Consider the following 72,089-nt stretch of genomic DNA (forward strand, 5'->3'; position numbering starts at 1 on the left):
CTTTAGGCTAAGCAACATTGTCTCCGATATATATCACATACTTTCTTTAGGCTAAGCAACACTGTCTCTGATAAATATCATATATTTTCTTTACGCTAAGCAACACTGTCTCTGATAATATCATATACTTTCTTCAGACTAGTCAGCACTGCCTCCGATATATCTCATATACTTTCTTCAGGCTAGCCACTAACATGCTTCCGACATATATTTAATTTTTTCATCTGGCATCAACCTGCCGCTGTTATGCCACTAACCAGTCACCGACTTATCTGATATCACTTACATGTCTCCATAAGATCTAATATGCTTATTTCAGGCCATCAATCTACCTATATCCGAAATATCTCATATTCTTTTTTATGTTTTTATGCATTTCTATAAATTAACTCCGATATATGCACTCTTTATGCTTCTCGCTGACTTGCCTCTGATACCTGATGAACATGTTCAAACAAGTATGTTTAATATATTTCATTTACCTATTCATGCTAATCAGTAAGATATCTCCGATTTATCCGACATATGTCTTTCAGACTTTTCACTACATATTTCAAATGATTTGCTTTTTAAATACAGGTGACCCTCATTCATCATTGAGTTCCGTTCTGTAAACTAAATAATCATTGGCACATAGTTAAGATTGCAACGTCAGCCTTTAACAGTAATTTGTATTGCCATAATTTTGGTTGACATTTATCAGGCATGCCAGATTTAAGATAGGTTGCGGTTTTTGTGGAAATGCACATTCATCCACTTTTGGTGCGCTCGTAAAACATTGCGTTTAAGTTCTGTCGAGAATTATAGTGATTCATGCGATAACAGAACTTTTGATCGGTTCTGTGAAAAGAAACTGATATTCATAGAGTTTAATTCCACAAAGAGGTACATTTTATGTGTTGATGCTTAAAATATTTTAATTCAAATGCTGAATTTTAAGGGCGTAATCTACACGTGTACTTTTGTAATTTCTTTTTATCGTAATCATGAAGTGTTTTTTATTTAAGTTGTTTTAAGTATGTTTGTAATTATTACTTTGCGTTCGACTATTGTAGAAAGTAAACACTCGTAGTCAAGCTACCAAAATCACATTTCCGTCTTCAATCGCCGCTTTAACGGCATCTGGGCCTTTACAAATATGTTATCACTTTTTGAAAAATGCCGTATAATGTCGTCAAACAATTAATACAAAATTTGAATTAGTGTAAGTAAAATATTCGGCCGTCTATATATCATAATGATTTATAAAGTGTAGAAATTTATGTTTTCGTGACAGTATACTATACTGTCGTCTATGTGTCATATTGTTTACTTTGAATTATGAATCAACCCTGTAACAGTAAACTATAGTGCCGTCTACATATCATATGTTTTTCATTGCTGTTTGAATCCACCCTGTAACTACAGTAAACTATAGTGTCGTCTACATAGAAATTATCATATGATTTTCATTGCTGTATGTATCCACACTTTAACTACAGTGTACTACAGTGTCGTGTACATACCATATGGTTTTCATTGCTGTATGAATCAACCCTGTACCTACAGTAAACTATAGTGTCGTTTACATATCATATGTTTTTCATTGCTGTTTGAATCCACCCTTTAGCTACAGTTAACTATAGTGTCGTCTATATATCATATGGTTTTCATTGCTGTATGTTTCCACCCTATTACTATAGTAATTGATAGTGTCGTCTTTATAGCATATGGTTTTCATGAATCCACCATGTAACAGTAAATTATAATGTCGTCTACATACCATATAGTTTACGTTGCTGTATGTATCCACCCTGTAACTACAGTTAACCATAGCTGTATTAATCCACACTGTTACAGTAAACTACAGTGTCATCTACATATCAAATTGTTTTCATTGCTGTATGTATCCACCCTGTAACTAGAGTTAACCGTACGGTCGTCTATATATCATATGATTCTAATTGTTGTATGTATCCACCCTGTAACTACAGTAAAGTATAACAATTTTCATTGATGTATGAATATCCTTATACAGTAAATATATCGTCGTCTATATATCGTATGATTTTCATTGCTGTATGTATCCTCCCTGTAAATACAGTAAACTGAAGTGTCGTCTATATATCATATTATTGTGCTTTTTAATTATTATACCATCAAGGCATTGTCAGGGTTGTTAGCAGTATTGCCGTCGATTTCCTCCAACAATCATTATCAAACAAAGACAGCGGTTAACCTACCTCGGGTATATTTTGATCTTCCAAAAGATATATACTTATTTAGTAACTTACATCCCCACTGAGTGAACTTCTTGCATGTCATGCAGCCGTCAACCAGCATTGAGATGTCCAGCTTGAAAGCATCATTGCAACCCAAACAAACGTAACAGCGAACATCCGCTCTTGCTGGAGAAACTGAAACGTTACATAATTCTTAATATACATTCGCTTCAGTCTTCATCAGCCTCATAGCCGAAATCGTGTGTCAAGAGGTTTTGTGCGCTATAAACACCATTCAGACGGCACAGTGTGTAACTTCTCACCCTCCAAATTTGCCTACCGAATGCTTCAAGATATCCTTCCCGAAACAATGCGTACCAAATGATTCTTAATACATTTAATAAACTGCGTACAGAATATTGCCAATTTTATTGGCTGAATATAAAGGTCGTATTCCCAGTGTGAATTCAAAAACTAAACAACGATTGTTAGTTATCGGGATAGTGTGAACATTACATTCGGAAAGAACCTAAGCAAAATATATCAGCGCGATATTAGCGCATTGTCTAATTTTATCTTATTACTTAACGAAATCAATATTTGAATGACCAGTCATACATGCACATAACAGGGTTAATTAATAACTAATTTTAATTTAATTTGAAGCGAGCCATTAACATGTCCGGTTATTAATGAAAAGTGTAAAATTCAAATATAGATGTTAAGTAAGCGATCGTTGATATCTATATAGAGTTAGTTTCGCTAAAAAAACACATATAATTTAGATTTGTACTCGATCACAATATAGGCTAAATTTTACGTACATAAAATGAGTAACCCAATTCCGAACAGCATTTCACAAAACATCACTAGCTTCATCCTGGATCAACAAAACTGCGAATACAAGGAACACTCAAGGGAATTCGGTTTAATAGGTTAAACAACACATTTAGCGTTATTCACTTCGTGATTTGTTACCGCGCGCTTAGGTATGATTTTTAATTATTGATAAGCCTGGCATGAGAATATTAAATAGAATATAGCACATTTTCACGTCATGACAAACTAACATGGCATTATTTCACAGTCTTACCAGGTTTAGGTACTAGGCCTTTATTATCTCTCAATCTCTCAATTCCGCTTGTGTTGGTTAATCATTGCCCTGCAATACAATACTGTCATTTAAGAAGTTCTTAGAAAAATAAAAACAATTAGCAATTATCTGAGTTTAAGCGTAACTCTATTAAACTATTTAGAAACAACAGGAAAGAAATGACGACCACAAACAGTTAAGAAGATTGAGAAAACTGCTAAATATCTCCATTCCCGTTTCAAACTCAACACAAAACTCCACAAGTCAATCTTAAATCGTCAAAACTCCGTTATCCTCGTTATTCCTCCTTTGTGTAACATTCTTCCTATTTGAATAAATATAATATGTTACTGTCCTCCTGCCCAGAACAAAGCCGATTGATATTTTCAAGCAATCGGCGCTTAAAAAATTCACATATCAGACACTAATACGTGTCTATGTCCATCAAGTGGTAATAGTGGACCTAATATTGATCTGGTTCATAACGTAACTAGGTTGTGTCTTCTGAGCGTGTCGCTGTTCCTGACCATGTCTTATTTTCTTCAGCCAAATATTGATCTTAGTACAACTGGCTGTGCTAAATTGCAGCAGCGTATTGCAGCAAAATCATAGCTATGATTTTTAACATTGTTTTATGTTTAATACTATAAATATATCACATAAATATGTTTAACAGTGTGTTAGAGCTATTCACTGAAGTACCATATATATATCATATCCTTTGTTAATATTTATTAAGAAATCACCCTCATCCATGGGTATAGTTCGTATTCCATAAATACCAAACATCCCTGTTTTCTTAGCAGCAACAGCGTTCTATCCCATCCGGGATATCCAATCGTATCATAAAATCCCTTCAATATTTATTCAGGTGTAACACCAAAATCTCAATCTATATATATATAGAGAACCAGACTAAGGGTGTACGAAGATCCTGAAATATAGCAAATCAACACAAACATATTAAGAACAAATTAACGTTTGAATTATATCGATAGTCACAAAAACATTTAACATAATAAAATAATTTAATGTTATGTCTCTGCTATGATATCAATGAAATAACCCATTTTCCTTGCATGAGAAAATCTGGCAGTACAGTCTTAAACTAACACTTATTCTTTGGTACAAATTACTTAATGATTAAACTACACAGACATTCCTGTAAATTGATACGCATTACAATAATCCTCTGTATTCACTTCAATGTTTGCTATCTACGGTTTCTCGTCTAACCTGTCTCGACCTTCTGGGTTGACTCAAATCTCACAAAAAGTTTGTGCTTGACTATTCTGCTAAATAAAGTGCATCTTACAACACTTGAAGATGCAAATAGAATATTTTACTGAGATCAATGATTGAATTTAGAATAAAGAATGTTATTAAGAAAACCACGTGACATAAACAAAATGCAAATCGATGGACAATGCAAATTTTAGCCAATTCTACAATTCAACTTCTTATCATGAATAAACATCTAAGCCTACATTTGCTACTCTAGCTACCATGAATATCTTATCAAAACTAAAAGAAAAAAATAACTTTTTAATTTCGACGCTCAACTCTTTCTTCAACCCTTTCCAAGAACAATGTGATTCAGAGAAATCAAAAACGATACTGCACAGTATTGTGGATACATAACACGCATTCGTTGATAATATAACATTAACGAGAGGGTCCCAGAATCTGTTAGAAGTTTTATGAAAACAAATTTAAATAGTAAAACGGAATAAAGAAGTAAACCTTAAACCACGTAAACTCATGCAAATCAATTTCTTTCTCTCCTTTACAAACTATCTCAAAATTTACAGTCTGATAACACAGAAATTGCAGACAATTGTAATCGAACTACATATACTGAAATATCTATCAAGTCAAAATAATGTACATACTCATTGGTAAACTGGTGACGATATTGATATTGCATCATTGAATGTTCTTTGTCTCTACTTACTTAGAAATGTCTAAGTCACAATGATCAAGAGTGTCAAAATTGTTTAAAGTATATTCCCTGGTTGAACACATTCTTAGTCGTAATCTTCTCCGGAGCACATCCTGGAGCTCCAAGCTTTTAAAATGTCTTAATATGTCGTGGTTAAGCATATTACATCATGCTCATTCGGTCAAAAATCTCCTCTGGGATCATGTTGGTAAATACAATGTTGGAATGAAAGTAAGACTCCAAATTCTCGAATAATAATAAAACCGTAGTGAAAATACTTTCAAATACGGGTTTCCCTAGATCACACTTCTGAATATCAAACAGTCACGGTATTTATACAGTGTTCTACGCACGTTCCTCGTTGAGCACCAAATGTTACTTGGCACTTATATGTAAGTATACCACTTGGCTAGTATGGTATGAGGGTTCTTCAGTTTATTTAGAAGGGAACAAGTAAACGCTATATATTGCTCGTGTTTAAGCACATCCGACAACATTCAGTTTTTAAATGACTTAAGCATTATGATAACACAGGATTGATCCAGCTATAATCAATAAGAAAATACAGCAAACACCTCTCAATCCGAAGTAAATGACTTTGTATTTATTTTATTGTTAATCATCGTGATTTTATATTTTGATACAGTGTTCACCTTCTTTGGGAAAAAGATTGAAAATGTTTGATATGCGTTTTAAGAATATTCAATATCACAGTAGCTTAGTGTGTGTAATCAGTACGTTCAATAATGCGGTAGAAACCTTAGGGGTTCAGAGATGTGCGTAGTTTGTGTAATTAGTACGTTCAATAATGCGGAAGAAATTTCCTAGGTTCAGAGATGAGCGTAGTATGTGTTATCAGTACATTCAATAATGCGGTAGAAACTTCAGGGACTAAGGGATGAGCGTAGTTTGTGGATTAGCACAGGGTCATTTATGACGTTTATAGGTCATACTCCCTAAATACCAGATTAAAGGTACGTCTAGTTACGACTACACACCTCAATTGGAACGGCCCCCGGGGAGCCAAGCAGTGTAAATTCTGGTTAGACCTATAACACTGACCTTTGTGAAAGTGTCATAATAGTCGTAATATTAAGAGGTTAGACCAAGCCCGTCCAGGTACGTAGTTACTGTCTTTATATAAGTGTGTAGTGTTAAATAACAAGTAATAATGATTTTTTTTATAGTTTTACTGTTCTTGTTATCCATATGAATGTTCCAGTTAGTTTTTAAGTTTCTCCCCTCATGCATAAATGCCGCATTTTTGTCTTGAGTGATCACGTGCAGGAATTAAAGTATATTCCATTCATCCCTTGTGATTTCATATCCGGCAAACGAGACAATCCAAATGGCGACCAAACAATATTCTCGCTTCGCACTTTGTTTTTCATGTATTTTTGGACACTTCTAGCAAGAGGAGAGCTTAATAATGTTCGCTCAATTATTATCTGTTTATCTCAATTAATCTGTTTAGTGTAACCACCAACTATTTTGCTACAGAATACTCATGTGAAAAAACTATAGAAACAAGCTCAGTAGCCAAAAGTTTTAACATAAATCCCGTTTAATGGCCCAATTCAACGCCAAAGACATAGAACACACAAAATTAATCACAAACAATAAACATGGAACAACAGAACAAAACTCCACAAACAACACAGTGCATGTATTCTATATAAAAAAGTAGGTATGGTTATCAAGATTTATTAGGTATCGCCTTGGAGCGGTCAGTAAAATGTAAATTTACTGGTTGTTTAAACCAGTTAAAGTGCATAAACATCACTTTTATCCCAACACTCCTGAATAAAGAAAAATGGTAAAAGGTAATTCTTATCAAAGTATGCATTCTACGCCATTGACCTGAAAATAAAATGGTTAGTCAGTCTGAGGGTTGTCAAATATTTAAAACATACCCATCCTTAAGCTGTATTTTCCCCCCTTTCAATTCAATGGTTCCTTGCCCAAACGATTCAAATCCCACAACAAAATAATAAAGATCAGTCCCATTAGTAAACTAGTTAGCGTTTGGCTGTTTATAAATGCATCTAGAAAACATCAGTGCCTACATGTAACCACTGAGTAAATAATTATCGAAACTGTCAGTTTGTGAGGGAATTTAGCCTGAATATAATTTTGATGTTTCATATGATAAACCTAAGATTTGTATCATTACACCTGGTTGCGAATTTTCCCTCGTTCATATTGATTAAATATATAGAGGATATTTGTTTATATCAGTGTAAGATCGTATTTTATTTCACGAGTGTCATAAAAAAACATATTTTCACGAGTGGCGAAGCCACGAGTGAAAATGTAGTTTTTTATGATCACGAGTGAAATTAAATACGATCTTTTATTTGTTTTGTATTTATTTCTGAATTACCCCCTTTTTTGAAAAGGGTGTGCTTTACGACGCTACCCGTGGGGCGCCCCTCATGCATAATTATAGCTGTCAACTTTTCTACTTTCGGTTTGCTGAGAAATAGTTCTCTGCTATTCATTCTTATAGCTTATTTATTCTTTCTATATTCGCTCGTTTTTTATTGCAAAGCTTTATGAACAGTAAACAATGAAGTATTATTAGTGCACAAATGTTCAAAAAATAATGAAAACACTTTTTATTTTAAGATGGGCATGAATACATAACCAAATTACTACGCCGCAATTTATAGAATGAAAATTTGGAAGATCAAATGTGATAGCAAAACAATTGTGGATACTCATTGGATTTTAACCATTCTTCTTAATTTAAGACAGCATGTACGCGTGTTTTTATAGTAAGTTAATATTCAGTTATCTTACTATCAGAGACCAGTCTGTTTCGCTTTAAAATGTTTGTTTTCCAGATAAAGAGTAAATGCCACGCTAGTTTGTTGACACATTTTGAGGTGTGGGTGGGGTACTACAATGGTTAACAGTTCAATAATACATTTGAACGATAATATAAAAATTTATTTGTGTTTGAACAGTTGTTTTTTACAATTTGTTTGCTATGAAAGCAAATGTTCGAACATTCAGCTTCAAATATCAGTAAAATGTTTGATAAACGGGATAACCGGTAATAAACGGTAAGTTGTTAATTTCCAATTATATATTTATTTAAATTTATAAAACATTTTTTTTTAACATTTTTTGACATAATTTACTGAAATCCAGTGTTCTGTTTTGATCAAGGCAAGTACATGTTAAAACAAAGGAATTTAAAAGTAGTTCTGAAGATGATATTTTCACTCCTTATTTTGCAGTGAAAATATCAAATTTATATTTTCACTGTTGTTATTTCACTGTTAAAACCCCATATTTCATCGTAAAGCATGAAAGAAAAACTTATCTTTATATGCTGCAGATTGAATAGAAGAGAGCGATGGATATAGTGCAGTAATTCTTTTTGTACAACTTACTCAAGAATGGACGTATTGACAAAATGAAGGTCTTTACAAAATATTTATTTTCAACCGATAGCTTGAAGACCAACATGCGGGATGTTTTATGCCCCCATCCTTAAAGGGTGAATACAGATTTATGCAAAACTAAGCCGTGGGCTTAGTAAAATATAGCATATCCTGTGTAGCGTATGACTCCATATGTGTTTAAGCTATCCTTTCCATGATAATATATATGAGCATGTGCACTTGTGCACCTGGGGTTACATGTTTGCTGACCCAAGTAAGTGAAAAGCTATGACCCTATATTTTATTTTTATGTGTTAATAAGTACTGCACTTATGCAATGCTTCAATAATTTATGCAAAAAAAGAAAGGTTGCACATTATGACTCCAAGTTCTTTGATATTGAAACAGACGCTGTCAACACATTAACTCAATATGGAGGGGTGGGGGAGATGAGGTGGTATGAAACAATTTTACAACCCATTTACCGTTTGAACATCAATAAATATATATTCGAAATGTTTACACAATTTCTTTGCAATGTAACAATTTTACAAAAGGTTTATCGTTTGTTTTTCAACTCGTTAGTACCATCATGTGAATAACAACAATTAATAAATACATATTGACTCAGCACCATAAAAGACGATTCCTGGTAAAGTAGAGGTTTTAACCCCGACAAATCTGATAGCTGGGTCGAGTCGCTTGACATCAATACTTACGTGAAAAACTATCAGAAACAAGCTCTGAAGCAAAACGTTTTAACTAAACAACCCGGTTTATTGGCACTGGGTAAATGACAAAGTTATAGAACACAACAACGACCGACCACCATATTTCCCTGAAATTTCAACAGGTTTATAAGTTGTTTATCCCCCCCCAACTGTTGCGTATAACATTGCATATTGGACATATTATCTTCATGGGTTCTGTCTTATAATAGCTACTCAAGTGTGTATGATTAATATTGTCACTTTCATATTATGTCTGTTTACGCTTTCACAAAGTTGTATGTTTACCCTGATGATTTAACATGTATTTTGAAATTGATGTTGTATGCACTTTATACCTTGTAAATAAATATTTCCCTTTAATACCTTGGTTTTGTTTAATATATCGTACATGTAGCTCTCTTAAAAGTATTTACACATAAAGGTGTAATAATTGGCAAAGGGATGCCCAAATATTGCACAACACTTTGAAATTGGTTTAACCTGGTATTGGTAATGATTGCATAACGTCTAAAAATATGTAAACTGGTTTAACCTGGCATATAGTAAACGTATCGTCTTCTAGGCTCGCATTTTACCAAAGTTGTACCAAATAACGTCTGCTAGCATAGCGTCGAGCCTTGACCACTAACGATGCCGGATTAAGTAATGGTTGCATTATAAGGTTGCTACGTCTTGCCCAGATTAAAGGTTGCGTAAGACTCCGTTCGATTCATGCAAATTCCTTTACAATATGTGTTATCAATATGTCAAGCCTCTACACGAGTTTTTAAACCGTGAGCAATCGTACTTAAAAATGTGATAGTGAGATTTAGGCCTGAGAAGATTATTCACGATTGCTTACATACATGTTACAATACTAAGTTGCGTAGGACCATAAAATCCCAGGTACGCTTGGATTTCGTAATAAATCGTTATATATAATAGTCAAGTTAAACCACTTTTCCTACTTAAAGTTATTAATGCTCCCTGTTGCCCGTAATAAAATGACCAATTAAGGTCTAAAAGGTTGGAAAAGTCGAAGAAGAACAACGGCATTTTTTGCAAATGTCGAAATGTCCTTCTCCGTTTTCCATGAACTAGGATAAAGCTTGATTAATATGTATGACGTTAAAAAGGTATTCATGATCTGTCCAAAATCACAAAGTGTGTACACGGCTAAACCGTTACAATGAGAACCAGGCTTAAACATTGTGAAGAATTGCTTCTTCCTCAATATAAAACTAAGCGCTTCAGATTTCTCCCCAAATCGATTTATGACTTGCATTATATTATCTTCCTTCATATTTCGTAAGATTTCAAATGAGGAAATTTAGTAGTTGATACAAGTTACGTTGTGGAATTTATCGAATGTAAGTGTATTTTTATTTTATCATACCGAAAACCAAGCAAAATATAACATGTAAAATCGATATATTCTTTAACTGTGAACATTTAACACAAATCCAATCAGACAAGATATAGTATATATATTCCTGATCACAGGAATTATTAATCAGTATTTTATAAATGGAAGACTGTGCTTATACATGTGTTTAAGGTAGTAAATTTTAACTTCCTGAAAACGCCAATATGTTAATGTTTAGGTTAATTAAATCTAACAATGTTTGCACACAAGTTTGTACGTAGACATCAAAATATCTCGAATAAACATATTTATTAACCACTTTTAGGAAAATGTTGGGTATCTAAAGCAACTCAATTTGATAGAAAATTGTTTTCACAATATGGAATAATTTGCTAGAAGTTAAATGACAATGACACTGGAAGCCCATGCTTTGTAGATATTTACAAAAAAAATAAAGGTAAAAATATAACCACGGAGATGGAGATAACTTTCATTTTATTTGGGGTTTTAAGGTCAAGCTTAGTTCTGTAAATGCAGTTTTTCCTTTATTAGACACTCATTTGTGTTACTCATTAACATTTTCTAACTAACAATTAAACCAAAAACATTGAAGTGTAAACATGATGTCCCTGCTTTTTTATACAGCTAGAAAATAGGGATATTTAACATAAATCTAATTTGAGATTATCAAAAACTTGATATTTCAACAATAGTCAGCCAATAGTCAAGGTTTTTCATACAGTTGTAAAGTGAAAACTGGCACTGTTACCGATGGGCCAGGTTGTTTTATGATCCAACATGCCTTGAATAATTTTGATAAAGCAGCCTTTTAAGAAAATTTATGTGAAATAATTTTGAAATTTGACAAGTGGTTGCGGAAGAGATTTTTCATTTTTTCTTCTTATGGCCTCTGAAACACGGTACAAATCCATTTTGTTGTAAACATGTTTATTGATATGCAAGAAACATCTTTTATCACAATCCAAATAAAGCCGGATCTCTTTAAATTGGTATGAAAATCAAATAGCGTGAAATGGTCCTCTATGATCATGCTCCCGGATCGCATGCATTTACTTGACCAATACGCGCGTGTATAACATGGGTAAAACGTAATTTTTAATGACAAGGTGCTGTTTTAACAACTTATTAATATCATAATAATGATTCTCTTTATGACTTATGCTGATCAGTAATTGATCCAAGTCGGTGTTTTTAACGAAGGGTATTTATTATGGATGTTTTTCATCCTTATATATACATAATTATTATTACACAGTAAAGATTGACACATGAAGGTCCTCACATGGAGCAGTGGTTTGTAAAGCTCGAAATAACCTTTCGTCACAGTCCATACTAAAGTTTCAACAACTGCCATAAACAAAATAATGTGAAAATGGACATTGTAAGACTAAACTCAAAGAAGCTCTAGATATGCATAAACACGATCGGAATCTGAATTTATAACATAAAGTTCGCTTGTTTCGTTCAATGAAACAAATTAAAGAGCAAGCAAACTGGAGGTAGATTTAAGATAAATGGTAACATCCTACTTGTTAGAATATATAATTCCCGATTCGCAACACGGTAGAAATTCTCATATCTGTATCCGAATAGAAATATCCAAATTCAGGACAAGTGAGATTTAAGCAAATTGATGTACTACTGACCAGGATATGGGACTTTTTTACATGTGAGTTGGTTGTTAGCCTTTCTATTGCCAGCCTTTGGTTTCAATTTCGTGCCCTGTCATGTGTTTTATTTGACGAAAAGTATGAATATTTGTTATCCCGGTGGTGATTATCTAGCGGCTGAGGCTAAGTGGGGTATATTTTATACATGTTTTATTCTTTTAAATTATTCATATCATATTTTATTTCATTAATTATTCCATGTCTTTTCACAATGAAATAAACATTGTCGAGAACACATTTGTTTCTGTTTCATTGTCCTTATTTATTATTTTGAATATTAGAGTGCACTGAAATGTGGTATTTAGGTAATCCCTAAAAATCCAAATCTGGAGAGCACGTACCAAGCCTATCTAAAGCTGCCTCTAAAATATTTTCTTCGGAAGGTCCTGTAATACATTATCCTTTACTGATGTTTAATAAAAGTAAATAACACTATCATTTATCCATAGATAGGGACTGATTAAAAGTGTCATGCTTTTTGTAAGTGATGTCTCGTATCGACCATATATATTGATGTTCTCCCATAACGATAATTTACTTGCACTGGTCTCAAACGTTTATAGATATAAGACATTCTAACTAAGGTCACCTTCTTTTATTACAGTTCCGTTTTAAATAAAAATAAATATGAAACCTGGGTAAGTAGGCTACAGTATAGTATTATACCTTTAATGATTGGTCCGCCATTTTCAATATTTTGGTAATCAGTGTAATTCTGGGTAGGCTCAAAGACACATCGTATTTAGATGTTTCTACATTGAGGATCTAAAATATCAGATCGATTAAAAAAAATATGAATATCATTTTGATTCGAAAACACGTACTTCAGTACTCAGTACTTATTTAGAAAATTTGCATATGGCGCATAGATCTATTTTCTGTGAGGTAATTAGTTTCATATTATTATAACCTGTAATCTTTGCTCGTTTGAATAAACCTTTACTTAAACATACCTCTTAAATTACCTTTCTCATAATACAATTGTGTTTTGTTCTGCAGTTTCAATATCATTGAGTAAAATAATGATAAAATGAGTGTTTTCAGACGCATTACCGGGAAAAATTATTCTTGGTCTAAAAAACATGAGCGAGTTTCTTTAACAAAATATTGCTAAATCATTTACTATTTTATATGTTGGGCGTAATGTGTAAGGCAGCATTTTAATCATCAGCAATATACAGTGAATGATGGCTACATCTGTCATTCTTTGAGATTGCAATGACAGTTGCCATGTTCCTTTAAATACATGAGAATCATTTATAATTGAATTATTTAACGCAATTATCGGTCATCATATCAAAAACATATTGGATACAAACGTTTATGTTGAATTTCAGAAACATGGATTCAAATAGTTCTGATTTGAATCGCGGCTCTACAACTGCATATTCAACTCTTGTGCAATGTGAAACAATAGATATAACAAAATGTAGCGGTATTTTTCCCCGACACGCTGCGCAATTTTATAGGACTAACCAAAATATCATATGCTATTTTGGAAACGACAAAATAGTGGCCTTTTCAAAAGAAAGCCCCCTAGCATACCTTTATGAACATGTTTCTGATGTTAAGTGGAGAAGAGGACATACCATTCGTTCTCTTTCATGCAAATATTCAGCCGATAGTTGCAGTACAGCTCTTGATGGAAACCGATTTGCTGTTTCTCATCCAATTGCATCATTTATAACACTATACAGTAGTGACAAACCTGGAGAGCTGAAGGAAGACTGCAAATTAAATGTTGAAGGAAAATGTTATGGCATTGACTTCGCTAATGGGAAATTGGCTGTCTGCTTCAAAGATCCACCTAAAATATCCGTTCTGGATATGAACACTGGATTTATTCACAGCATAGAAAATGAGCCGAAAGGAAACCAGCTGTTCACCGCACCTTCTAACGTTGCTATGGATATTTTGAATGGACAGAATGTGATATATGTGTCCGACAAAGCAAGCTGGGGCCTTCGACGTTTGACCAAACTTGACATACAGGGCAATATTCTGTCTTCATTCCTATCGCCTACAGACGAAGATCCAAAACAAGTAATGGCGGTTGGTGATGGAAGTGTTCTGTTTGTACATAAGGGTATCAGGCTGATGTCCGAAAGTTGTCAGGAAGTTGTTAAGCTCTTGGATGAAAGTCACACCGCATCCGTTTTGTGCATGAGTTATTCAAAACAGCGCAATTTGCTATTTGTAGTGAAAGACAATTCAACAGAGATTGTTGTGTACAAGCTGAGCTAGTTTGACAAAATGGAAGTGTCACACATTTGATGTGGACGTGGATATAAAAGATTAGCATTTGGGATCTATTAATTTTGGAAATACAACTTGTTTGTAGAAAAAGTTAGAGCAAGTTTTACCATCTATTTCATGCACAAATGTTATGAGGTAAACTGTTAAGTTTAGTAATTGTTACACAATTCTTTTCCATTTTATATACATATTTGTTTGCGGAACGACTATTTAATTTTACTTATGTGTGCATGAAAAGCTTACTAGTTTTATTTCCAATTTTGAAAGAAATTTATAAAAAAGAGAAGTATATACAATTTGTATGGTATTTGTGAAAATAACTAATATACTCACATCTTTCAGACTGAAACTATTGCCAGTGTCAGGATTGACGTACCTTTGTTACAATCAAACAGCAATACTGCATTTTATTTTCATTTACCAAATCCCAGTGCAGAACGGACCTGCTTTTTATGCTACTTGTGTATATGACCGTTTCAGACATCTATAATGTTATTGAGTTTTGAAGTGTCGTTCATAGTATGTGTTTCGTTAGCGAAAGGTTTTGTTTTATTTAGTGAGCAAATGTTGTAATGGAGACAACATTATGGTTATACAAGGTTTACCGCCTGTGTTTCAGATATGATGATTATTTTGTTACTCGTCTAGAGCGTCCGGACATAAAAAATTATGTGGTAATAATTCATGATACTGAATCACCCCTTGTGACGTATGTATGTTTTTCGTTTACAGGGCGAAACTGACTGGTTTCGACTGTTTTCATTACGTGTGAGTTTATGGTTATATTCATTACCTTTCTGAGAGACATGTCATCAAAGTGGTGACTAAGTGTTAAGTAATCTGATGAATTGTGCTTATTTTAAAGGTAATATTTGTTCCTTCTGGGTTTTAATTGCTGTCATTTATACCATTGTAAAATGAAACTGTATATTTAATCTTAAGCTTCGAAATGTAAACCACTACGACTACATAATATACACTTACGTTGTGTTGTGTTACGTTTATGTTGAAATACTAGATATTGCCGTATCTTATGTGTGAATCTGTTTAATTTTAGATTGAATGTGATATTAAATGTGCAAGTTAAGTGTTTCAGGCTGTTTTTTATACGTTGTATTAAACGAAACTTGCAACAAAAAAACTGAAGCACGTTTTGGTAGCAAACATCGAGTGATAAACGTGAGAGGCTATAATGCAGAGGGTTTGTAGTTCGATTTCCACCCAGAACTACGTCGTCAAGTGTTGTTAGTTATCACACAAAAAGGATATTCAGTTCATTTAACCCGTTTTAGAAATTTGAAGCGTAAAACCTGCAAAATAAGTCTGAAATAAAACAACGATCATTTACAAATTAAGCCCGGCTTTCGTTGTCACAACAATAATCCGGAGAAGTTAAACGTTTAACTATACAACCACAACTAGAAACAAGTTCTCAAGGAAGACATATGTTTCAGGCTTAAACAGATACCGAACGTGAGACGTACAATGCCAAAAAGCAATACAGACATAGTACATATGCATCGCCATGTATTTATTAAAACATTTTGCGGCTAACAATTTGGAACGGTCAGTGAAATATACTACCTAGTTATTATTATTGATATTAATTTGACGTTTTCTAATTACAAGTTCAAATCATCGAGTCATAGAAAAAATGTAATTTTGTTTCAGTTTTGATGTTACTTAATAGGAAGATGATATAAAGTAACATAATAACAAGTAGCATAATCAGTAAAACTCCATCATAACAACTTGAACAGATTAAGGCCCGTTCTAGAAATTCGACCCCCACCCCTCGGAGAAAAAGCTTATAACTACAGAAATGCTGATTATTTTACTATGAAATGTTCAAATTTCAGGGGTAGGGGGTGAAAATACGACCAAACACATCTTTCAACATTTTAAATCAAATCAATTTTAGCTCTGAGGGAGAGGCGAAGAAAATAGGTTACGCCTATTGGTAAAGCCCACTCTTATTTCAAATCCTTGACCACCCTCTGATCATGATTATGGTCACAGAATAAGTTAATTTAGAGATGTTGATACAGGGCTAATTATGTAGGAACCAAAATGCATAGACCCAGTCATGTGAAAGAATATCAAGAAAATAATTTCCGGAAATATATCCTATCACGGTCAAGTTTTTACAATTGACTCATCTGTACAAGTGGCCAACGTTTGAGGAAAGCACAAAGAGCGCAAAATAGTAAGATTGCTAACTATAATTGACCATGGTAGTGAAAATAGAGCGACAATTCAGTTATTGGGCCGAATTCAGAACGTCCACTCTCACTCACACTCCAACCACATTCCCGTAAGGGACACTCAAGTGATCACTTGAGTGGAATACGGGGAGTGACACTCAAGTGATCTGTTCGTATTCACACGCCTCGCTAACACTCCACTTCATCAAGTGAGCAATACAGTATATATACATGTATGTTTACATGATCATATCGGATTATCTGTTTAACTATGGTGATGTTTACATTATACATTGTAAATATATGTTTATTTGAGATTGAAAATAAAATATGGAAGTTGAAAACACTTAATAATAAATAGCAGATGGATAGAATTAGCGAATAAATCTACTTCTTATGGGGAAATTACACCTCGTAGTGAAAAACCACTCAAGATATGTAGGGGAAAATGGATGAAGATGACGATAATAATAATAATAATAATAATAATAATAATAATAATAATAATAATAATGATGATGATGATGATGATGATGATGATGATGATGGTGTTGGTGTTGGTGTTGGTGGTGGTGCTGGTGTTGGTGGTGGTGCTGGTGGTGCTGGTGCTGCTGCTGCTGCTGATGATGATGATGATGATGATAATAATAATAATAATAATAATAATAATAATAATAATAATAATAATAATAATAATAATAATAGTAATAATAGTCTGAATGTAGGCTGGAAAATACATATCAATTCCCTGACCACGCACTGAAATGGCCTAGCGGCGTATAGATAGCGGCCTGGCGGCCTAGCTGCCTCATGTGACTAGCGGCCGAAAATTGTTTCCTATTCCAAAGCAATTAATATGCGTTCTTTTCTAAAACAATGATAAAATAAATGTTTCTATTCATAAATCAACATCTTTCAGCGAATATCAGCATTTCCCCCTTTTCCTGGGCGGCTGGATTGAGTTTTGGGGATTTTAAGCCGCTAAGTTCACGCCGCTAGGCCGCTGGACTGCTTGATCGACTTTTTGAAAAAAAATTGCTCCAGCGTAATGAAGTTTGCATAGGAAAACAATTATTTATGCATTGTTTTAGAAGAAAACTCATATAAAAATGCTTTGAAGTAGAAAACAATTTAAGGCCACTATGTTAATGTACGACTTAAAACATTGATTTATCATATTTCCCAATTAAACGCAGGAACAATAACCTTGAAATAGATAACAAATTAAGGCCGCTAGTCCGCCAACTTTACGCCGCTAGACCGCTTCGTGTACATTTAGCTGCCTGTCTTTGCAGCTTTCGATGAATTGCAAACATCAACTTTGCTGGGCGTTCAAGATCATTGCGAAACAAAACAAATATATGATTGGCGCATCCTTTTGAAAATTTGATTTGTTTTATAGATGGCCACGTTACTGAATGAACATGTACTTCAATGGATTATCCCGGTCTCTTAAATATTGTCTGGGAACGAGGATGTCCCTTATTTGTTCCAAATATTTGATATATTTCATCTTTTCTTCTTGTCATGTACTTTTTTCACTCACACTCATTCAATTCGTATTCACAACCAATCCTCGAGGGCGGTTCAAGTGGCCTAGCCGAGCACTCACAAATGTCCCACTCACGCAAAACACTTGAGTCTCACTCACACCTGTGAATACGGATATACCTTTCAGTCGAAAATATCTCGACTTATGTGATTACAGAGGATTAACTCATTGAGTGTGAGTGAGAGTGATTGTTCTGAATTCGGCCCTGAGACACATACGTCGTTTACTAGATATATAGAGGATATTCAGTTTTATAAAAGCTGCTAAGCGGTCCCTTTGCTACATGTATACATGCCAGATGATAGTGAGTTCACTTCGGCGTACATGGTAATGGCATGTCAAAGCCATGCAAAAAATGTTTTCTGTTCAACACAAACTTTCAGTTGTAATGTTTTGTTTTTATTAGAACTGTCATTTTTCCGTTATGTTTGTACTGGTTCTGATGTTAACTAACCGCTCACCGGTGTCAACATCATTTGATTGAAAATATTTTAATCTGTTTTCAGTAAACTGCTTGTACCATACTGTGACGACAAGGCTGAAATGTGCTCTTTATGTATAAAACGAAATGCAAGATCATGCTTGCTCGACCTAAATCTTATGATTTAGGTTGACCTTGACGTTGAAGACTAAATTGCAAGGTGATACATGCGAGCTGGTAATATTCCTGTTCGGGGTTATCTTTGGATATATGAAAGTGTTTCCACTCTGAAATAAAGTGCATTCAATTCTCGAGTTGCAAGTGGTTAGAAGGCAGATCCCAAGAAATATTTTTTTTGTTGTAGCGTCAATATCAGAACGAAACGGGAAGGCGTTTGTGTTTTGAGCGTACATCAAACCAGATGGGAATGAATAGGTAAGGTTGCTTATCATCTTAAACTTAAGTATGAGTCAATGTTGTCGATGTTAGCTTCAAACAGCCATTCAAACCAGAGTTTTTTAGTAGTTGAGACATACGAAACTTGCTGATTCCTGTCGTTATTATTGCACCCTCGTTATGAATAAACTCGTTGTCATTTCTCAGGTCATAAGAGCAGTTATGTCATGTTATATCAACACTGTAAATCGAAACTGGTTACCAAAACATTCACCAATGAAGATGTTTAGAAAGAAATGTGATCTGTATTGTCCTGTAGCATTTTTCTTTTGTTTTGTTTTGTCTTGCCTCAACTTAAGACAACTTATTTTGTCAATGTAATTTCCATTGTTTCATAGCAATATAAAAGAAGCTACCTAGTCATAGATATGTACAGTTCGTGAATGAGGAGTGACAAATGAAATATAAAAGATCTCAGGACACATATTTGCTGCCAAACTTTACTCATCGAATGTGATACTATGATATAGGTAATAATACAACTTTGGGAACTCCGACGCTTAAATCTGTCGACAAAAATGGTGAAAGTGCCATACATCTTCGTTATTGTACATTAATGTATCACCAAAAGCAGCCTTACTAATCAAGTGTGAATAATGGTGCTCACTCAAACAGTTTAAAATGTCCTAGACTTTTTTCAATTGAACAGGATAACCCTTCATTAACAGTTAACGTGATATAGGCAACCACGATTTCGTCAGCAAACGTAAACAAAATATTGACAATGAGAGCCATGTTTAAAGTTAAAGTGACTTGCGTGTCACTTGAAAGAAATATGAGCGCCTATTCAATTCACCCAATACCTCTTCTTATTCGCTGTATTTGTTTATTGTATTCCTACACAGCATCTCGTGAGATGATGTCGAACAAGGAAGTTATGTAGTTGTTGATTAACGTTAACTTGTGGAATACATGTATGTAAGTGTATTTAATGAAATTGTACTTTCTTTTTTAAAGAGATCTCATCTAACACTTTAATTGTCATTATATGAAATAATTATTAGAAAATGACAAAATACAAGGGTAATACGTACTTAGTATTAATTGGGTAACATTGTATTTGAATCAAGAACATTATTTTAAATTAGGATTTCACGATGCCCTAGCCGACCTAGTAAAATTCTGTAAGTCGAATACCACATTCCGGATCGAAACGCAGTACTAATAACTGTTGTATTATATGCATTTCTACTTTACATCACTTGATAGTCAAGAATATTGTTTCTAATTTGGATTTCAAGATGCGCTTGAGAGACTCACTTTTAGATGTTGTCAAACCTCAATTTTACTTTGCCCAATAATACATGGTATAAGATGACGTCAGCAGAGTAGTGGAATACGGACTGCCGTATATATGAGATATGTAATGCGAGTGGATTTTTGATGTGGATATATTAATGGCTTAGTTCATGTAGTAAAAGAGATCAAGAGGACTTGTAAATATTCTTAAAATAATTTCGAAAGTAAATCAATTACTTTATTCAAATATCAAATTATAATAAAAACCCGAATAAAAAATCATGAATTGAGAAATTAAGTAATTTTGTTTTCCATTTTAATTTTTGTACAACAATTCTTAGCGATATTATATTCTTCCCGATCGAAATAAAGCAGTGTTAAATTGCACATTTATCATCATGCAAAATTTGTAAACAGCAATGATACGCGACATGTGATAGAAAACAAAATGATTCCTACGATTATGCTCTATGAAATGTCGGTAAAAAGCAATACATAGCTTATGTTTTAAATGCTACATGAAATCCGAAAATAAACAAATATTGACTTAAAGTAATATTCATTTCGCGACGGAATAATAAGAACAAAAACTTTTCATCATTACACTTCCTTGTGCCATTTTAACATTCACCCAGATTTAAACCTATCCATCGGACATTTTTATGATCATGAAAATGACGTCAGTGGTGTTTGTTTTCGTCGGGCAATTAAACCAAAATCGCCCTTACGTGACGTATTAATCTTATGAGTGGAAATTTAATAATATTTATTGTATTGAACTTCTCAAGTATACTGATTTAGTTTTTGTATTATATATTTAATAAAAACACGTTTCAAAAACAATTTCTTAACTCCTTAGATAAGGTTATGTGATGGAAAAGAGTCCGTTGTCCTTCGCAAAAACTGTATATACATAGTGGCTTTCATCAGTTCTTAAAATAATAACTGGATGCAAACGTTTGTTTTAAACTTCAGAAACATGGCTTTAAGTGAGAGCGACTTGCATCGAGGCTCAACAACTGCATACTCTACGCTCGTGAAATATGAGACACTAGATACCATATTTCAAGGTCCAGATATCTGGGAACCTGATATTGGAAGTACTGTACTTTTCCCATGTATGATATGCTATTTTGGAAACGACAAATTGGTGGCTTTTGATGAAAAGGGCAGTAAAGTAGGTCTTTACGAAGATGTTTGTAATGTTCTAAAGAGGAGCAGCAGTATAATTCATTCTCAGTACAGCTCTTGATGGAAACCGTTTTGCTATTTCTTGTCCATATAGGCCAGTTCTTACAATATTCAGTAGTGAAAACCCAGGGTAGTTAAAAGAAGATGGCAAATTAAATATTGGTGGAAAATGTAATGACATTGACTATATTAATGGGAAATTAGTTGTCTGCTTTAGAGATCCACCTAAGATATCCGTGCTGGATATGAAGACTGGATTTATTCACAGCATAGAAAATGAGCCAAAGGGAAACCAGCTGTTTACTGTACCTTCTCGCGTTGCTATAGATATTTGTAATGGGCAGGAGATGATATATGTGTCCGACAATGCAAGTTGGGGCCTTCGACGTTTGACCAAAATTGATTTGCATGGTAATATGCTAGCTTCATTCCTGTCGCTTGAAGAAGAAACCCCAAAACAAGTGATAACTGTTGGTGATGGAAGTATCCTGTTTGTACATAAAGGAATCAGGCTGATGTCCGAAAATTGTCAAGAGGTTGTTAAGCTCTTGGATGAAAGTCACACCGCATCCGTTCTGTGCATGAGTTATTCAAAACAGCGCAATTTGCTTTTTGTAGTGAAAGACAAGTCCTCAGAAATTGTTGTATACAAGCTGACCTAGTACGACAAAAGGGGAATGTCATTCATTCATGTTGTTGTGGATATAATAGATTAACATTCTGAATATATCATTTCTAAAACAATGCGTTTGTAGAACATGTTTGAGCAAATTTTACCATCTATGTAATGTATATATAAAATTAAAGAATGATTCTTTGAAACAAATAGATGTATTCATTTGAAAACGGAGATTTGGCTACATTTTGTAAAATATTTATGAATATGATTTATATATTAACATACTTTCAGTCTGTAACTATTTAACTTGCCAGTGCCGGGACTAGACCTTTGTTTCAAATAAACGCCCAATATTGGAATTTCTTTCATTTACAAAATCCCACAGCTTACCAGATCTGCTTCCTTGTGCTACTTGTGTTATCTATGATGGAGCAGAGATTTGAAGCGTTATTTTATTAAGTGTTATAGGATGTATGTTTGTTTAATGGAAAGTTATATTTTATTAAATGAAGAAATGTTGTGAAGGAGAAGAAAAGTGCATCGTTACTCATATAGGGCGTCCGGACTTAAAGACTTGTAATATATGTGGTAATAATTCATGAAAGGGACCACCTCTGAGCCCGGACGTTACGTTGGGGATGTATTTCGTTTCCGGGCGATCTTTCTTCTAGCGTAAATTGACTGGTTCCGATTACATGTGAGTTAATGGTTATGTAGAGTTAGTTTGTAAGGGACGTGTCATCTAATTTTCAAAATGGTGATTAAGTGTTACGTTATTTGATGAGTTGTGCTTATTTTATAGGTAAATATTTTGGTTCTGCTTTTAATTTATGTCAATTATACCATTATAAAACGAAACTGTGTATTAATAATTCTTTAGTTTCGAATTGTAAACAAATACGACTAAATAATATATACTTGAATAAAACCCTAATTTTGAGAAATTATTTGAATGAAAAATATTTTGGTGTTTCTATGTTGCACTTGATTTAGTTGAATCTACACATATATAGTGTACATATTGCCATGTTATGTTGTTTGAATCTGCTTAACTTAAGATTGAACGTGACATTATATTTGCTCGTGCAGTGTTTCAGACGAGTTCTGAGTTTTTATGAGTTTTATAAAAACGAAACATGAAACGAAACATATTAAAGGACGTTTTGGTAACAACGATCGAGTGGTTAACATGACAAGCTTTGACCCAGAGGGTCCGTAGTTTGATCTACACTCTGAACGTCGTCGCTGAGTATTGCTAGTTATCACACAAAAAAAAGGACAAACAGTTCATTTAACCTGTAAAACCTGCTAAATACGTCTTAAATAGAACGACTATTATTTACAATCTAAGCCCGGCTCTCGTTGTCACAACAATAATCTGGAGAGGTTAATCGTTTATAACTACCATGACAACCATTGACAACGAGGACGAATGTTTCATGCTCAAACAGACACCCAACGGGAGACATACAATGTCAAAACAATACGGACATAGTACACAGGCATCGTTATATCTTTCTTAAAATATTTTTCTGCTAGCGATTTTGAAAGGTCAATGAAATCAGCTACTTAGCGATTAATATTGATAATGATTTGACTTTTTCTAATTACATGTTGAAATCATTGATTCATGGAAGAGCTTGTAATTTTATTGCAGTCTGGATGTTACTTAATAGAAAGATGATTAAAAGTAAGATTAGTCAAGTAGCATAAAAGTGAGACTTAATCAGCACAACTTGTACAAATAAAGGCCTCTTCTAAGAATTCGGCCCCATCCCCCTCGAAAATCGCCATTGCTTACTTTTTATTCAATATAGAAGGAAAACCTCAAAACTACAGAACTGATTTTTGTTTTGCTATAAAATGTTCAAATGTCAGGGGAAGGGGGATACGTCCAAACTAATTCGCCTACATTTTAATTTGCATCAATTTCGGTTCTGAGGGAGGGGCGGAAGTTAAAAAGGTTAGATCATTTTAAGTTACGCTCAAATAAGGTGATGTGGAGATGTGTATACAGGGCCATTAATGTAGGAACCAAAATGCACTGATATGTGAAAGAATTTCAAGTAATTGAATTTCGGGATTCGCTTTGATGGGCAAGGTTATATCTTTAACTCATCTGTACAAGTAATGTTTGACGAAAGCACAAAGAGAGCGAAAAAGAAGATGTCTAATTGAAGTGGACCAATGTAATAAAAAGAGAGCGACAATTTGGTTGGAGATTCATGAATGTTTTACTAAACATAAACGTAGCCATTAGTGAAAATGAATTTTTAATATGATAAAGAGTGAAATAAATACGATCTTACACAGGAATCAACACCTTTTCTGTTTATTTTATGCCTATTTTCGGAATACCCCTTTGGAGAGGACTGTTTTCAACGCCGCTACCCGTAGAATGCTTCTCAGGCAAATTATAGCTGGTAACGAACAGCTCCTCTAAATACCACTAATGTGTGGATACTGGTTTGATAGTATAGCCCGAGAACATATCAGCGGAAGGCGATGTTGTTCATGGCAATAGCAGCAATGACATCCTCCAGAAGTACCAATGTTATGATGATCTAGTTACCGTGCGTCTTTGTCGCGGCTCATCCAAACGGTAACGGCAAGGAGCGGTCAAATATGAGACCATTTTGTAAGGTCGGACTGGAAAGAGGTGACTATAATCAAATTGAATATTATAAAGTATATACTTAGCTTATGTACTTAAATACAAAAGTTTACAAACTTTCAAAATATAACAGATTAATGAGTATTTAACTGTCTTATAACGAACTGCTTAAACATATAACCTTTCCTGTTCCTTAAACAATTATACACAGTTGATAGGATATATTGTTTAACTCAATGCATCACTTTAATAAGTTGTCAGAAGTTTAGAAGGTGCAGCATAATTTAATTTATAAATAAGGCCCAAGTTTTGTCTGGTTACCGCTTTGACTCATTGTAAAAAACGTAAAGCTACCATCACTGATCGGTTACACTCCTGCGAGAAAAATGGCGAAGGCGAGAGATACACATGCTTGGTTTTGAAACCAACAGTCACGTGACATAGCAAATATCTTAGACTACATGCATATACACGGCGCTGACAATAACACAACACTAGTTAAAAAAGGATACCATAATAATTTTATATATGAAAAAAAACTATTGTTTAGCTTACTCAAGAAGTTACTCAATAAAAATTCATTTTAATACGCCCCTTAAAGTATTTCAAATGATGAATGGATTTAACATACATTATGTTAAAAGTTTACTGAGTATGATCAATCTTAATTCATATTTACCTTACACAGCCTTGCTAATATCAGCTTTTTACAAACAAAAGCATGTATTCAATATTTTACAGGAAAAAAGGTCATATACAGATGTATTCTTTACACATAAAAGTCATTCTAACTTTTGCCTTTCCTTCCAGCAAAAAGGTTCATTTATACATGTGGTAGGATACAAGCGTGTATGAACAAAGCTATTGTTGATTTTTGCAAGACTTTTATAAGTATGACAACAATGACCGAATGAAACAGTCAACAACAACATATTGCTACCATTCATTCATTCTTTCGTTCTTTCGTTCCTTCGTTCGTCCATCCATCCATCCATCCATCCATCCATCTTTAGCGGCTTATGTTTGAATGAAACTGGCCATTGAAAGGAATAAAATGTGCACCATTGTCAATTCCAATAAACACTGACTTAACAGGTATTCGGCGTTCGAGAGTGACATATAGACGCGATACCAGCACCGGTTCACCAGGGGCATTTATCTCGATGGATTGCAAGCTATTGCAAAAAAAACATATTCGTTTGACGAATTCGTTCGATTATTTCACTATAAGAATACAAATACTCGCGATTCGATAGTAATAATAATAAAAATAACAGCCTGATATTTAAGACTTAAACTTTTTCATTCCCGGAGTGCTGTTTAAACGACCCTTAACTGTTTATCAAACATTGACATTCCAAAGGCTAGGAAATGGTCTAGGCCACGGAAAAAACAACGTTTTTGGAAGTCACTTAATTTTTTTGAGATTACCACACAAGAAAAAAAATGACGGAGGATCCATGAGTAAACAAGAACGACAGGTCGTATTATCATACAGTCAATGACCAATTTTTTCAAGACTGCACTGAATGTGTGTTTCCTTTAAAACAGAATCGTAGTACACCAGGACATTTCAGAGCAGTTCAAAATTTTCGTGCCCCTTTTCGGTGTATCTGTCAGCTATTTTGTTTCAAGTGCAAAGTATCGTAGCAGTAAAATTACGTCTAGCTTTTATGACATTCTAAGTCCTGTCAAGGCTCATGGTGTAAGTAAGAAGAGGGTCCATTTTTTTTTTAAATCGGTATCTCCAAATAAGACAGTGCATTTAGGTGCTTTTAAGTTAAGTGTAACAAATCTATTTGAACCATTGTTTGTCATTGATATTGAGGTTATACTCTACTATTCCTTTTATACATTTAATAAGTGTTTAGTTTTTCATATGTATTTTATTGTTATTCGACAAACTGAAGTGTACATATAACAGTTGACCTTTTTGTTGAGAAGTTATCAATATTGTTAGGGTTCTAGTCTCTCTGCAATGTACAATCTACAAAACTTAATGTATATGTTATTTTTGGTTATGTATTGACTATTGTCTAGCTTTTACCATTGCGATGAGTATTAAACATAAACACCTTAAGCTTTTTTTTTGTGTGTTAACTCTAGACTTGTCTGCTTAACTCGAGTATCAAAGAGAAGCATTCTTATGGTAGCCGTAAAGGTCATCAGTTTAATTTTTGCATGAAAGGCGTCCCACGGGTACCGCTGTAGAAAACACTCAGAAATATAGATAAAAATCCAATATAAAACTACAACAATAAGTACAACAATAAATATGAAAAAACAGAAAATTTGTATATTTCAGTGTTAGATTGTATTAAATTTCACTCGTCACTAGCGCATCAAGCTTGCACCCCCATTTCTCTAAAATTGTCAAGTTTACATTTTATTTTAATACAGCAGATAAAAAGTAATAAAATACGCCTAAAATGCATCATTTCGAAGAAAACAAATCTTGGCGGAGTACCCCAAAACCTCCTGCCAACAATTAAACCAAAACATTTCGGTCCAAGCACATTTTCAAGTGAATAGGTTACGCCCTTTATATAAGCCCCCTCTTACATAAAATCCTTAAATCGCCCCTGTTCGTGATAAATATACTCACTCGAAGCTTTGCTATGACACTTGGACATAAAATACGATCTTACAATGAAAAGTTGGAATATCCTCTAAACGTTAACTTTGTATGCTCTTAACTTGCTTTATCTCATTTTATCATTACATGTAGGTGCATTTTAACTTTAATTTTATCATCAAATCTATTTCAATACATACAACTACTTTATTTAAGTGCCTCAGTAAAACGATAAAGTTGTTTTATCTTCAATATGGATTGATACAGAGTTTAATAAATGTTCTAGTTAGATAATAACATCGTATCACATAGGACAAAATATACTTCAATAAAGTCGAATGAGTGTTGTATTAAACAACTCAACTAATTTCGTATAGTTATTGATATTTTAAGTTGTTGATTAAAATCAACTTCTGGAATAATTCGTATGTAAGTGTTTTATTAACTTTACTAACAAATCAAATAGAAATCAAATTTTATATATATAAGAGTGATCAAGTTTTTAAAACAAAACCAATCAAATACTAAATATATATCATAGATATTGTCATCGTATTACATATAGTAAATATATCGATTCACTACAGCCTTTATATTTATATATATATTTATATATATGTTTAAGGTAATTGAGAGGATATTGTAATGCTCTTATTAATTAGTAGAGTTATTGTCTACCAGTACATCTACTCATCAGTCAAAGTATAGGGAACTTCCTAAAAACCGCTGACGGCATTTCTTCAAACAAATTGAAGGCAGGCATCATTTAGGAACTGTAGCTCTGTTTACTTCTAATAATGTTTAAACTTTCTCCTTTAAACTTTTCCCCTTTTTTGCTCGGAGAATAACTATTGACATACTGAAAGCTGTTATTGAACCATGTTTGCGAGTGTTTTCTTTTTTCCGTTAAACTCCCATATCAAAAAGGCAACATCTTAATAGGCGTAACTGTCATATTGCTACTATGTCGATAAATTACAACGCCCAAGATCTAGATTGTTGGAACTGAAAACATAGTTAAAACAGTTATAATACCCGCATCCCACATGATTACAATTATACACTATCGCTAAAGTGTCCATGTATAATCTCAATACCAGAACAGAACAAAACAGAATGTTCATTATCTTATGCATATGCAGCATATCGATGAATCAATAGAAAGTTTAGGCATAAAGTCATGAAACGTACAAATCAATAAACAAGATAATAATCACATGTACAAAGTTAACGAAAACATTCATGTTTAAGCTAAGAGTGATATGTAAACAAATGCAATTGACGGGACTGTGATTTGCGTAATTAAATTATACTATTTATAAAATCAAGTCGTTTAATAAAATATTCACGACAATACCGCTAATTGTCGGCGTCGTTGCAATTATAAAATGGCACCAACATAATAAGAGGTCGGATGCGAATAAAGATTGCTCGGTTAATCTTGTTTACAAATTATGAAGTCCAAAACACTTTTTCAGAAGAAAACAATTGTAAAGGAAAATGTATATTATCACATTGAGTAGTAACGGCTTCACGGTTTCGATCGTCCGTCAGCCGGAATGTTGACAAGTGTTAAAACAATCCCATCCATATGATTTGGTAACAATCTCCAAATCAGCCATCATGTTGGACCGCTACTCATTTCAGTCATAATCCTTTACTAAACAATAGTGTTGCAAAAACAAAATTACCTCTTCATTTCATCTGTTCAAAACAACATTCATTTTTGTTAAATTAACGTTTACAATCATAATTCCTGTCATTTTATTAATTAGCTGTTTGAAGACAAAGCCTGAAAACAAATTGATGCTTAAAGTGATTGCATTAGTTGCACTATAATGTCTTTTCAAAGCTCAAATTCCAAAATCCATAATATCCGCCATAAACTAATAAATTGCGTTTTTTGCGAATGGTAAATGTTGTGTATGAATATCTTTAATTAACATAAAATTATATATGTACAAACGTTGTTTTCTTATCTCAGGAACATGGATTATAGTGATCTATATCAAGGCTCTTCCATTGCATACTCTAAGCTGGCTCATTGTGAGACACATGAGATCCCAAAATTCGGGCAACATGCGGTTATTTTCCCAAATATAATAGTCTATTTTGGAAACCACAAATTAGTGGCATTTGACAGGTATAGCAGCAACGCAGTTCTTTATGAACATTTTTGTGATGCTCAAAAGAGGAGTAGCAGAATCATTGATTCTCTTTCACGCAACTATCAAGCCGACAGTTTTGGTAAAGCCTTCGATGACGGCCGTTTTGCTGTTTCTGCTCCAACGTTATCAGTTATAACAATTTACAGTAGTGACTACCCTGGACAGTTGAAGGTAGTTGGCATATTAAATGTTGATGGAAAATGTTATGACATTGACTGTATTGGATCGAAATTAGCAGTCTGCTGTAAAGATCCACCTAAGATATCCATTCTGGATATGCAAAGTGGATTAGTCCACAGCATAGAAAATGAGCCAAAACGAAACCAGCTATTCACTGCGCCTTCTTACATTGCTCTTGGTAAAGACAGTTACTGCGGAGAGGTGACGATAAACGTGTCTGATAGAGCAGGTTGGGGCCTTCGACGTCTGACCAAAATTAATATGGAGGGCAAAATAGTATCTTCATTTCAGTCATTTACAACAGAAGAGCCCAAACAAGTTATGGCGGTAGGTGACGAATCTTTTCTGTTCGTGCATGATGGTATCATGATGATCTCCGAACGTTATAAGCAGAATAGCAGGCTCTTGGATAAAAATCATACTACATCCATTTCTTGCATGTGCTATTCAAAACAGAGAAACTTGCTTTTTATAGTGAAAGACGATTCCTCAGAGATTCTTGTTTATAAGCTTTCCTAGTTTTATTTAAGGGTTGAAAAATGCATTTCTGTGATGTTGTTTTGGTTATTATAAATTGATATCCTGTATCTCAATATTAATAGAACCTAGTCGGTAAGGGGGGTCACGCATTGCATTTGTAGAACCGGGTTGATAAGGGGGCCACGCGTTTGAAGAACCGGTCTGTTAAGGGAGATCACGAATTGGTAGAACCGGGCTGGTAAGGGAGATCACAAATTTGAAGAAACGGGATGGTAAGGGGATCATTGTTTGCTTTTTTTTTAATTTTAGTACATTCAATTTTGGCAACTATGACCATTTAATCAATCTATAATAGCAGGAAATAACATATTTCATTGAAAATAATTAGATGTATCCTATTAAATCCAGTACTTGTGTAATATTTTGTTTTGTCTGTAAATTCGTTTTACTATTTGATTATTTTGTTTAAATATGTGTGACTCTGTTAAAAATTCCATTGTTGAAAACTGTGTATATGAATGCAAACATGTCTACATTTTGTTTGATATAAGTGAAAATGACGTGAATAGTGTAACAATTCTCGAAACTCATTTTTGTGATATTCGTCTTATGAACTTTAAGGACAATTGTGATGGGATGGATTGTGTCAGTGCTGTTGTATGAAGTGTCAGAAAACATAATTAAGTGCTTTATGGTTAGTGAGAAGTTATGTTGTTATAGAATAAAAAGTGTGTGTTTCTGTTATGATACTATGTTTCCTGAAATTAACATACCGGTTAATCAGGGACTCGGCAAGAACGTTTGGAATTGTAGGCTTGTTTTGTATGACTGTTTTGGTTATGATTTATACAACTGGAATTCCGCTCAAGCCGGAAATGTGTGTATTATGAACAGTTTAAGTCAGAGTATCCTGACTATTTCCGATTCATAATCTCTATTCTAGTGTGAAAGGACTGGTTATGATTGCTTTTATTAGGTATGTGTGTCTTGTAATGTATAATGATCTTTTAAAAAAAATGCCATGTAATTTTCAAACGAGTCATTTACTGTTATGTAACGTGAAAAACTGCTCTTAATTTCAAGGTATATGTTTGCACCTTGGATTTTAATTTTTCCTGTTATTAACATAAAAAGAAAGTGTGTATTACTTTTTTAGCTTGGTATTGTTTATCAATAAGATTAAGTTACGTAAATTATACTATAGCTGATTAAATCTATAAATCTGACTGATTGTTTATTTTAAATTCTTAAAGAAATGTTAATAAAATGATATAAACTTTATGGTAATATTATGCTGTATTGGATTTGTTTAATCAACAGCGATATTCGATGTAGATCCCCCTTGTTTTATGAAAGAACTTCTATTTATTCATGTACATGAAGCGTTAAACAAAAATGGAGATAAATAAATTACAGCAGTTTTTGGTTTAAAAAACCGGGTGTAAATCTTATCAGACTCTGATGCTAAGGGTCCGTAGTTAAAAATCAACACAGATGTATGTTACTGGTTTTCACAAAGTCATGATAAAGGTATTCTACATATGTCCTTTAAAAACAATTATGAATTACAAGTAAGGTCTGGATGTCGTTTCGACCCCAATGACCCCGATCGGGCAATCGTTTTAAGGTGCAATGACAACTGGAGAAATGCAAATCTATTAAACTATTACTGTAGTCCCTGTTTAGGGGCATATGCCTCAGACCTAACAAACAATAGACGAGAGACACACAACGTCACTAAAGAACACAAACAATGAACAAATAAATATAATAATATATTTACTATTGCACATTCTTGGTCAACCGTCTTAAAACGGCTAGTATTGTTGATTACTGGGCTTGTTTTAAAAACATTAATAAAACATTATGTAACAAAAGTTGAAATCAAATTTATGGTGAACTGTTTATGGCATAAAACGTTGTATGTAAAATTGCGTCAGTTTTGATATTAATTTAAATGGGTGGAAATAAACGCAAGTTTGATTAAGTCTTATGATATAATTTGCAAAAAGTTTCCAAAGTTACCTCATAAATGGCCACAAATATATGGCAACAAATCAAAAGCTCATATAGAATGGAAGATAACATCATTCTGTGGTATGCCTCTTGCTAATATATGTTAATGTTGAACACATATTTATGTATTGGTATTGTCATGTTCACTTTCCTAGGGCCTCACAGGTAATGTATATTCATTGTAGTGTTGTCACAAAATGGATCTCATATTTGTAAGCGTCTCAAAAATTTGATTTACTAGTTATAAATGTTTATAAATATGGTTGTGGTACTTGAAAATGGACACTGAAGGTGTTTTAATAAATCTCACGCATAATGTAATGTTGCCCGACTAGTTGTGACAGCTACCCGGTCAAAGGCCGGGACTTGTTGGACAGTCCGAGCGTTGTGATGATATCAAATCGAGAGCCAATTCCTTTGCATCATAATTTGTAGAATTTGATATTTCCGGTTGTGTGGTACTACACGTGTGTACACGACCAGACGACATGTGTTCTTGTCCAGTGTGATATTGATGTATATGTACTCCAATAATGCACACAAAGCCATGGTTTATTTCGGCTTTATTAAATTCATTATTTAATTTGAAGAAAATATAAAATAATTTATTTACATTGATACCTAGACTGGTAGCCTGCAGTGTATGTGTACGAGAGCCATTCAATCATACGTAGTCACAACGTACAAACACTCGTAATCCAGGAAATGCTTTAAGTTATGAATACCAAAACAAGTAATACAGGTAATGCTTTTAGTTATGAATACATAAACACGTAATACAGGAAATGCTTTTAGTTATGAATACCAAAACACGTAATACTGATAATGCCTTTAGTTATGAATACCAAAACACGTTATACAGGTAATGCTTTCTGTTATGAATTTCAAAACACGTAATACAGGTAATGCTTTGAGTTATGAATACCAAAACACGTAATACAGGTTATGCTTTGTGTTATAAATTTTAAAACACGTAATACAGGTAATGATTTGAGCTATGAATACCAAAACATGTAATACAGGTAATGTTTTGAGTTATGAATACCAAAACACGTAATACAGGTAATGCTTTCAGCTATGAATACCAAAACACGTAATACAGGTATTGTTTTGAGTTATTAATACCAAAACAAGTTATACAGGTAATGCTTTGAGTTATGAATACCAAAACAAGTTTAACAGGTAATGCTTTGAGTTATGAATACCAAAACAAGTTATACAGGTAATGCTTTGAGTTATGAATACCACAGCAACCGTCGGGAAAATGTTCTCTTTATGTGTACCATTTCATTTTGGAACGTTGATGTTACTTATGTAATTATGACTTTAAACAGATGAGAAAAAGCAGGAAGTCGCAGCCCGACGACTTTGGTTGTCTATGTTCCAATAATATCTTTTCCACTTTAAAATAAATATATAGTCATTTTATTATTTTTGAACAAAACTTTGACCTCTGAGTGGTTCGTTTAAACATTATTGATTTTAAAAGAATATTTTAAGGATACACAACGTTAGAGCATGATCAAAAATAAAGGTAAGACAGAAGAAGTGATAAATAGACACAAGCTGATTAACAGTGGAGTCTTTTCGAACAAAGCCTGAATGAAATGTGGTTAAGAAGTCGTTATTATAATAACTGAAATAGTTGAACATGTATTTATGCAAAATTCTTTCTAATAGGTATCTTTTAACACTCGACTGTAATATTCGATGGTAATTACCGACAGCTTGGGGATCTGATTTTTTAGAAATAGCGCAGACATGAGAAGGTTTCCACTCGTTAAGTACTATACCAGAACCACGAGAGTCACTAAAATCTCGAAGGGGCAGTGAAATTGCAGTTGCTATCTCTCTTAGAACAAAGTTGTCCTGTCATGTTGCCTTGTCAGTTTTGAGAAACTCTATTTAGTCAAGAACGTCTTGACGGGAAATATCATAGTTCTGCAGGAATTAGAGACAATATAAAGAATTTTGTTTCGTACAGTAAGAAGGTTCCGTGATTGGTAAAGTTATCCAGAATATTTGCCTTGTCAATGTTAGATTCGTAGACGGTGCCATCGTGGATGAGAGGGGGGAATATGCTTAGATACCGACGAATGATTAGTAGATTTTTTTTTTTTTAAAAATCTGATGAAGAGGAGTTTTGAAGAAAGTTTTTCATAATGTGTTTGTTTGGCACATTCAAACTAAATTAATTAAAACTGATGAGGTGAGAAGCAATGTCATTTATGAATGTGTTATCATAAATTGAATGGCATCTGAAATACAATTATTATACAGATGTACTAAAAATTATGGGAGAGATAATTTTACATTAAAGAAAGATTTTATTATTTTTCCAGTATTAGGTTTTGATAATATGCCTATCAAATTTCCTTTTCCATATCAAACAGTGAAAATACAGCACGCCGTATTGAAAATCTGTATCACTTTTCTGTCGTTTTTTAATTCCGCATCATGCTAGCACGTTGTTTAGTCAAAGAACTATTTTCGCGTCGCTAAAATAGCGTGACAAAATAAAAAGGTAATACCGGTCAAATTGTTTATACATAACATTACCTCATTTTACTTACACCACCAAAGGAATGTACATATTCATGAACATGGTATTCAAAGAAACATGCAATATAGGGATAGGCACAACGCAGAGAACCCTTTGATCAATATGGACAACTAGTGGTTGATTATAAACTGTAACATTATCATAAACATGAGCAGCTTGCTAATACAAACAAGAATGTGATTCGCATCATCGATAGTAATAGCGATAATTTTACTAACTTCCCTAAGTTCCGAATATTATGATCTTCAAAAATTATTCATACTCGTAAAACAAATAACGTCCTTGCTTGTTATTTGTTTTGTGCTGTAACTTAAAGAAAAATATTTTCGTATGAGAAAAGTGTTTGTTTTGGTGAGATAAAAAAAAAATTTCTTCTTTTTATTGCTCAATAAATTGAATTCTTATACTTTTAACTTGTTTCGCTGGAGTAGCCTCGGCTGAGTTTAATTTACACACGTTTCAGCGGTCACGACGGATTCGTGTTTATACCAAACTCGACGCAATACAGGTCACCAAATAGCGGCCTAACATAGTTTACTCTATGCATATTTTTAAACTAAAAGGCAGTATTTGTTTCATATTTCATATTTGCATTAAAGTAGTTAAGTAAAAACTGAATCTTAATTTAGATTCCTTAATATGCATGGTACATCTCACTGGCTAACTTTCAGTAAGTTTTAACTAATGTTAAATATATTTTAACTGCCTACGCAGGTAAGCAAGTTCCCTTCATGTTGTGTTAAGCGTATAGGTATTTTCAACAGGCTCTTCAGTGATGCTGCGAATAAGAACACATCCCATCCTACAAATTTGCAGCATCTATTTTAATTTTCAAGGTGATTGACCTGGGTAATAAGCCGTGACACCTCACCCATTTTTGAATGGGTTTCGCCTGCTCATGGATGGCTGAGTTTCCTATGAGGTTATGACAGCTACGTCCTCCCTTAAAGACACCTGCAAAGAAGTGACCATTCTTTGAATATCATTATCCGACAACAAGGAAGGCTGCTGCTACCTTGGAGTTGCATGAAAGAGCCAATATTGAGAGAAAGTTACATGTAAACTGGAACTTTGGGCATTTGTATATGGGTTGAGATATACTGGTGTTGATGCTGAGTAGTACTGTTGGAAGATGCATTTCTTATATTGACAGGGATTGTATCTGGGGGAAGGTTTGCTTCGGTTTCCATTATAGCATTCCCGTACTCTTTAAAACTAGACATGTATTTTGCTGGTTTTCGAGTTGAACTTTTGTCAACCCAGTTACTGCATAGACTGTAAACACTTTCAGTATCAGAAACTGTGGAGTGTCTTGAGTTCTTGTCTATGGATTTAACACCAGGTGGGAAAACTTTTCTCTTTTGGCCCCTATTTCTCCTCGTAGTTCTGTGAGTGCTTTCTGAGAAAAGAGTCGGTTCTGATTTGTAGTTACGCCTTTACCCATTTGATTTACGCAGCTTGAACATTTGTTTAGAAAACTAGTGTAGATAGTTGCTTTTCATATTTTTCAGGTGCAGAAAAAGCGGGAATGTTAAAACCGGAGGCGGATGTTGATTCCAAGTAATTGATACTTATATAAAATAACCGTTGCAAAATTACACCAATACCAGTTTTATACCAGTTTTATAATTGCAAATGTTGTTTCAGACCGCCTTTGATATTCGATTGGTTGAATAGTCATGCTCGAGGCGATTGATAGAACTCCCACGCAATAAATTATTCTTACCAAAGCTTTTATTCATATAAATTACAAAGCATGCTTCTGTTTGTCTGTTATAATGAATACGAAATGCTTAGAATCTTACATAGGGTGATGCATTTTCGACTTTTAACGAATCCTTGTTGCCTTTTTTTATGTTAACACCAGTGTCAATGAATACAAACTTGTTGTTTCGTAGCTCAGTAATATCATCACATTATCAGCGTTTTCAGGGTTACTCTCATGTTATGGAAGCGGATATTGTCTTTACTTATTGTTGATCATGTCTTTTATTATTGGTAATGCATACTTCGATAAGATTTACCTTTAATATTTATACTATATTCAGAATTGTCGGGATCAGAGTGAGGTTTATGCATGCAAACCGGCTAAAAAACCCAGTACATTTACAATTTACTGACCGTTCCAAGCCAGTACCTTGGACAATTTTTGATAAACATACCTAGTTTGTTTATATAGTTCATAAGCACTGTATTTTTTTAGTTTTGTGCCGTTAGCCCATATTTCTTGTTTGTTATTTGTGTGTGTGTGTTCTATGTCTTTGGCGTTTACCCTGTGACGTAAACGCCAAGGTCATAGAACACAAAAGCAAACGATCTGAAATCAGAAACATGGAACAACAGCACAATCCTTTTTACGAAGACCCCGCCTAGAAGCATATAGTTCCTAACAAACATTAGACGAGAGACACAAAACGTCACAAATGAACCCAGTTTTAGTACACATGAATCAAAATATATTTTCTTAATACATGTGTTCTTACCCTTTGGAACGGTTGGTAATTTCTTTTACTGGGCTTGTTATAATAATATTCCTGTTACATTTACTAAATGCAAGTCGAAATATGATTGTTGATGTTATTGTCATAGAATCAAAAATGTTGATTGTTGATCTGTTTGAATTTTCATATCCGGCTATAATTATTATTTATAACGAATCAAGTTTGATAAAGTATGATAACGAAGTTTCAATGTATTTCAACCAGTCAGGGGCCGTAAGCTCAAATAGAATTGTCTGGGTTAAATACGTATTAATGTGTATAATAATGTTATGTAGGCCCCGGTTATTGAGACATGACTTTTAAGTCAGAATTATTACAAATATTAGCATGTGAATGCTTACCTCAAAATAATACATATTGACACGTTACATTGGAAATGATTTGATTCAATACTTACACCATGCAGTATAGTATGTTGAACTTCGGAGTGGAAAAAATATAAAACTGACTCTAGATTTGTATTTGTTAAAAATACATTTCAAGATGACTTTACCCCACCCGGTAATTAAGAGCATATATTGAACTTTTATTCAACATAAACAGGCATCATTATCATTGACGAATACTTATAGCTTTATTCGAAATAAAACACATTTGGTTTTTACTCACCATTGGTGAGACGAGGTATCGAATTTTAGCGATTAAACGCTTTATAGATGCCATTTTACAATGATTCAACCACAGAATCAAGTGGTTACACTAGCCTTATTGTTTGTGTTATTAAACAGATGATAAATAACCTAACATTTTTCCCCACCTATCGTGTTGCCACCTGTCAGAGTGTGTTTTGTACCTTACAACTAAACATTCTTATTAACCTTTAAAAATATCTGTGTTAGTTATTGGCACATTATTAGTACTTGTGGTATTGTACAGCGTAATGGAACGTATCACTTAGTATTTTAACAACTTCTATCTATGGCATGCGTTTCCCACCCCTGATCACAGTAACAGTGTTTTCAGTCTAGTGTGATCTTTTCTAATCAGCTTGACGTTTTGCTAACATACTGTTCGGTTCTCGCTATAAATATATATTATATATATGTATATATTACATGTATATTATTCACACAAGGTTTTTGTCATTGCTATTTTTCTAACCATTTTTCATTTGTTTTGCATTTGTCTTTTATTTTGCTATTTATATTTACTTTGTTGTTTAATATATATGTTGATTCCTTTTTGAACGAGGTGAGATATAATGTAATGCAGGCGTATGACGTCGTAGGTCATCGCTCGACGTTCTTACAAAAAGGCATTTACGTCGAGAATTACCCACGACCTTAACTGCTATTGAACATGTTCAAAAGTTACGACAAGTTTCTATATCAGCGTTTGCGTCAAACATATTGATTTCGTATGACACTCCAACGACTATTCAATCAAATTTTTCTTTCGCAAAGAGGTAACTCTTTTGAACGACGTATGTATTAGGTTCCTTGCCCCTCCTCTATTTAGCACAGCTTACATTTAACCTATGTTGTTGTTGTTGAGCCGAGCAGAAAGAGAAAATAATAGTCTGGGGTCTATTTTCTCTCTCTCCCTAAGTTGTATTGACATGACGTGATACTCAATAAATAACGGGCGTATTTAGTCAAATGATAGACCTAACTAAACATCGCATAGTCGAAGCGAAGCTGACCTTAAAATAAAACGTAATTACAGTTTTTGGAGAGTTTAATGACGTAATGCACATGTGGCGATGAATATTTTGTTTATATATGTTTATTCAAATATGATACCTTTTTACAAATCGAACCCAAGCTAGTCCTTTCGCGAATATAATTATGGATTTTTTAATACCGAATGTCTTATGGTCGACATATAGAGCCACAACCTCTCCATTTTTGGCTACTATTAATTTTAATTTTTAAGTCTCCTAATGGAACCTTCCAAAATGAATCGGAATGGCAAAACAGTGGTCTGTTTTGAAATAGAGCATCTTTTTAGTACAATACGAAACATTTCTAGCTATGTAATAACGTACATTGATGGCTATAAAAGCCTACTTCCAATGGCGCTATCGGCTTTTTATTTATAATCGTCACCAGCAAAGCATCCAAGGGGTTTGTCGGCAGCTGTAGCTGCCTGGTCTCCCAAAGTTTTCCGTCGGGTTCGATGTTGTATTGTTCAAGAGATCACTATAACAACCAAAAGTTACTTTAGAACATTTTACAGACTCTTTGTATCCCAAATATTGAAGTTGAGAGAGTCATAACGTCTGCAAAGGTAGACAAATTAGTGAGAATTTGAGCCAGCTTTAACATTTTACTGAGTTGCATCTCACTTAGAGGATGTGAGCGCAAAAATCATCAAAAGTTTCTTCTAAAGTGTATCAGCAGTCAAAAAGCGGTCAGTTGTTAACAACACATCTCGTGAAAAACCAGCGCGTTTTGAAGACGTTGATTAAAGCTACCCTGTGGAATAAATTATATGTAAGTGTTTGTCATTGAATAATATCGAGCACGTACCCATGTTAACACAATATATTCTTTAAGGATGACAATTCAACACCTAAACATTGGTTACCATACTCACAACTTCTGTCATTGCTGAATCATCTCTCCCTACCATATCAGTATTTCGTTATAAAACGTGCTTACACACATAATTGCATAACATGTGTGTTTTCGGTCCATTGTCGTGGTGCGTTAAAACGCAAAATCCGGGCGATATCGGTAGAAAACGAGCATTTTTCAGTAAATTCACATGCCGTTAATGACCAGCTTTTTGTTTTACATACGCACTACCAGGTCCCGCATCATAACAATGAGCGACCTGGTTTCTGGCTGAAAGTGGGTAAACGAATGCAAATTTTGCACAAAACATTGTTCAGCACGTATAGCTGTATACATGTATTTAAGAAATGAGTTCATCTAAATTTAACTTTTGTTTTGAGTTGTCCTTACCTGGCCGGCTATTGTGTGTTTACTAGTTAATACTTACGTCAGTTGTTCTAACAGCACTTAATTGAGATTAAAACGTTTAACTCCTCCCGACTGCAGTTATTTCTGTCGATTCTATTCAGAACAAACGACTTATATGAACATACTTCAATTACGTCGTATGCAATACACAAATAATTTTCAAATACTTTTCCCCTGATGCTGTAGATGCAGTACATTTTATCCAGAACATGTGAATATTGTTTATCGGTTTAAATTAGTTGCCAAAGCATATATATGTTAAAAAAGGAAAATATCGGTAGTTAATCAATTACTCGATAGGAATTGTGGTGTGTCAATAATCCGAGTAATCCAGTCAATTTTTAAAAAGACAATTTACAATCGACTGAACACTGAAAAAAATGGCGTCAAAACAAAAATGCAACTGTCAAGTTATGTTGCGGCCCTTATCGAGCGTAATGTTAAACAATTTAATGGCATCGCTCGTGACGTCACACAAATACCTGTCATGGAGCTATTTTGAACTAACTGTTTTTGCATGTTCGTGACATTTAACAGCGTTTTTAAACAACAAGTTAGTCATGGAGTGTATTTTATGCAATAATAGCGATAAAACACCTTTTTGAGGTGGTTACCATCTACAAAGGCCCACAAAATGGTTTACAGCCCGAGTGCGTGTAATCCTGTCTGAAGAATAACGTAGTAACGTAAAACTTCTGATAGGATTTCATGTTTAAAGAGAAATTGGTCTTGTAAATACGTGCATAATAACATTTATGTATATGTTTACCGTCAATGGTATAATTGCCAGAAATGCTTACAAGTATGACGTCAAAGAGTTAAGATTCAAACGTCACATGTCATTTAAATGTTTATAGTGTGCGATTAAACCATATCAGTATAAGTAACGTTTCGTAAAAAGTATTGATGGTAAAGAAGATACAGCGCGAAGTACAGCAAAAGTATTGTTTCACCAATTATGAAAGACATCTTTTCGCTCTATGTTCAGTATTGTGTGTGCTTGTCCGGGGCGTACTAGGAATTCGACACCATCCTGTCTTGATAGTTACTATTGACGGGATGTTTTGAAACTTGACTATTACACAGAAGTTAATAATTTAAGGTAATGTGCAAATCCCATATTTCTGCATGTTATATAATGGTTCAACATGTTGATTTTAATGCTACAATCATTCAATCATTCAGCTTCTACCGATTTACGTGTATTACATTTGCTGAATTTCGCGGACAAAGGACATACAAACAGTATTCATTGCTTGAAGCGGTACCCTTGTCTCGAAATGTGTTCGTTATTCAAATAAAGATGTTTGATAAAAACAAAATCAGAAAGAAATTTGCAGAAATGAATGAAGTAAGGCCTGAAAAATACATTTGGTTTAAACATATTTTATTGAGCAACATTTATCAACATTTCAATACAAATACATAATCAAATTTCAGGATTGGAACGGTAGAAATAAACTTATAGAGTTCCTTTCCCTGTTATGATAAATTACAATTAGCATTTGAGGCGGATACTAGTGATGAAGTTATAATCTTACAATCTATACAAGCTCATATTAAATAATATTTAAAATTTAGGCAATTGAATGATAGACGTTAAATGCAAAAACATTTATTGTAGAAAAAACAACAACTTTATTCTAAATTAATCAACTGTATTGAGGTAGAAAAAAATATAGTATGAGAAAGAACGAAGACGAAAAGAAGGAGAGGCAAAGTAAAAGATGTGTGAGTGTTTGTGGTTTGAGTCGATCACTGGCTTTCAAATCTTTTTGACAAATAAATAAAGCGATGAACTGCATCAAACAGAGTATTATTTTGCTCTTCAGTCAGTGTGTCATCACCATATAGTAAGCAAAGGAGGGTAACTTCAGTTAGAGATTGAACAGTATTAAACATATTTTGCCTTTGTTCAGTAAAGAGAGGACAAATAAAGAGATAGTGGTATGTTGTCTCCTGTCTTCCACACATGCAAAATGGTGAGGGAACAATATTTTTAACATAGAGAAGGTGATTCAGGGAACTACAATCGTTGCGTAGGCGAGTGTGCAGGACCTGAAGCCGGCGTTTCCCGTAATAAAATATTCTAAGTGTTTTGGGCTTATCAGAATAGAGGTATGATTTAAAACCAACGATATTGTATATAGCCTTTGCGTCAACTGGAAGAGAATTCCATGCAGATATTGTAGAAGGAAGGAATGAATTCAAAAACAAAGATGTGCGGGCTCGGAAACTAGATATATTGGATGAATTTCTAAGTGTTCTTGATGAAGCTTGTCCTACTGTCTGGGGAACCAAAACCGACAAGTAATCTGGCGTAAAACCATTTTTCATTTTAAAGAAGAGAAGAAGTTTGTGTTTCTCGCGTCTAGTACTTAAAGTTTCCCAACCAGATTCAATTTGTAGTAAATGCAGAGAAACAAGTCTAGTACAACCAGTAACTATACGTGCACATTCGTTTTGTATTTTATCCAGTTCGTCTTTTTCGTATTGTGTACAATTATCCCAGATAGCATCTGCATACTCCAAGATAGGCCTAATAAAGGAAAGAAATATTACCTCCAGAGACCGCCTATCAAGTAGATAACGAAGACGTTTCATTATATTAACTCTGGACCAGGCATTATCTTTGATGTAGTTAATATGAGCATGCCAACTGCAATCATCAGAGAGAAAAATGCCAAGGTGTTTGTGAGATTCAACAGAAGGAATAGCTGTGTCGAACATATTCACTGGTGGGTGAATGGGTTTATTTCTTTTACGAGATATGACCATTGATTCTGATTTTGATGGGTGAACTTAACGAGCCATTTGTCGGCCCAGAGAGATATTTTGTTAATATCATTCTGTAGTTTTAAGGCTGTAGACTGAGGGGAGTCGACAATAACAAAGAGACTCGTATTATCCGCAAAAAGGTTTATATTTGAATCAACCTCCTTAACAATATCATTGATGTATACGAGGAACAAAAGAGGACCTAGAATTGATCACTGTGGGACTCCAGCTTTAATCTCAGATAATGAGGAAGTAGCTCCTGGAATTACAACGCGCTGAGACCTATTTCCTAAGTAATTGGAAAACCAAGACAGTATACGACCAGAAAGTCCTGCTTGTTCAAGTTTGTACAATAGACCACGATGCCAAACCTTATCAAAGGCTTTACTTATATCGAAAAAGACAACTCTTATCTCAAGTCCATCGTCGAGAGCTTGACAAAATGTATTATAGAGATAAGTTAACTGGTTAACAGTAGAGTCATCGGGCATAAAACCTGATTGGAAACTGGTAAAGAAGTGTGAATCACGAAGAAAATTAAATACATGTTTAAATACAATTCTTTCAAAGACCTTTTCCATTGTATTAAGAAGAGAGATTGGGCGATAGTTAGAGGGGTTTGAAGTATCACCTTTTTTGAAGACGGCGCAGACATTTGAACATTTCCATTCTAATGGCATAACCGAAGAATTAAGCGAAACATTAAACAATTCACATAAAGGTTGGCTAAGTTGGACAGATGCTTCACGTAGGATACGATTATTAATGCCATCTGGGCCCGATGCTTTTCCTGTCTTGAGACAATTAATTGCATCCTCAACCTCAGATGGTAAAATGATTAAGGATTCTAGTTTTCCTTGTTCAGCTCTAATTTCGTGTTTGGGAACAGCTTGATTAGAGTCGTCAACGTATGTTTGGCGGACAAAAAAGTCATTGAGAATATCCGCCTTATGTTGTTCATCCGTAACAATTTCACTATCAAGTGGATTGACTAATGACGGAATGCCCCTTGATGTTGTCGGAGTGATTAATGATTTTAAAGTTTTCCACCAGTCCTTTCAACTGAGCTCACTGGATTTGAGACTCGAAGCAAGTTTATCAAAATAAAGTGATTTAGAACTACGGACGAGAGCAACTATTTCGTTTCGCAAGCTGCGGAACCTTGTCCAATGTGTCGGATTATTTGAGCGTTTAGCTTTTCTAAAGGCACGTTTTCGTTGCCGGATTTTTAATTTAATGCTAGCGTTCATCCAAGGAGGTTCATTTGGATAAATATGTACTACCTTGCTTGGAATACAACTGCCGGCAATATCAGTGAAAGTTCGTGTTAGATTAGGGGTAAACAGATCTATATTAGCATTTCTAACAGTTGTCCACTCAGTATCCGAAAGCTTCTGTCGTAATTGTTTATAATTGCCAATATCATATTTCCATACTTTACGACGAGAGAACTTCTGTACTGATTTTTGGTATCTAAAAATTCCAAATACAGGGCAATGAAATCGAAAGTTTTGCTCGAGAAAAGGCTCACCAACACCACTATGGACAAGAGAGTTTGAGTTAGAGACGAATAAGAGGTCAATAATTGAGGACGAATGCTCAGTAAAATGTGTTAGTTCTGAGATACATTGCTCAAAGCCAAACTGCTGTGACAGAGAATGAATCTTACGCCCTGAATTATTAGTTTGAATGTTAAGATTGAAATCACCTGTTACAATAATATCATCAATACCGCTTTCTCTCGCCAAACCTATTGAGTTTTCAATGTTATTAAAGTAGTTGTTACCTGAATTAGGAGGGCGATAGAAGACACCAAGCAGAATACGCTTAGTTGTGCGGATCTTAATTTCCAACCAAAGACACTCGATATCATTTAATTCTAAATCGTTTCTTCTTTTAAAATTGATACCTTCTTTGATATAAGCGGCAACACCACCATACGAATCACCGCAACGATCTCGCCGGGCCGGCCGCGAAAATCCAGGAATAAGAATTTGGTCGTCTAATATTGAAGAAGCTAACCACGTTTCCGAAAAGGTAAGAATATCAAAGGAGGCTAGCTCAGTTGTAAGTAAATCCAATTTCGGTAACAGACTTTGAATATTGTAGTGTATAAGGGACAGGTAGTTTGGATTACACAAGAAATTCGAAATATTAAGAGAACTTTCACCATTCAAACTGACAGTGGATGAATTGTGACTTGAACTAGGACCAGGATTTGGGTGAATATCTCCGGACAATAAAATAATAGTGTACTACCAAGCTAGTATAACCGTGGAAAATAAAAATTCCGTTAATTTTTTTGCAAAACAATTATTATTACGATACGTTTCACTTGGAAGATAAAAGCGGGCTCCATCGGACATAGACAAGTGAATGTTGTTCGAACAAACAATATTTAACTTGACTGAGTAGCTGCTATGACTATTTTGAACTATAACAAATGCGAAAAATATTGTCAAAAATAATGGGAATTGAACATATAGACAGTACTTAGGCATGACAATTATTGATGGAATATTACGAGCAGTCAAGATATGCGCAAAAGTAAAAACAAATACATTTCTACGGTTGTCATGCCTCTCAAAACTATACTGTAAATATTCAGCTGGACAAAAAAGACATGATTCGACTCTAACCACTAAAAAACACAGAAACTGCATAGAGAGAGAAGAGAGAGAAAAGAGAGAAAAGAAAACAGTAATAAATGCAATTCACAAGTAAGCATTGGGGAAGCGTTCTTGCTGGCCGATGATTAAAAAAAATAAAATTATCTGTTTTAAATGAGATCGAAAATATTATTATTATAGCTGTTCAATTGACCGGTAAAGTGGTTATTCAACTGGAAGAAAAAACAACAACAGGAAAACATATTTGATGCAAAAAAAAAGAGAAAAGTGTAATAGTAATTCATATTTTCATCGAAGAGTTTAAACTGTGTTCTTAAGGAATTGAACATTAATTTACACTAAATGGTAATCAATCGTATGTACAAGTTGATAGCATAAATTTAAACATGTCAGTTTGTACATAGACATAAAGGATACCTAAACACTTTAAGTTATAACCTATTTAACATATTTTCTTGAAAGATCCTCAGTTTACTTAAAATTGAAATAGATGTTGTTCAATCGAGATATATAAGTAAAATCAAGTAATCATCAATAATACAGTACAGTACATATACACACTATGAAGATGCCGTAACTATTACGAGTATCCGTGAAGTATCGCATAGGTTTCTATCTATATGACAAAACAGGTAGTATGCTATGTATGAGGACAAATGAATTGAGATATTTTTATAAATGTTTACATTAAAGCATAAACATGAATATTGTATACAACTTGACAGACACTGGCACACTCATATGTATATACATACTTATACATAGTTACGCAATACAACACGCAGTACCATTAATGAGTAAATAACCTATAGTCAGATAACCTTAAGTTTAAAAGGACTTTAACAATTTTTAATGAAAAGGTTTTACACAAGTTTAAATGTGAATAATGATATTTAAGTGAAAATAAAAAAAATAATAATTTAAAAAAATTAATGAATTTAACCCAATGTTAGCATAGATACTATCTTAAAGATTAACAAAACCGATACAACATGCTATACAAAATCGACAGGTATGAATTAAGGCACATGTATATAGTATATGCACAATAAATTCATCAAAGCGAGACAGACATACTCGTACACCACAATGAAAAGGATTAAATAGTATCGATGTAAGTGGTCATTTCACTGAGATACACTGGTCACCAATAAAAGCGTCACACTTAGTACAGAAGCTTATTGAGGTCGTCTTCTGTACTCACACGGTGAACAAAACTGCTTCCAGGCATTTCGATTAAAATTGTTCCATCGTGAGTCCAAGTACTGAGTATACGTTTGGATTTGACTTGTTGCCTAGCCAGGAAGAGAAGTCGCGCGCGCTCCCTCGTTAGATCTTCGTTGACGAAGATGTTCTTTTAGCCCTTGTCCTTTGCAAGTGCACGAGATTTGTATAAGCGTTCTCGAGCTCTGTATGTGGCAAACTTGACCATAATATCGCGCGGACCCTTGTTCTGTTTGCCTGTGCGATGTGATCGGTCGATGCCGCATTTATCCATTGAGACACCAAGTTTAGCACAAAAGGTGAGGACATAATCATCAGTGTCCTCTTTGTTAGACTTGGAAGCGGTGTTTCCTACTGGTGTTTGGTTAACTTCAGGGACTCCGGATATGCGGAGGATGTTGCGTCTTGAGTACCGCTGAGCAGCATCTGCTTGATTTTCAAGTAGTTGAACCCTTTGGCGTAATTTGTTGTTTTTATTTTCGAGAAATTTGATCTTCTCGCCAAATTTGGAGGCAACTGCATCAGCAAGACTAGATGCAAGCTGTTTAAATTGATCATCTGAGAGCACAGGGTTTGCTAGATGTTGGCTGCGCAGAAGTAAAGCTAAGGATTCAATATTGTTATCTGACAACTCAACTCGCACGCTGTCATCCCCACCAACGGAAACATCACTTCCAAGTCTGTTTCTTTTTAGATCAACAAGTTCTTCTGGAGAAGACACGGGTCGTATTTTGGTTTGGTTGACTGGCGTATCAATTGGCTCATTTGTTTCGATATTATTTTCTGACATTATGATTGAGTAGGGTAACCTTTTTCCAGTAGTATAGATTTGAAAACAACCGGCGTGGATTTTCAGAGATAATTAGTTTATAACAAACTAATATATAACATTTTCGAAAGTTCACAAATTCAGAAAATTCAGTTTAACTATTCATACTTCGAAATTCGGCCCATCCGACGTTGAGTACCTAGCACATCGCAGAGTAATTCTCGAATTAACTAAGAGCAGATTTAAACAGCCTAAACCGCCATGACACCGGATATGACCCTAAAATACATTTGGTTCGGGCTACCAGACTCTACCTACCAAATAGGCGCCGACCCTACCGTTTAATAGTCAGTTTTGAAAAACAAATAAGTGTGTTTTGATGTGTAGCTTAAAACCTTTAACGTGTTTGGCAGAAGATGACTTGACCAAGTTTCACTAAGAACCTGTATAATGCCAAAATGTCTACATACCCTGCTTGCTTTTGAAAAGGATGTAACCATAATCAAACCATTTTTGGCCTTAGTAAATTTTCTTAATTACTTGTTTACAACTTTGCGTAGCGAGCTATTTTCTTACCGTTTGAATCGTCCAATGGTTTAAATAAATCTGATATAATGCGAACCATGTCATAAAAAGTCAGTAAAGAAATCTGCATTTATCCTATCATTGAACGACTCTGGTCGATTGTAAGAACGAAATGTGAGATTTTATCTATATCCTGTTCAATTGCTTCATAAGACAAAATCAATATATGACAAAGCCCTCCGCTATACAGCGAGCGGAATAGTTTAAATGCACCAAACAAATACTGAGTTTAGCATGTTATAGAGGAGGAAGAATGATATTAAAGGAACTTATTTTTGTATTTTAATGGCTTACTTAATAGATGCAGTGACATTGTGATCGTGAGTATGCCTATATATTTATAAACAAAAACGATGCCTAAACAAGTGTTTTAACAACACAAAGTTTACATTCTTACATTTTTACTTCAGTGTAGTCTGACGAAAATTAATATTGTTCGACGTCCGATGTAACAATTGTATTAAAATATAAAACTCTGATTTTAGTTTTAAAAATGCTTTGTCCAAATATACTTATTAATATAAGTACATGTATATCGTAAACATAATAACGATGGAACAATTACCATTCAATATGTAGGTAGTGTTGTGCAATGCTTGTTTTTTTTTCGCTCTGTTAAGAGTTATTGATGGTTACCCCTGTCGTGCTTTTTGTTTTTCTTTCTACGCAAGTTAGTTGATTGGTTCTTTAAATTGATCAGAATAATACAATACACATCAATCATCCTCTCTTATGTTTTGTTTTAATGATCATTCAAAAGAATGTATACAATAGTTTGTTTTGGATTTTATAATCATGGCTTCTAGTACATCCGATTTATGTCTAGGCTCTACAACTGCATACTCCAAGCTCGTACTATGGGAAAAACAAGAACTTAAATTGCTGTTCCAATCTATCATTATCTATCATTATCAAGTACTATAATAATTGCCTCAATATCATTTGCTTCTTCGGACACGACAAACAAGTGGCATTTACAACGAAGAATAATCAAGCATTTCTATTTGAAAACGTTTGTAATAATTAAAAGAAGCTCAGCAGTAGCATTGTTACTCTTTCGATGCCAATTCAAGAAGATAGTTGCAGTACAGCTCTTGATGGAAACCGTTTATTTTCCATTGTAGACAACTCAGATAAGACGTGTAATTTTCATTGTTTTATAGCAATATGAAAGAAGCTACCTAGTTATAAATATGTACATGAGTTCGTGAATGAGGAGTGACAAATGAAATTTAAAAGATCTCAGGCGACATATTCGCTGCCAAACTTTATTCATCGAATGTGATACTATGATATAGGTAATAATAAAACTTTGGGAACTCCAACGCATAAACCTGTCGACAAAATGGTGTTAGTGCCATAAATGTTCGTTATTGTACATTAATGTATCACAAAAAGCAGCCTTACTCATCAAGTGTGAATAATGGTGCTCACTCAAACAGTTCAAAATGTCCTAGACTTTTTTTTCCATTGAACAGGATAACCCTTCATTAACAGTAACCGTGATATAGGCAACCACGATTTCGTCAGCAAACGTAACCAAAATATTGACAATGAGAGTCATGTTTAAAGTTAGGGTGACTTGCGTGTCACTTGAAAAAGAAATCTGAGCGCCTATTCAATTTACATTATGTCAGTTCTTATTCGCTGCATTTGTTTATTGTTATCCTACACCACATCTCGTGAGATGATCTCAACCAGAAAGTTTTGTAGTTGTTGATAAAAGTTACCTTGTGGAATACACCGTATGTAAGTGTATTTAATAGAATTGTACTTTCTTTTTTAAAGAGATCTCATCTAACACTTTGATGATCAATGATTGTATACTCTTTAGGAGTATTGTCATTATATGAAACAACTATTAGAAAATGACAAAATACAAGGGTTATACGTACTTAGTATCCATTGGGTAACATTGTATTTTAATAAAGAACATTATTTTAAATTAGGATTTCTCGATACCCCTAGCCTAGTAAAATTCTGTAAGTCGAATACCACATTCCGGATCGAAACGCAGTATTAATAACTGTTGTATTATATGCATTTCTATTTTACATCACTTGATAGTCAAGAATATTGTTTCTAATTTTGATTTCACGATGCGCTTGAAAGACTCACTTTTAGATGTTGCCAAACCTCAATTTTATTTTGCCCAATAATACATGATAAAAGATGACGTCAGCAGGGTAGTGAAATACGGACTGCCGTATATATGCGATATGTAATGCGAGTGGATTTTTGATGGGAATATATTAATGGCTTAGTTCATGTTGTAAAAGAGATCAAGAGGACTTATCAATGTTCTTAAAATAATTTCGAAAATAAATCAACTACATTTACTTTATTCAAATATCAAATTATAATAAAATCCCGAGAAAAAATCATGGTTTTAGAAATTAAGCAATTTTTACAACAATTCTGAGCGATATTATTTTCTTCCCGATCGAAAAAAGCAGTGTTAAATCACACATTTATCATCATGCAAAATTTGTAAACAGCAATGATACGTGGCATGTGATAGAAGTCAACACACTGATTCTTATGTATCCGTTTACGATCATGATCTATGAAATGTCGGTAAAAAGCAATACATAGCGTATGTTTTAAATGTTTCATGAAATCCGAAAATAAACAAATATTGACTAAGAGTAATATTCATTTCGCGACGGAATATTTAGAACAAAATCTTTTCATCATTACACTTCCTTGTTCCATTTTAACATTCACCCGGATTTAAACTTCCGGTTAACGTTAAAACCGGATCCGATAGCACTCATTACTTTAGCATAAGGTCTTTCATTGACGATAAATCTTTTTAATCTTTTCTTTCATCGATAATTCTATTTTAAAAAAAAACCTTAAAGGACTTAATGTGTCAATGTAAACCTATCCATCGGACATTTTTATTATCATGAAAATGACGTCAGTTGTGCGCGAGTTCATTTTCGTGGCGCAATTAAACCAAAATTGCCCTTACGTGACGTATTAATCTTATTGGTGGAAATTTAATAATATTTGCTGCATTGAACTTCTCAAGAATATTGATTTAGTTTTTATAATTTATATATTTAATAAAAACACTTTTTAACAACTAGTTCTTAACTCCTTAGATAAGGTTATGTGATGGAAAAGAATCCGTTGTCCTTCGCAAAAACTGTATATACATAGTGGCTTTCATAAAAAAAAATAATGCAAATTTATTATTGTTACATGAGCATCGTCAAGAAAAATGTTTATATAACATTTACCATTCAATATGTATAGCGTATTGTGCAATAAAATGTTATCATTTTCACTTATACAAAGTAAGATAGTAACAGTGTCTAGCTTCCTGGTTTCTATAGCAGGCAAAGTTGTTCCTTTAAATCAAATTTAAATACACTGCACATCAATTAAACCTCGAACGTTATAATGTAATGATCGTTAATCAAATCAAAACCTTTTCATCAGTTCGTGAAAATAATAAATGGATGCAAAACGTTTGTTTTAAACTTCAGAAACATGGCTTTAAGTCAGAGCGACTTGCATCGAGGCTCAACAACTGCATACTCTACGCTCGTGAAATGTGAGACACTAGATATCATATTTCCAAGAGGTCCAAATATATTGAAACCTGATATTAAAACTACTGTACTTTTCCCAAGAATGATATGCTATTTTGGAAACGACAAATTGGTGGCTTTTGACCAAAAGTGCAATAGAGTAGGTCTTTACGAAGATGTTTGTAATACTCAAAATAGGAGCAGCAGTATAATTCATTCTCTCCCAAACAATTACTGTTACACCTATGGTTCCAGTACAGCTCTTGATGGAAACCGTTTTGCTATTTCTTGTCCATATATACCAGTTCTTACCATATTCAGTAGTGAAAACACAGGGCAGTTAAAGGAAGATGGCAAATTAAATATTGGTGGAAAATGTTATGACATTGACTATATTAATGGGAAATTAGTTGTCTGCTTTAGAGATCCACCTAAGATATCCGTGCTGGATATGAAGACTGGATTTATTCACAGCATAGAAAATGAGCCAAAGGGAAACCAGCTGTTTAATGTACCTTCTCACGTTGCTATAGATATTTGTAATGGGCAGGAGATGATATATGTGTCCGACAATGCAAGTTGGGGCCTTCGACGTTTGACCAAAATTGATTTGCATGGCAATATGCTAGCTTCATTCCTGTCGCTTGAAGAAGAAACCCCAAAACAAGTGATAACTGTTGGTGATGGAAATATCCTGTTTGTACATAAAGGAATCAGGCTGATGTCCGAAAATTGTCAAGAAGTTGTTAAGCTCTTGGATGAAAGTCACACTGCATCCGTTCTGTGCATGAGTTATTCAAAACAGCGCAATTTGCTTTTTGTAGTGAAAGACAAGTCCTCAGAAATTGTTGTATACAAGCTGACCTAGTACGACAAAAGGGGAATGTCATTCATTCATGTTGTTGTGGATATAATGGATTGACACTCTGAATATATCATTTCTAAAACAATGCGTTTGTACAACATGTTTGAGCAAATTTTACCATCTATGTAATGTATATATAAAATTAAAGAATGATTCTTTGAAACAAATATATGTATTCATTTATAAACGGAGATGTGGCAACATTTTGAATATTTATGAATATGATTTATATATTAACATACTTTCAGTCTTTAACTATTTAAATTGCCCGTGCCGGGACTGGACCTTTGTTTCAAATAAACGGCCAATATTGGATTTTTCTTTCATTTACAAAATCACACAGCTTACCGGATCTGCTTCCTTGTGCTACTTGTGTTATCTATGATGGAACAGAGACTCGAAGGGGCGTTGTTTTATTAAGTGTTATAGGAGGTATGTTTCGTTCATGTAAGGTTATGTTTTATTAAGTGAGGAAATGCTGTGAAGGAGAAGAAAAGTGATTATACAAGGTTTACAACGTATGTATCGGGTATGATGGTTGCATCGTTACTCGTCCAGACTCAAAGACTTGTTATATATCTGGTAATTATTCATAAAAAGTGGATCACCTCTGAGCCCGGACATTACGTATGGATGTATTTCGTTTCCGGGCGATCTTTCTTCTAACGTAAATTGACTGTTTCCGATTGTTTACATTACATGTGAGTTAATGGTTATGTAGAGTTAGTTTGTGAGGGACGTGTCATTTTATTTTCAAAATGGTGATTTAGTGTTATGTAATTTGATGAATTGTGCTTATTTCAAATATTTCGGTTCTGCTTTTAAATTTTTGTCAATTATATCATTGTAAAATGAAACTGTGTATTAATTTTTTAGTTTCGAATTGTAAACCAATATACTAAATAAATTATTTTAATGAAAAAATAGTTTTGGTATTTCTATGTTGCACTTGATTTGTTTGAATCTACACACATATAGTGTACATATTGCCATGTTATGTGTTTGAATCTTAACTAAAGATTGAACATGACTTTAAATATACACGTGCAGTGTTTCAGACGAGTTCTGAGTTTTTATGAGTTTTATAAAAACGAAACATGCAACGAAACATATTAAAACACGTTTTGGTAGCAACGATCGAGTGGTTAACCTGACAAGCTTTGACCCAGAGGGTCCGTAGTTTGATCTACACTCTGAGCTTCGTCGCTGAGAGTTGCTAGTTATCACACAAAAGAAGAAAAACAGTTCATTTAACCTGTAAAACCTGCTAAATACGTCTTAAATAGAACGACGATTATTTACAAACAAAGCCCGGCTCTCGTTGTCACGACAATAATCCGGAGAGGTTAACACTACACTGACAATCATTGACAACGAAGACATATGTTTCATGCTCAAACAGACACCATACGAGAGACATACAATGTCAAAACAATACGTACACATACATCGTTATATCTTCCTTAAAATATTGTTGAGCTATATATTTAGAACGGCCAATGAAATAAGCTACTTAGTGAATACTTTTGATAATGATTGGACGTTCCCTAATTACATGTTGAAATCATTGATTCATGAAAAAGCTTGTAATTTTGTTTCTGTCTGGATGTTACTTAATAGGAAGATGATTAAAAGTAACATAAGTCAAGAAGCATAATCAGTGTGACTTAATCAGCACAACTTGTACAAGTAAAGAAAGCCCCTTCTAGAAATTCGGAGCCACCCCCTCGAAAATTGCCATTGCTTACTTTTTATTCAATATAGAAGAAAAAAAACTACAGAAATGTTTTTTGTTTTGCCAGAAAAAGTTCAAATATCAGGGGAGGGGGATATGTTCAAACCTATCCGCCTATTTAAATTCGAATCAATATCGGCTCTGAAAGAGGGGCGAAAGTTTAAAAGCTTGAGCCCGTTTAAGTTACGCCAAAATTATTTGATTTGGAGTTGTTTATACAAGGCCATTTATGTAGGAACCAAAATGCACATATATGTGAAAGAATTTCAAGTAATTGATTTTCGGAAATTCGCTTTCATGGTCAAGGTTATATCTTTAACTCATCCGTACAAGTAATACTTGAGGAAAGCACAAAGAAAGCGAAAAAGAAGATGTCGAACTGAAATAGACAAATGTAATGAAAAAAGAGCGACAATTTGGTTTGAGACTCATAAGTGGTTTACTAAACATTTAGAGGATATGTGTTGGTTTCATTGACAGATCGTACCCATAAGTGAAAATGATTTTTTTCTATGATCATGAGTGAAATAAATATGATCTCACACAGAAATCAACACCTTTTCTGTTTTTGTTTTTTTATTTTTTTATTTTATGCCTATTTTTGGAATACCCCTTTGGAGAGGACTGTTTGCAACGCCTCTACCCGTGGAACGCTTCTCAGGCAAAAGTATAGCTGGTAACAAGCAGCTCCTCTAACGACCACCAATGTGTGGATACTGCTTTGATAGTTTAGCCCGAGAACATCAGCGGCAGGCGATGTTGTTCATGGCAATAACAGCGATGACATCCTACAAGAGTACCAATGTTACGATGCCCTAGTTGCCGTGCCTCTTTGTCGCGGCTCATCCAAACGTTAACGGCAAGGAGCGGTCAAATATGAGATCCTCTTGTAAGGTCGGAATGGAGAGAGATGACTATTATCAAATTGAATAATATACATTGTATACTTATCTTACGTACTTAAATACAAATGTTTACAAACTTTCAAAATATAAGAGATTAATGAGTATTTAACTGTCTTATAACGAACTGCTTAAACATATAACCTTTCCTGTTCCTTAAACAATTATACACAATTGATAGGATATATTGTTTAACTCAATGCATCACTTTAATAAGTTGTCAGAAGTTTAGAAGGTGCAGCATAATTTAATTTATAAATAAGGCCCAACTTTTGTCTGGTAACCGCTTTAACTCATTGTAAAAAACGTAAAGCTACCATCACTGATCGGTTACACTCCTGCGAGAAAAATGGCGAAGGCGAGAGATACACATGCTTGGTTTTGAAACCACCAGTCACGTGATCATACATAGCAAGTATCTTAGACTACATGTATATACACGGCGCTGACAGTAACACAACACTAGTTAAAAAAGGATACCATAATAATTTTATATATGAAAAAAACTATTGTTTAGCTTACTCAAGAAGTTACTCAATAAAAAATTATTTTAAAACGCCCCTTAAAGTATTTCAAATGATAAATGGATTTTACATACATTATGTTAAAAGTTTATTGAGTATGATCAATCTTAATTCATATATACCTTACACAGCCTTGTTAATATCAGCTTTTTACAAACAAAAGCATATATTCAATATTTTACAGGAAAAAAAGTCATATACAGATGTATTCTTTACACATAAAAGTCATCCTAACTTCTGCCTTTCCTTCCAGCAAAAAGGTTCAAATATACATGTGGCAGGATACAAGCGTGTATGAACAAAGCTATTGTTGATTTTTGCAAGACTTAAGTATATAAGTATGACAACAATGACTGAATGAAACAGTCAACAACAACATATTGCTACCATTCATTCATTTTTTCGTTCTTTCGTTCCTTCGTTCGTCCATCCATCCATTCATCCATCCATCATCCATCCATCCATCCATCCATCTTTAGCGGCTTATGTTTAAATGAAACTGGCCATTGAAAGGAATAAAATGTGCACCATTTTCAATTCCAATACACACTGACTTAATAGGTATTCGGCGTTCGAGAGTGACATATAGACGCGATACCAGCACCGGTTCACCAGGGGCATTTATCTCGATGGATTGCAAGCTATTACAAAAAAAACATATTCGTTTGACGAATTCGTTCGATTATTTCACTATAAGAATACAAAAACTCGCGATTCGATAGTAACAAGAGATGTTTGTTAAACATTATGCCCCCCCCCCAACCCTGAGCGTCATGTTGTCAGGATTATATGGACAATTGAATGAAATATGCATGGACCGAAATGACAGCTGGTGTGTTGCCTTTAAGGCAGTTTTAAGATTATGACCATTAAAGTGTGAGGATAGAGTGTGTTATGACCATGACCTTTGACTCTATGAACTCAAAATCCAGAGTCATCAGCTGGTCACCAGAAACCTAAATATTAAGTTCGAGGGCCATGGGTGCAGGCATTGTCAAGTTATATCACAGAATGTATTTTTCGTTCAAGGTCACTGTGGCCTTGACCTTTGACCCAATGACCCCTTAAATCATAAGGGGTCATCTACAAGTCAGATGCAACTCCAAGTCAAGTTTGAAGGCCATGGGTTCAGGCATTGTTGAGTTATCACTCAGACAACCTTTTACCATTCAAGATCACTGTGACTTGACCTTTGGCTCTATAAATCCTAAAATCAATAAGGGTGATCTACTGGTCAGACTTAGCATCCATGTCAAGTTTAATGATCATAGGGTCAGGCATTGTTGAGATATCAGTGGGAGAAGATTTGTTAACTTTTTTGCGTTAAAGGTTACTGTGACATTGACCTTGGCCTGATGACCCCTAAAGTCGATAGGGGTCATCTACTGGGCAGGCCCAACCTTCATGTCAAGTTTGATGACCATAGGTCCAGGAATTGTTGAGTTCGCTTTCAAGGTCACTGACCTTGACTTTTGACCCCTAAAATCATCAGATGTCATCTACTGGTCAGGCCCAACCTCCATGTCAAGTTTGAGGGCCATGGGTGCAGGCATTGTTGAGTTATAACTCAGACAACCTTTTATCATTCAAGGTCACTGTGACCTTGACCTTTGGCCCAATGACCCCTAAAATCAATAGGGACCATCTTCTGGCCAGGCCCAACCTCCAAGTCAAGTTTGAGGGCCATGGGTGCAGGCATTGTCGAGTTATCACTCGGATAACCTTTTACCATTCCAGGTCACTGTGACCTTGACCTTTGGCCAGATGACCCCAAAAACCCATAGGTGTCATCTCCTGGTCAGGCCAATTCTCCAAGTCAAGTTTGAGGGCCATGGGTGCAGGCATTTTCGAGTTATCACTCGGACAACCTTTTACCATTCAAGGTGACTGTGACCTTGACCTTTGGCCAGATGACCCCAAAAAACAAAAGGGGTCATGTAATGGTCAGGCCCAATTCCAAGTCAAGTTTGAGGGCCATGGGTGCAGGCATTGTCAAGTTATCACACGGAAAACCTTTAACCATTCAAGGTGACTGTGACCTTGACCTTATGCCCGATGACCCCCAAAAACAATAGGGGTCAACTACTGGTCAGGCCCAACCTCCAAGTCAAGTTTGAGGGCCATGGGTGCAGGGATTGTCAAGTTATCACTCTGACGACCTTTTACTATTCAAGGTCACTGTGACCTTGACCTTTGGCCTGATGACCCCAAAAACAATAAGGGTCATCTACTGGTCAGGCCCAACCTCCATGTCAAGGTTGAGGGCCATGGGTGCAGGCATTGTTGAGTTATCACTCGGACAAGCTTTAAAATTATTTTACCATTAAAGGTCACTGTGACCTTGACCTTTGACCCGATGACCCCCAAAATCAATAGGGGTCATCTACTGGTCAGGCCCAACCTTCATGTGAAGTTTGATGACCATACGTCCAGGAATTGTTGAGTTATCACTCGGACAACCTTTTACCATTCAAGGTCACTGTGACCTTGACCTTTGGCCTGATGACCCCCAAAAACAATAGGGGTCATCTACTGGTCAGGCCCAACCTCCATGTCAAGGTTGAGGGCCATGGGTGCAGGCATTGTTGAGTTATGACTCGGACAAGCTTTAAAATTATTTTACCATTAAAGGTCACTGTGACCTTGACCTTTGACCCGATGACCCCCAAAATCAATAGGGGTCATCTACTGGTCAGGCCCAACCTTCATGTGAAGTTTGATGACCATACGTCCAGGAATTGTTGAGTTATCACTCGGACAAGCTTTGGTCTACCGACGGACCGACCGACCGACCGACCGACCGACATACCGACATGCCTGTGCAAAGCAATATACCCCTCTTCTTCGAAGGGGGGCATAATAATAATAAAAATAACAGCCTGATATGTAAGACTTAAACTTTTTCATTCCCGGAGTGCTGTTTAAACGACCTTTAACTGTTTATCAAACATTGACATTCCAAAGGCTAGGAAATGGTCTAGGCCACGGAAAAAACAACGTTTTTGGAAGTCACTTAAATATTTTGAGATTACCACAAAAGAAAAAAAATGACGGAGGATCCATGAGTAAACAAGAACGACAGGTCGTATTATCATACAGTCAATGACCAATTTTGTCAAGACTGCACTGAATGTGTGTTTCCTTTAAAACAGAATCGTAGTACACCAGGACATTTCAGAGCAGTTCAAAATGTTCGTGCCCCTTTTCGGTGTATCTGTCAGCCATTTTGATTCAAGTGCAAAGCATCGTACCAGTAAAATTACGTCTAGCTTTTATGACATTCTAAGTCCTGTCAAGGCTCATGGTGTAAGTAAGAAAATAGCTAGACTGTCCATTTTTTTTAATCGGTATCTCCAAATATGACAGTGCATTCAGGTGCTTTCAAGTTAAGTGTAACAAAACTATTTGAACCATTGTTTGTCATTGATATTGAGGTTATACTCTACTATTCCTTTTATACATTTAATAAGTGTTTTGTTTTTCATATGTATTTTATTGTTATTCGAAACAAACTGAAGTGTACATATAACAGTTGACCTTTTTGTTGAGAAGTTATCAATATTGTTAGGGTTCTAGTCTCTTTGCAATGTACAATCTACAAAACTTAATGTATATGTTATTTTTGGTTATGTATTGACTATTGTTTCTTGTAATTTTTAGCTTTTACCATTGCGATGAGTATTAAACACAAACACCTTAAGCATTTTTTGTGTGTTAACTCTAGACTTGTCTGCTTAACTCGAGTATCAAAGAGAAGCATTCTTATGGTAGCCGTAAAGGTCATCAGTTTAATTTTTGCGTGAAAGGCGTCCCACGGGTACCGCTGTAGAAAACACTCAGAAAAATATATAAAAATCCAATATAAAACTACAACAATAAGTATGAAAAAACAGAAAATTTGTATATTTCAGTTCACTCGTCACTAGCGCATCAAGCTTGCACCCCCATCCCTCTAAAATTGTCAAGTTTACATTTTATTTCAATACAGCAGATAAAAAGTAATAAAATACGCCTAAAATGCATCATTTAAAAACAAATCTTGGCGGAGTACCCCAAAACCTCCTGCCAACAATTAAACCAAAACATTTTTTCGGTCCAAGCACATTTTCGAGTGAATAGGTTACGCCCTTTATATAAGCCCCCTCTTACATAAAATCCTTAAATCGCCCCTGTTCGTGATCAAAGCATAAATATACTCACTCGAAGCTTCGCTATGACACTTGGACATAAAATACGATCTTACAATGAAAAGTTGGAATATCCTCTAAACGTTAACTTTGTATGCTCTTAACTTGCTTTATCTCATTTTATCATTACATGTAGGTGCATTTTAACTTTAATTTTATCATCAAATCTATTTCAATACATACAACTACTTTATTTAAGTGCCTCAGTAAAACGATAAAGTTGTTTTATCTTCAATATGGATTGATACAGAGTTTAATAAATGTTCTAGTTAGATAATAACATCGTATCACATAGGACAAAATATACTTCAATAAAGTCGAATGAGTGTTGTATTAAACAACTCAACTAATTTCGTATAGTTATTGATATTTTAAGTTGTTGATTAAAATCAACTTCTGGAATAATTCGTATGTAAGTGTTTTATTAACTTTACTAACAAATCAAATAGAAATCAAATTTTATATATATAAGAGTGATCAAGTTTTTAAAACAAAACCAATCAAATACTAAATATATATCATAGATATTGTCATCGTATTACATATAGTAAATATATCGATTCACTACAGCCTTTATATTTATATATATATTTATATATATGTTTAAGGTAATTGAGAGGATATTGTAATGCTCTTATTAATTAGTAGAGTTATTGTCTACCAGTACATCTACTCATCAGTCAAAGTATAGGGAACTTCCTAAAAACCGCTGACGGCATTTCTTCAAACAAATTGAAGGCAGGCATCATTTAGGAACTGTAGCTCTGTTTACTTCTAATAATGTTTAAGCTTTCTCCTTTAAACTCTTCCCCTTTTTTTGCTTGGAGAATAACTATTGACATACTGAAAGCTGTTATTGAACCATAATTGCGAGTGTTTTCTTTTTTCCGTTAAACTCCCATATCAAAAAGGCAACATCTTAATAGGCGTAACTGTCATATTGCTTCTTTGTCGATAAATTACAACGCTTATATCACGCCCAAGATCTAGATTATTGGAACTGAAAACATAGTTAAAACAGTTATAATACCCGCATCCCACATGATTACAATTATACACTATCGCTAAAGTGTCCATGTATAATCTCAATACCAGAACAGAACAAAACAGAATGTTCATTATCTTATGCATATACAGCATATCGATGAATCAATAGAAAGTTTAGGCATACAGTCAAGAAACGTACAAATAAATAAACAAGATAATAATCGCATGTACAAAATTAACGAAAACATTCATGTTTAAGCTAAGAGCGATATGTAAACAAATGCAATTGACGGGACTGTGATTTGCGTAATTAAATTATACTATTTATAAAATCAAGTCGTTTAATAAAATATTCACGACAATACCGCGAGTTGTCGGCGTCGTTGCAATTATAAAATGGCACCAACATAATAAGAGGTCGGATGCGAATAAAGACTGCTCGATTAATCTTGTTTACAAATTAAGAAGTCCAAAACACTTTTTCAGAAGAAAACAATTGTAAAGGAAAATGGATATTATCACATTGAGTAGTAACGGCTTCACGGTTTCGATCGTCCGACAGCCGGAATGTTGACAAGTGTTAAAACACATTCCCATCCATATGATTTGGTAACAATCTCCAAATCAGCCATCATGTTGGACCGCTACTCATTTTAGTCATAATCCTTCACTAAACAATAGTGTTGCAAAAACAAAATTACCTCTTCATTTCATCTGTTCAAAACAACATTCATTTTTGTTAAATTAACGTTTACAATCATAATTCCTGTCATTTTATTAATTAGCTGTTTGAAGACAAAGCCGTAAAAAAAATTGATGCTTAAAGTGATTGCATTAGTTGCACTATAATGTCTTTTCAAAGCTCAAATTCCAAAATCCATAATATCCGCCATAAACTAATAAATTGCGTTTTTTGCGAATGGTAAATGTTGTGTATGAATATCTTTAATTAACATAAAATTATATATGTACAAACGTTGTTTTCTTATTTCAGGAACATGGATTATATTGGTCTATATCAAGGCTCTTCGATTGCATACTCTAAGCTGGCTCATTGTGAGACACATGAGATCCCAAAATTCGGGCAACATGCGGTTATTTTCCCAAATATAATAGTCTATTTGGAAACCACAAATTAGTGGCATTTGACAGGAATAGCAGCAACGCAGTTCTTTATGAACATTTTGTGATACTCAAAAGAGGAGTTGCAGAATCATTGATTCTCTTTCACGCAACTATCAAGCCGACAGTTTTGGTAAAGCCTTCGATGACGGCCGTTTTGCTGTTTCTGCTCCAACGTTATCAGTTATACTAATTTACAGTAGTGACTACCCTGGACAGTTGAAGGTAGTTGGCATATTAAATGTTGATGGAAAATGTTATGACATTGACTGTATCGGATCGAAATTAGCCGTCTGCTGTAAAGATCCACCTAAGATATCTATTCTGGATATGCAAAGTGGATTAGTCCACAGCATAGAAAATGAGCCAAAAGGAAATCAGCTATTCACTGCGCCTTCTTACATTGCTCTTGGTACAGACAGTTACAGCGGAGAGGTGACGATAAACGTGTCGGATAAAGCAGGTTGGGGCCTTCGACGTCTGACCAAAATTAATATGGAGGGCAAAATAGTATCTTCATTTCAGTCATTTACAACAGAAGAGTCAAAACAAGTTATGGCGGTAGGTGACGAACGTTTTCTGTTCGTGCATGATGGTATCATGATGATCTCCGAACGTTATAAGCGGAATAGAAGGCTCTTGGATAAAAATCATTCTACATCCATTTCTTGCATGTGCTATTCAAAACAGAGAAACTTGCTTTTTATAGTGAAAGACGATTCCTCAGAGATTCTTGTTTATAAGCTTTCCTAGTTTGATTTAAGGGTTGAAAAATGCATTTCTGTGATGTTGTTTTGGTTATTATAAATTGGTATCCTGTATCTCAATATTAATAGAACCTAGTCGGTAAGAGGGGTCACGCATTGCATTTGTAGAACCGGGTTGATAAGGGGGCCACGCGTTTGAAGAACCGGTCTGTGAAGGGAGATCACGAATTGGTAGAACCGGGCTGGTAAGGGAGATCACAAATTTGAAGAAACGGGATGGGAAGGGATCATTGTTTGCTATCTTTTTAATTTAAGTACATTCAATTTTGGCAACTATGACCATTTAATCAACCTATGATAGCAGGAAATAACATATTTCATTGAAAATAATTAGATGTATCCTATTAAATCCAGTACATGGGTAATGTTTTGTTTTGTCTGTAAATTCGTTTTACTATTTGATTATTTTGTTTAAATATGTGTGACTCTGTTGAAAATTCCATTGTTGAAACCTGTGTATATGAATGCAAACATTCTACATTTTGTTTGATATAAGTGAAAATGACGTGAATAGTGTAACAATTCTCGAAACTCCTTTTTGTGATATTCGTCTTATGAACTTTAAGGACAATTGTGATGGGATGGATTGTGTCAGTGCTGTTGTATGAAGTGTCAGAAAACATAATTAAGTGCTTTATGGTTAGTGAGAAGTTATGTTGTTATAGAATAAAAAGTGTGTGTTTCTGTTATGATACTATGTTTCCTGAAATTAACATACCGGTTAATCAGGGACTCGGCAAGAACGTTTGGAATTGTAGGCTTGTTTTGTATGACTGTTTTGGTTATGATTTATACAACTGGAATTCCGCTCAAGCCGGAAATGTGTGTATTATGAACAGTTTAAGTCAGAGTATCCTGACTATTTCCGATTCATAATCTCTATTCTAGTGTGAAAGGACTGGTAATGTTTGCTTTTATTAGGTATGTGTGTCTTGTAATGTATAATGATCTTTTAAAAAAAATGCCATGTAATTTTCAAACGAGTCATTTACTGTTATGTAACGTGAAAAACTGCTCTTAATTTCTAGGTATATGTTTGCACCTTGGATTTGAATTTTTACTGTTATAAACATAAAAAGAAAGTGTGTCTTACTTTTTTAGCTTGGTATTGTTTATCAATAAGATTAAGTTAGGTAAATTATACTATAGCTGATTAAATCTATAAATCTGACTGATTGTTTATTTTAAATTCTTAAAGAAATGTTAATAAAATGATATAAACTTTATGGTAATATTATGCTGTATTGGATTTGTTTAATCAACAGCGATATTCGGTGTAGATCCCCCTTGTTTTATGTAAGAACTTCTATTTATTCATGTACATGAAGCGTTTAACAAAAATGGAGATAAATCAATTACAGCAGTTTTTGGTTTAAAAAACCGGGTGTAAATCGTATCAGACTCTGATGCTAAGGGTCCGTAGTTTAAAATAAACACAGATGTATGTTACTGGTTTTCACAAAGTCATGATAAAGGTATTCTACATATGTCCTATAAAAACAATTATGAATTACAAGTAAGGTCTGGATGTCGTTTCGACCCCAATGACCCCGATCGGGCAATCGTTTTAAGGTGCAATGACAACTGGAGAAATGCAAATCTATTAAACTATTATTGTAGTCCCTGTTTAGGGGCATATGCCTCAGACCTAACAAACAATAGACGAGAGACACACAACGTCACTAAAGAACACAAACAATGAACACATAAATATAATAATATATTTACTATTGCACATTCTTGGTCAACCGTCTTAAAACGGCTAGTACTGGGCTTGTTTTAAAAACATTTATAAAACATTGTGTAACAAAAGTTGAAATCAAATTTATGGTGAACTGTTTATGGCATAAAACGTTGTATTTAAAATTGTGTCAGTTTTGATATTAATTTAAATGGGTGGAAATAAACGCAAGTTTGATTAGGTCTTATGATATAATTTGCAAAAAGTTTCCAAAGTTACCTCATAAATGGCCACAAATATGTGGCAACAAATCAAAAGCTCATATAGAATGGAAGATAACATCATTCTGTGGTATGCCTCTTGCTAATATATGTCAATGTTGAACACATATTTATGTATTGGTATTGTCATGTTCACTTTCCTAGGGCCTCACAGGTAATGTATATTCATTGTAATGTTGTCACAAAATGGATCTCATATTTGTAAGCGTCTCAAAAATTTGATATAATAGTTATAAATCGTTATAAATATGGTTGTGGTACTTGAAAATGGACACTGAAGGTGTTTTAATAAATCTCACGCATAATGTAATATTGCCAGCTACCCGGTCAAAGGCCAAAAGCTGTTGGACAGTCCGAGCGTTGGGAGTTCTGAGTGCGAATCGTTAAAGACTTTAATGGTATACATATTTCACAAAATATCATAAGCTCATTAGTGATATTTTAGTATAAATGTCGATTTTTGTGTGATTTTTTTTATTCCAGTTAAAAGATGGCATAAGCGATCGGACTTTCAATGAGCAATAACTAGGGCAGTGATAACGAACTAACATACAGTCCAGACTCGCTATGTCGACGGCGGATATGTCAACCTCTATATAAAATAAATCTGTTTGTGTCCATTTTTTATCTCCACTTTTTCGCTATGTCGACCTCGTTTTTCAGTCCCTGTGGTCGAATTTCACACATTTCCTATGTTCTTTATGTCGAACTGTAGATCGAGACGTAGGTGTGAAAATATTCATGACGGTTTGCGGCATGTCGCAAAATACCGTGCGTGTCAATATAACAAACTGTCATAATTGGAGGATACAAAAATGTAATTGGTAAGTTAGATAGATCTTTTATTTCCTTCATACATGGAGAGCGAATAATTAAAGCTGTTTGTTTATGTTTTTAATTTAAGAGACATTTATTGCTCAAGCTCTTTTGGTATTGTATAAAACATGAAAATTTTATTGACTTGTATATTATCAATATACCGTTCCTCCGGGGTGAGAATCCTTTTTTATGTATATAATGTATATAACATTTTAAATTATTATATAATATTTTAACAGTGGCGCTGAAAAGGATCGTTTTCTTTCTTATAGTTAGTAAAGTCTTTGTTTATACCAGTATTAAACTACCATCCGGAAACGGTTCTAATATTAATAGCGATATTTTAGATACACCCTGGAGGATCAACCAATCTCTATTTTATTTCATTATTTAATCAATCCTTGGCAACGCTTTCACATATTGTAACATCATAGGATGGAGTCTTAAGCTGGGAATCGTTATATTCTCCATCCTTGTTTGCCTGGTTACACAGCGATACTAGTCCAAAAAACAACAAAAAAACTAACAACAGTTGGACACTTATATATACATGTATAACATACTTTTCTTTATTTTATTTTTTTATCGAATATCGCTGTTGTATAATAAACAAGAAAAAAAAGAATTCACTCAAAGAAAAAAAAATCCAGGCAAACGCACTGAGGCTTAGTCCTCATTGCAAACCAGCATATACCGCCCCCATCCCTGATGGGGGTGGTTTAGGAAACTAACTAGTGAGAAATCTGTCATTTAAAAAAATAAATAAAATTTCTCACTAGCTAGTTGTTATAATGCCAAGGATACGTTGTATATATAAACACTTACTATTGTAAAGAATTTTAAAATTTAGACATCTTTTTTTAAAATGTAGGCTGAGCCTAAAATGTTTGTACAGGAACAATTATAGCATAATTTCTATGATGTATTTGAAGTGTTTGATTTTAATGCGTATGTGATAGATTCTTAAGACATTATTTAAATATTGCATTTTTTAACCAGAGATTTGTACATACTGTGTAGGAATACAGTCCAAAGCACCCACGCTACGATTAAAGATGAGATGTTAAAAATGTTATTAAATCTGTAGAAATACTGTAAAACGTAGCGTGCTCGCCGAATGGGTATAACCCGATGGCGAGGGTAAATAAGCTCCCCCCCCCCCCGACTAGATATCAATCCCGAATGGGTACAGAAAGAATAATTTCAAAATGTCAAATGTTAGTTCCACTGCTCTGGACGACAAAGGACCCGGTATAAAATCCGGGGGGATATCTGGATCGGCTATTGGGAGTGAGGGTTCTAAAAGAAGATTGTCATCGAAATCTTATAACGAGAAGTACCAACCTTGTACCAGTATCTGGTTTTATATGTGTTTTGTGTGATCCATAAACGTAAAAGAAATAAATTTGACACAAATAATTCCTCTTTTGTTTCACTTTATTTTTCAATATTAAGTTTGCTGTTTTCACGACGGAAATATGTAACAAGACCGTTCAATTGTGGATGTAAACATCGGATAATCTAACTCAAACGTGTTGGGATTGATAATTTTTTTTGTAATTCGGATGAGTCGACTTTTCGTTATCTCGACTTTTTTCACTAGGTCCCGACATTGAGTTGGTAATGGATTCAAGTACATATGAAGTGGAATTAGGAGGTCTGTAAAAAGTACCCAACCGACAAATTAACTCAAAATGAGTTAAATGTTTAACAACATGATAATAGCAGAACAAACCGACCCTCATTCGACATGTGTCTATTTCAATATACATTTAGAAGTATGTTTTTCCAGGATCTAATAGCTCTGTAAATGAGGGTTTACTATATATTGACTGCCCTGTACCACGGAAAATAGGGAAAATAAAGCAAAAGAAGGAAAACAAGATGTATGGGGAAGTACTTGAGTAACATAACAAGTACTTTTAAGTTGAGAGTTCCCTTAAATAAATAGGGTCTGGGTACATTTTATTAATTATTTACGTAAATATACAATGTATTTCGCGAATGTGAAAATCATTGTAGGCACTATTATGTAAAATTGGTTATATAATTTGTTATTATACAAATATGAGTAACGTCTGAAAAGCTATATTCAAAGGAATATTTAGGGTTGACAGCTTTTAAGTATATTCGTTATTTACAGTATTTTTACGGACGTGAATGCAACTTTTCCTACCAATGTATAATGTAATTAGAAGCAAGTACTTTAGAAACTTGAAGGTGTTGAATGCCAGTTATAAAGGGAAAAAGTGCAAATAGTTTTTGCAGATAATTCGTGCGACATATTAGAAATACGTTAAGAAAGGATTATCTTTAATAAAAAAATAGTTTTTTTAATGGAGCTTGTGCAGAGGTATAAGAATATGTGTAAAAATTATTTTGACCGAATATTGCAGTTGTTCAGTGCGAGTGAGTATGTGCCTTTAAGGTGTCCAGGTTTTTCGCTGGCAGTCGAGTTTCATAATGACGTCATCTCGACCAGTATTTCAGTTTATCAATGAAAGGTTTCGCTGTTATTGCAAACGGATTAATTAATGTGATTTAATATTTTGTATGACATAACGACAAGGGATCCGGGTGAAGATGCCTACTATTTATTAAAGTGAAACATGTGGTCATTTAGAATAGAAGTAACAGTCTTGTGAATAGATATTGATGCTGATGTGACATCTAGGTGAATTTATTTGTGTATATATTTAATGTATGAACGTAAGTTTCTTGGTGATTTTAATCTATATGCATGTATGGTTTGATTTTTTTCATAATTTTCATAATTGAATCTTTGGTCTATATATGACACAAAACCGACAATGATGTCCATAGGTTTGTCCCTTTGGCCTACCATTTCTGTGGGTCAATGGATGATATATCCGGGTCACCTTCCTTAGCCACCTGCAGGGCAATATTGTGAGGGTTTTCACCAGGCATCTCAGTGATGTTGCTAATGAGAACACAACTCCTACTGTATTGATTTGCAGCATCCATTTTCATTTTGAGGTGATTGACCTTGGTCTTAAGCTGTGACACCTCTTTTTGTAGGGGTTTCACCTGCACATGGTTGGCAGAGTTCTTATACACGTATGTCGGCATGTATTGTAATATCTTACTTTGTCGACCATATGACAGACACATTATAAGGCATCATCATGATTATATTGATGATTTAAGCTCAACGCATCATTAATCTGCAAACAGTGCATATCGCAAAAAACATGCACTAATTGAAATACGGCCGTATTAAACTCTGCTCGCGTCTCGTGCAAAGATCCACTTGTGTTATGCTTCAATTGTTCTGGAGAAAAAAATATTTATTTTAAGTGGGATCCCCAATGCAACATTTACATCCTATGTCGCGGGTTTCGCAAGTATTCCGCCGGATCATATCCGACGGATATAATCCTTTCGGATTGTGCACGTTCTTCTCGGGTGTTTCGTTCCCGAGTGGCGGGATAGAAAGGTATATAAGGAACGGTTTTATAGTGCTGAAAAGGGGAAGTTTTTCATTTTGGACTATGGATTATTAAAAACGTCAGTTAAACGATTTATTGTGTATTATTTAGGAAAATCATTTAAGAAAACTATATTAAATTTGAAACAAATTAAAAACTGTAAAAATTAAATTGTTGTGTTTCTTGTGAGAACATTCAAAACCAAACCCCAATGTGGCAATTAAATCTCAGGGGGCAATAACTCAATTAAACTTCGCCACATCCTATATATTTATTTCTCACGTCCGAATAAAACAGTACCAAGCAGTAATTACTGGCGGTGGGAGAAATCTGGAAACTCGGGTCCGTATGTATTAACATATTGAGTCTGAGTTGGATAAACATACTCAGAAAAGTAAACTTTAATTTAAAAATGCTAGTATAGTAACATTTGCTCTACCCGTTACAAATATTATGTTTGACAATCAGGCACACTTCTTACGTAAAATCACTTATTGAATAGTTATTTTTAAATATTTAAGACCTCCGTTTTCTGAGCCGTACTTTCAACTCTCACTCAAGACGTAATTGAATATGAGCTTAGGATTATGTATTTAGCTTTCAGTAAATAAGTCTTAAGTACATATTGGAGGATTTTCAAGAGGATGAAAGTACCGCTTGGTAAAAACTTGTTTCCTTCAGGTTCAAAATATGATAATCAATTTAGCTACAAAAAGGGTGTGAAAGTCTTACAAAGTGTTCTTTATAAAATGAAACAAAATGCCTATCCTTTGGTAAGAGATTTGTGTGATTCTGTGTAACGGCATGAACTACAAGTAGGGAGTGGGTTCGTTTTATATGTTTATTTTGTGGATAGTAAGAACAACGGTGATGTCTATACTATTGCGTGTATTAAGTCTCTATAACAATCAGTAGACAGTTACAACGGTAACAAATGGCAATCTTCTGAAAATATACAATAAAGCGGTTATGATTATGAATCATACAACATGACTTAGTGAAATACATTTCATAAACATACTGTTATGTTATCAATACTTAACGTAACGTTTACGTGATATTGGCCGCATACATTTGAAATGATTCAACAACATATAAAGACAATCCTTATCCAAACATCAACCAGATATTTTTAGAATATTTTTATACAACAAAATATTTTCTTATCCGGTCTCAACTCTTCACCCATCGTGACGTCAGTGATCTGGTTATATCATATCTCCACCCATCGTGGCGTCAGTGATGTGGTTATATCAAATCTCCACCCATCGTGACGTCAGTGATGTGGTTATATCATATTTCCACCCATCGTGACGTCAGTGATGTGGAAATAGCATATCTCCGCCCATCGTGTCTTCAGTGATGTTGTATTACTGCAAATCAAACTAATTGCAAAATATTGAAAAATATGATGCAAATATAGGGTCTCATACATCCTTGTTGTTTTTAACCTTCACTTACACATACATGTACCACAAACACAGAACAGACTGCAGTTATGGCAGCTCCTAACGCATCGGCAACCATTGCACCGAGACAACACCAACTACAAAGTTAGCGCCGGGACCCAATGTACGCTATGTTATAGTTCAGTTATCCATATATGGAAACCACGTGACTTACAACGTGCACTTGTGCTCATTGTACATCTCTCGGGACATATGGAAAGCAAGGTTACGAGGATATACTATTGTACATAGAGTGCGCCTAGACTCTATATACGGCTAAGTGACCATACGGGAACCATTGACGGGACAAGTATTAGCTACAGAGTTTGCGCCGTTGATGTACAATGTGTAAAGCATACGTACTTGAATGAAACCGTTAACTGTTAAGGTTTGGTCAAGGCCAATATTGTTCCTGCTTATCCGCCATTCTATTCTCTAGAATTATGGTTTGTAATCACCAAATTGAAACAAAAAACGACCCAAAGACAGATACAACAAACTAACAGTGGGTTTAGCGTTGAATCAAACTGATTGTCGATGTTTTAATCTTATGTTGCGAGTAAAATGATGTGTGTGTCTCTTGAAACTTTGCTGTTTGAGTTTGTCTAGCAAGAGCTTGGCTACTTTAATTGTATTTGGATAAGCGTCCAATGAATTCCTAAAACAAAGACAGACCGCAACGTTTCGTAAACCAAACTTATGTATCAAGGCTCCGTGGAAGACGCCTGGAATGTAAGAGGCATATATCTTTGCTATGGTCTCAAGATTTGAGCTCTGAAGTTTGAGTATGCAAATGCGATTACGTTTACACTATCAATGACGATATTTTTTATAGTTGTTTACGTGCGTTGTCTTGTAGCGATGTGTCTCTTGCATGATGTTAATTTGTCTGTTTTCATTGTGCATTTGAACCTTTTGTTTTAGTTCATCGGGCTTGACCTTAAAGTTTACATGGTTTTATATTATATAAAGCCCAAACATGAAGTTGAATATTAGATGTATAAATGAAACCCACCAACACACATACTAGCTGGAATGTTCACAGACTGCACAAGTGCAGCTTCGGTACGGGAAACGTTAAATGTGTCAATGATATCTGACAAGAACGTCCCCATCGAGAATACTACACCTATCAATAGCAGGTTCGCCAGGAACGCAGATATAAAGACCAGCCATCTGTAGCAGAAATGTATGTTACAATAAAAAATTAAATGATTCCCGGTTGAAAGTGACCCAAAATGTTCACACCGATACAAACATGTATTTAATTTGATTCAGTACACGCTTATTTTGAAACTATTTGCGTACTTAGCGATTTGGTGATCGTCAATGTTAAAATAATTGCATTTTCTATGATAATAATTGCATAAAAGTTGCATGAATACTTTTTACAGCGCTATTTTAGCAAGCTATATATGCACAACTCCGCTCTGTAGC

General features: G+C 34.3%; 2 protein-coding genes across 4 annotated transcripts; both read left to right on the forward strand.

The window, feature by feature from the left end:
* The first annotated feature begins 10,631 nt into the window (after positions 1 to 10,631).
* On the forward strand, positions 10,632 to 19,178 carry LOC128205091 (uncharacterized). 2 transcript variants are annotated; one of them, XR_008256172.1, is made up of 2 exons: positions 10,632 to 10,708; positions 18,914 to 19,178. XR_008256172.1 is itself a non-coding variant. In XM_052906509.1 (2 exons), exon 2 carries the CDS (start codon positions 13,737 to 13,739, stop codon positions 14,637 to 14,639), a length of 903 nt encoding a protein of 300 aa, XP_052762469.1. In that variant the 5' UTR covers positions 10,632 to 10,708; positions 13,733 to 13,736; the 3' UTR covers positions 14,640 to 15,743. The 2 variants fall into 2 exon arrangements, 1 of the variants encoding a protein (XP_052762469.1); XM_052906509.1 differs by lacking the exon at positions 18,914 to 19,178 and adding an exon at positions 13,733 to 15,743.
* A 29,366-nt stretch (positions 19,179 to 48,544) lies between these two features.
* On the forward strand, positions 48,545 to 53,668 carry LOC128206950 (uncharacterized). 2 transcript variants are annotated; one of them, XM_052909695.1, is made up of 2 exons: positions 48,545 to 48,663; positions 51,841 to 53,668. In XM_052909695.1, the coding sequence occupies exon 2, from the start codon at positions 51,845 to 51,847 to the stop codon at positions 52,751 to 52,753; it is 909 nt and encodes a 302-aa protein (XP_052765655.1). In that variant the 5' UTR covers positions 48,545 to 48,663; positions 51,841 to 51,844; the 3' UTR covers positions 52,754 to 53,668. The 2 variants fall into 2 exon arrangements, with proteins under 2 accessions (XP_052765655.1, XP_052765656.1); XM_052909696.1 differs by lacking the exon at positions 48,545 to 48,663 and adding an exon at positions 50,045 to 50,092.
* The last annotated feature ends 18,421 nt before the right edge of the window (positions 53,669 to 72,089 follow it).

Source organism: Mya arenaria, chromosome 10, assembly GCF_026914265.1.
Source record: "Mya arenaria isolate MELC-2E11 chromosome 10, ASM2691426v1".
In the NCBI taxonomy this organism is placed as follows: Eukaryota; Metazoa; Mollusca; class Bivalvia; order Myida; family Myidae; genus Mya; species Mya arenaria.

What these genes read in the sequence shown, in the direction of transcription:
- LOC128205091 (XM_052906509.1), top strand. Translation starts at nt 13,737, where the DNA reads ATGGATTCAAATAGTTCTGATTTGAATCGCGGCTCTACAACTGCATAT.
- LOC128206950 (XM_052909695.1), top strand. Translation starts at nt 51,845, where the DNA reads ATGGCTTTAAGTCAGAGCGACTTGCATCGAGGCTCAACAACTGCATAC.